General features: G+C 45.6%; 1 protein-coding gene across 1 annotated transcript; it reads right to left on the bottom strand.

Moving 5' to 3' along the window:
- Nucleotides 1–28,907: 28,907 nt before the first annotated feature.
- LOC149352839 (uncharacterized) lies at nucleotides 28,908–46,500 on the bottom strand. Its single transcript, XM_089575733.1, has 2 exons — nucleotides 46,145–46,500; nucleotides 28,908–29,856 (listed from the first exon to the last, which is right to left on the bottom strand). The coding sequence occupies exons 1-2, from the start codon at nucleotides 46,498–46,500 to the stop codon at nucleotides 28,908–28,910; spliced, it is 1,305 nt and encodes a 434-aa protein (XP_089431859.1).
- Nucleotides 46,501–72,089: the final 25,589 nt, after the last annotated feature.

Below are 72,089 nucleotides of genomic sequence, written 5' to 3'. Positions count from 1 at the left end.
CTGACACGTGCCTCCTCCTTATGCCTCTTTTCTTACAAGCTGCCACTGTACCCTCGTAAGCTCGTGTATAGCCCTCTAGGTCTGATATTGTCCACAGCTCGGACGTGGACCGCAGTAAATGTTTCATTTACTGTCTGCGTAGGCTTTAGGTTCGAAATATATTTCATGATAGTTACGCAAGTCATGAATGTCCACGGATACTGCTCGCTGTAGTGGAGAGGGAATTGACTTAATTCTGACACCAGGTCCTGTACTCCGCCCTGGAACCTCTGGTGTGGACCAGAACTTTGGTATTCCTACTCATACTCGGACCTGAAAAACTTTCTCTCGCCTCAGATGCAACCAAGCTTTTTAACGCAGCACCATGCAACCTTTGGGTAATTTTTGACTCAGCACTATTCAAGATAAATAACAGAACCCGTGTCCAGCATTTCGAATGTACTGGCGCTGCCTGTGCATCATGGTTTCTTCGAAGAGAAGCATATCAGTCGGCCTTAATTGACCGTATGCAGACGTGAAAGAGCTATAGTTATTCCGACGTGAACAACGTCATCTAGTCCTGTTGGCGCTGATACAAATGTGCTACTGCCATAAGCCGGAATACAAAACATTGTCGCCCCGTAATTGCTCATTGTCTTCATTATCCTTATAACGAGCCCAACTACGACCACTATAGGACAAATTCATCTTTCACAAACCTAGAAATCAGCGATGCCCATCCTAGCCCCGGAAACTTTCTAATAATATCGGCTAACCTGACTGTATGCTGTCCCCAGCTACGTCTGCCTTCCCTTGAAATCCACTCCGTTACCTTAATCGACCGTAGGTTATCTTCTCTTCTCATTACATGCCGAGGCCATGTCCATTCATTCCTCTCGATGTCAGCTTGGTGATATTTAAAGGGGTACCGACACAAAACTTTGAATGCATACAAACAATATGATTTGTTTCATGGGCGTAAGGAGATGCCTTCTAGTGAGTTTCAGTCGCAGGCGCTGAGTGTAACATGATTTAATATAATTTTGAATGTTGTCTGAGGAGCCGCTCGGCATTTTCCCCCGCATCGAGTGACATGAGGGTGCACTTGCCCCAATTATTGCGACGTCTCCGAACTCAGTGGTTGTTCTCAGGAGCAACCAGTGCTTGCCGACGACGCCGACGTCATCAGGAAGGTGGTAACACAGGTTTGTCGCTCCACCGTGACGCCAATGTGCACTTGAGCGCTGGCGCCGACCGAGGCTGAAACCGCCCGTACAAAATCGTTCGTTTCTAATTGATTATTAACTGGGCACACTGGTGTTATAAGCTCATTTTCATGACTACTAGGGCCACAGGCTTCTTTGACGGCGAAAAAAAAAATAAAAACGGAGACCCAAAAACATTTTGTCTGTACCCCTGCAGCTAGCGTTTGTTGGCTAACCAACTCTGCTCTCTACCTGTTTCATAACATTATAAAACAGATAACTCATTATAACGTTATGAAACGTTATGATGAGTTAAAAGGTTTTTGTGAATCCCGGCTAACTAGAGCTACGAACAAAAAAAAACCTGCAGCATTCAGTAACGTACTAGCCTGTAAATCTATCTGCGGGAAATAGTGCACACATTACTAGAGTAAATGTGAATGGACCTTATAACTTCCCTAAAAGAACTGTCACAATCACTTATAGCTGCTTCGCTTATAAATCAAATCCCCACTCACCTGTCAGAAATTTTATCGATAGTTGGTACTTCTATCATATTGTTTCCAAACGGTGATGACCTCTTACGTGCGTTCATGGTGAAATCTGTTGCAGCTAGCTAACATATTTCCCTGAATCAAAACACGTCCAACATCATTCGTAGCAAATGCATTTGGAATGAAACCAGGGCATGGAGAAAAGTTTTTAAACCGAACATATTGTATTTTAATGATGTTTTTTGTAGTGCTTTCTGTACTGCTGTCAGTATAAATATGCTAGAAACCAAGGAAACATTTTTCTCGTGTGAATAAATGACTAAAATAATCATATACTGCAGCCAAACACTTCAAAGCTAATAAAGCGACCTTGAGCGGGAAGCAAGGATTAGCAATCCCATTCTCTTAGCCGACAATATTCTGCTAACATTTGTTGATAGGAACTTAAGAAAATTTTCTCAATGCTTTTATTCTACTGCTGTCAGTAGAAATATACTCCAAACCGAGAAAACTTTTTGGTCATGCGAATAAATGCCCAAATGCCTAAATTGGTGCCGCCACTGTAGCTCAGTGGTTGGGGCGCTCGGCTGCTGACCCGGAAGACGCTGGTTCGATCCCGGCCGCCGCGGTCTAATTTCGATGGAGGCGAAATTTTAGACGCTCGTGTACTGTGCGATATCGTGCACGTCAAAGAACCCAAGGTGGTCGAAATTTCGGGAGCCCTTCACTACGGCGTCCCCATAGCCTGAGCTGCTTTAAGACGTTAAACTCCTATCAACCAATTAACCGACCTCAAATAATCAAGTACTGTAGGCCACCACACCAACGCAACTAAAACAACTTCGAGCACGAAAAAAAATATGAGCAATCACCATCTCTTAGCCGAACCTGTTCTATTAACATTTCTTCATAGCACAGCAAAACGTTGATTTTGGCTAGTTGGTATGGATTCATAATAAAACAGCGCAAAAGACGACGGACCAGAGAAAATTGAACACAGGACGAGCGCTCATCCCGTGTTCTCCTTTCTCTGGTCCGTCGTCTTTTGCGCAGTTTTATTACGTTTATAGAAAGTTAAAAAAAAATTTGCTCACTGCTTTCTATATACTGATGTCAGGAATATACTAGAAATTGAGAAATGTTATTGCCCATGCCAATAAATGCCTAAACTAATCAAGTACTGTAGCCGACAACTTCGAAGCGGCAACTAAAGCAACCTTGAAGACGAAACAAAAATTAGCAACCACATCCGTTTAACCACGCACAACGAGTGGGTTTGTTACAGCAATTTCATTTCAGTTGTCTGAAAGCAGGCCGCACCTGCTTTCGCATTTCGCATTCAGTCAAGGATAAAAGGTAAAGTTGACAACAGTACATTTACGCCGAAATTCATAAACGCGCCTTGACTTGAAGACATTTACTGGCACTTGTTCTCAGCACTTGTTTTGAGTTTTGAGCTTGTACGAACTATTGTTGAAATAAAGTTACCAGCAAACGAAATCACTCTGCTACAAAAGGAGCTAGTCCTTATAATAATCAAGTATTATTTCCTCGCATTTCAAGGGAATTAAAAGAACTTTCTAAGCGAAAATAGGAGTGAGAGGGATGTTGTGTTGCGCGGCCACAATGATGAGCTCTCCACAGCAAATTCATTTCAGTGCTGGCTCATTCCACATGAAAACAGCGCTTTCTGCTGCGTATTCGGCCTTAAATTTTGTATAGGGGCAGTCGTAGTAAAAATGAAAGAGATTTAACATTTCAGAGCTAATACAGGGTCTTAGCAGAGCTCGACAGCCGTTCTACTTATACGGCAACGTGTTGCTGTTACTACTGCCGAATGTTTTGCCATGTTCACGCCATATTTCTTCCGTGCAGTGTTAGTAGCCGCAATTTACCGTAAGACGGTGCTCAAACTCTCTAGTGTTACGAACATTTCGCTCTGGGGTTTCGGAGGGATTGTTGTTGCACGCGAAAAAAAAAAAATGAAGTACTATAACGTCACACCGTTGCATTTCCACTCCACTGAATGACACGTTCACGCCTGTTAAAAAGACCCGCATATTATATTTCCAGCTCTAGACAAACTCTTTCCCGAACCACTAGCGCAAGCACACCTTCTCCTCACGATACCCTGCGAACTGCCCGCAATGCAAAAGCGCACAGCCGACTTTACACTACTCCACCTGGGAGTGCCGAACTTAATTCCCCTCACCACCCTGCTCCCCTGCGACTATCAGTAGCCTATAGCGCGGGACTGAAAACCGCACCCACCACCGGCCGCACCACTTCGTGCTCTAAGGTAATTCTGTACCGCGTGTGCACGCTTGCAGCTTAGAAAACTCAATTTGCTTCGTTCCTGAGCGACTGTGCATGCAAAAATTTTATTAGAACAATTTTTATATTTTTATTTTCTTACGCTGGGAGCTTATAAAGAATGTACATGGGAAATTAAGCTAAAAAGTGCAGTAGGGATGGGCAGTAGAATCGAGCTGGCTATAGGGCGTTCTTACAAGCTACAGCTGTGTGTAGTTCATTTTCTGAGGCCGCTTGCAACGAGAAGTGTTGGGAAACAAAAGAGGTAACAGCGGCCCGATGGACACATCTTTGGTAACAAGGGCTTTGCATGAGGATGGCACATGGCTATTAGAGCACTTTAAGCCATCATTTTTCCCTATTTTTCGCGCTCCAGCGACATCGTACTCAGCGACAGAGGAGCTTTGATTATGGAAAAAGCTGTAAGAGCATCGGTCCCATAAACTATAGGGTGTGAGCAGAAACCGCTTTGGGCACCACTATAGCACCGGCGTGGTGCCTCTTCCGCATCTCCAGTAGAATCTTGTTCAATGCAAACACGGCATGAAGCAGTGGCGAGGGAAGATGCATTGATAGTTGTATATTCCAGTTTCGCTTAATCCAATGACTCTGAAGAAGTCGGGAAAAAAGCGTTGGGTTTTAACGTAGTTAAACCGAGTAGGCGTGCGAAAGTATGTGTCCATTCTTCTCCTCTTCTTTCCGGCATCTGCATGTGCTCGGAACCGCGGTTCTCGCTCTTCATTAGACTCCTTCTCTCCGCTCGGTGGCAGGTGGCGCGACGCCCTCCTTCCCTTGGCTACAGCTGGTTCCATACTCCTCCGAACTTACCCGAGCTTCGTTCATTGGCTGCAGCTTGCGCGACGCTCCTCCGAACTTACCCGAACTTACTCGAGTTTCTCCGAGAATTCACAAAAGATTACTGGTTTGGTTGGGTTTGACTCCGTTAAGTAGTGCTTTTGCCCTAAAAACGTCTGCTGTGGGCGATACCGGGCCGCGTACAGCCGAATGCAGTATTCGGCGAAGAGAGTAGACACGACGCTTGAGGCGGTTGTGTTGGCAGCACCGGAATATCGATTCGCTTGATGCCTTGCGCACACACCTTAGGTCGTGTAAACACACGCTCACGCAGAATTCGTGGTAAGCGCTGCTGCTGAACTACGCATTCGCGAAAGAAGCGAGAATACCGGGAGGCTCGTGTAAAGGACAGACGGAAGGGATCTGCTCTGAAGTGGTAGTATCGAGAGAAGATTACCTGCGTTGCTGGCGCTTAACTTCATAAACTGCGGCATCGTCCAAAATAAGAATCACGCCGCTAAAAAATTCATGAGCGGGCGATGGCAAATGACACTACGTATAAAATGCGTCATTGTTTAAATATATTTTCCTGGAATACCTCAGTTTCAATACACTGAGTCATGGACAGCCTATAATTATTTCACTAATGCTTCGGAAAGAGGCCAATATTTTCTTTTTTTTTAAAGATTGCTACACAGGCGGATTGGCTCTAATAACTAATATTGAACGAAAAATTCTATGCAGTTACTCTTTTGTTTCCATTCGGAAAGGAACTGTATCTGGATATGGTTCAGAAAAAGAAAGTCATGAAAGTAAAACGAAAGGCTTTATAAGAAATTGGAGAAGGTCGGGCATAAAGTCTCGCGCGTAAGAGATGCAAGGGTAGGATGCGATGCAACCATAATAGCAAAATGTACTGTGTGAGGGATGTGCACGGATAGCAATCACCTTATCCATTCATGAAATTAGCCGCCGCAGTGGCTCAATGGTAATGGCGCTCGGCTGCTGACGCGAAAGGCGCGGGTTCGATCCCGGCCGCGGTGGTCGAAATGCGGTGGAGCCGAAATTCTAGAGTCCCGTGTAATGTGCGATGTTAGTGCACGTTGAAGAACTCCAGGTGGTCGAAATTTCCGGAGCCCTTCACTATGTCATCCCTCATAGCCTGAGCCGCTTTTGGGCGTTAAAACCCCATGAAGAAAACAAAAACAAATCATTTATAAAATTACTGTATTGACATTTTTCGAGTTCACATGTGGCATGTTGACACAGTTTCTTTTTCTGTGTGTCTGTGTGTTGTGTGTGTTCTGTTTAACTTTGCGACCTTCCCGTACGTGCAACGTGGAAAGCAGCGTTATGTTAATAACGAATGCACTTCTTCTCCTTGATTCATGATTATATTCCATCGAAAAGCAAAAAAAAAAATATATTGCGGACGGACGTGAGGCAGGGCCGAAGATCATGAAAGGCAGGGTCAAAAATTAATCAAGGTAGTACACGAGAGATTGCGGTAGTGAAACTGCCAGCGGGCCTCGCTCGGTGAAAGTGTGCAAGGTGTCCATTGGCCTGATCTACACACACACACATAATAGAGGGGATGCGGCAGCGCGGGCTTGCCACATGTCTTGCGTGTCACTCTACGGCGGCTCGCAGACGCTCGCACCGAGAGAAAATGTTTAGAGGGAAACGACGCTGTGAACTACATTAAATAAGTTATAGCTGCGTCATTTAGGAGCGAAGACAGGGTAATCTTCCCAAATGAGGGAGCAACACAGGACAGCATAATAGAAAGCAACATAGAATTCCCCAGTCTCTACTAGAAAAAGGCGGAAGCAAATATTCCTTAATGTACATCCGCAGGAATAGACAAAATTCCAATCAAGTGGATTAATGAACTCTGTCCAGGAAGCAAGAAAGGTTGTTAAAAGCATTCGAAACAGTCACAAGAGGTAAGAAAATTCCGCAAAGCTGGTGACAGAGTAAAATGAATATGATTTATAAAGGCTATGGAGTTCGGATATACATAATATCCTTAGACCGATTACCATAACATCTGTTATATACAGGCTGGCAATGCAGGCGGTGAAAGTAAAAATACAGTCATGGGTAGAAAGTAATCGGATACTCGGAAAACTTCAGAACGGCTTCAGAAGGGGTAGGCGCTTAGATGGTAGCCTGTTCGTGCTTACCCAATGCATAAAAATAGATAAGGTGGAAAACAGACCATTGCATTTAGCCTTTCTGGACACAAGCGGTGCATACGACAACGTGAACGGGGAACTCCTTGTAACATGCTAAAATATGAAGTGTCTGTAATAAAATAAGTGATTTCCTACAGGAAATATACCGAGACAATAAGATGAAATTGCATGGGAATGAGTAAGATGTACGACAACTGTCGATGCACGCAAAGGATTAAGGCAAAGGTGGTCCTCTATCACCGCTGCTGTTCATGCTTTGTATGATAAACATCGAAAAAAAGGCTACAAGAAAGTAGTCTAGGCTATAATCTCTCGCACAGATTAGGTGGAAAGGTCGTTGAGCAACAGCTCCCCGGTTTACTGTATGAGGACGACATTTTTCTTTTAGCCCGCACAGAGTCATGAAGATTTCCAAACTGGTTAATTGATGTTAAGAGGAAGGAGATGCTCTAGGTTTCAGTTTTATCCCATTTAAGTGAGGTTTGTGTAGTGGCTGCGCGCCCACTGATAACACGCGCGCTGCTGGCGCTCGCCAGTAACTTTGTTAGATGGAATAAAGAAATTACGTCGACGCACTTTGCTGCAACTTCGTGGTTCTTGCTTGCACGGAAGAACAACACATAATGGCGACGAGGATCAACGCATCTGCAGCGGGAACCTGGAGCTAAGTTGGTATTGTTTTCCTCACTTCGGAACTGAGACTACTGTGAAATGGCCTTGCAGCTGGGACAAATGGAGCCTTTCGACGACTCGACCAGTGACTGGACATCGTACGACAAGCGACTTTCCTCGTACCTGAGGGCGAACAAGGTTCCAGCCGACCTTCAAGTCGACGTTTTCGTGAGTCTCATCGGTCCGAAAACCTAACAACTTTTAAAGTCCTTGACTGCTCCCGATACGCCTACTTCGAAGTAGCTAAGCTCGTTAAGAGAAGTTTTGAGCACACATCTGTCTCCAAAGCCATCCGTAATTGCCGAGAGAGCGAAGTTTTATCGAGCAGCGCAGCGTGAAACTCAAACGATAACCCAGTTTGTAGAAGAGATACGCAGGCTGGTTCAAACCTGCGACTTCGGTTCTTTTCTCGACGATGCGCTTCGTGACAAGTTTGTTTGTGGCATGCGGCGAATTGACATTCAAAGACAGCTGTTCGTCGAAGACAAGCATTTAAAGTTTCAGAAGGCAGTTGACCGCGCATTGGCCTCGGAAGCCGCAATGAACAATGCAGCGACAGCTCATGACTTATCAGACAGTGCTGAACAAGTTCACCGAATGCATGGTGGAAAGGAAAAGAACAGGCACGCTAGCAGTCGCGAAAAGGCCCCTTCATGCTATCGTTGTGGTTCTGTCAAGTATGACGCACAAGCATGTCCGCACTTATGAGCTACTTGCTTCGAATGTAACCGCCGAGGACACATATGCAAGATGTGCAAAAGAAGGACAGAATCGAAAGGACGGAAGCAGTGCATGCGCGCTCTTGAGGGCAACGCCCAGCCCGACCTAACAGAGCTGAACAGTGTCGGCATGTCTCGGACACCGCCCATAATGGTAGAAGTTAATGTGGAAGGAACTACCTTACAAATGGAGCTTGACACTGGAGCAGGAGTATCGGTCATGTCGCATCGTCAGGCCAAAGTGTACTTTCCCGGTATACGTTTGCAGCGAACAAAGATGCAACTGAAGACGTATGTACACAGGGGAAACTGTGAAACCTGTTGGCGTAATAGATGTGCTCGTACGCCACAACAACCAAGAGGCTTTACTGCCGCTGTACATTCTACCGCAAAACGGGACACCACTTTTAGGTCGCAACTGGCTACAGCATATCAGGCTGGATTGGGCAGGTTTCCAACGCCTTTGCAAGGTGTCCGCCACGTCAGGCAGTCCCCCGGCAGCATTAGAAACTCTGCTACGAAAAAACGAATACCTGTTCAAGGACGAGCTAGGAACCATAAAGGGAGAACAGGCAAGCCTCCGGTTCAAGGATGGCCAAGTGCCCCGCTTTCTGAAGGCATGGAGTGTACCTTTTGCTCTTGCGGAAGGGGTTGAGACTGAACTACAAAAGCTCGAGAAGTTGAGAATCATTTCTCGCGTCGCCAGTAGCAAGTACGCTACGCCAATTGTACCCGTAGTGAAGTGCGATGGGTCAATTAGAATTTGTGGCGATTACAAACTCACGCTGAACCCGATTTTAGATGTGGAGACTTACCCGCTTCCAAAGTTGGATGAACTTTTGTCAGCGTTGGCAGGAGGTCAAAAGTTCTCGAAAATCGATCTGAATAGGGCTTATCAGCAAGTAGAGATGGACGAAGAGTCGAAAGCCTACCTGACTTTGAATACGCACAAAGGCTTGTATGTGCTTAATGGTTTGCCTTTCGGCATAGCCTCAGCACCCGCGATCTTTCAGAAGATCATGGACAACGTCCTGAAGGATCTTGACGGAGTTACTTGCTACATCGATGACATAATGGTCACCGGTAGGACGGAAGAGGAGCATCTGAAGAATTTGGAGGCGGTCCTGAAACGGTTGTCACAGAGAGGGGCATCAGAATAAAGAAGGAAAAGTGCGAATTTTTTAAGGACAAGCTGCAGTACTTGGGCCATGTTGTTAGCAGGCACGGAGTAGAACCAGCTACTGACAAGTTAGAAGCTATTGCAAAGGCTCCTCGTCCTACGGATAAGCAACAGTTGCGTTCATTGTTGGGCTTGATAAACTACTGTTTTTCCTCTTAACAGATTGCTACGGCTCGATGTCCCCTGGGCCTGGAATGACGAGTGCGAAGCAGCGTTCTCGGACATCAAGAAGCTGCTTTCACAACCACCGGCTCTTACGCACTACGAACCCAGTGCACCGCTGCAGTTGTCGTGTGATGCATCGGCATACGGTAAAGGAGCTGTCATCTCTCATGTGCAGCCAAACGATGAATGCCATCCGGTGGCGTACGCATCGCGTACACTACCTTCAGCAGAGGTAAATTATAGTCAGTTGGAAAAAGAGGCACTTGCTCTAGTTTTTGGCGTCAAGCGTTTCCAATACTACCTTTTTGGGCGTTCGTTTGTTCTTGTTACGGACCACAAGCCCTTGCAGACAATTTTCGGTCACAAGACGGGAATTTTAACCATTGCCGCAGCTAGACTACAACGGTGGGCAGTACTTCTGTCTGCCTACAATTTTAGCTTGAAGTATAAACCGTCGTCTCAAAACGCCGACGCAGATTGCTTATCTCGTTTGCCTTTGCCGAGTGACAGCGAAGAACGCTCGGATGAACAATTTTATCTCCTACGCATGCAGTCCCTGCCAATTGACTATCGTGAGGTGGCAGGTGAAACGAGCCGAGATTCGCTTCTGAGAGAAGTCAGGCAGCACGTAATGAACGGCTGGCCTGAGCGCGTCGTGAATGAAAAAATGAAGCCATTCTTTCACAGGCGCTGTGAACTTTCTGTGCAACTAGGATGCCTCATTCTTGGAATGCGTGTTGTTATTCATAAAAAATACCAGCCTCAAATGCTCGGAGAATTGCACCAGGGAGACCCTGGCATTGTTAGAATAAAAGAACTAGCACGCAGCTACGTGTGGTGGCCAGGAATCGATCGTGACATTGAAGCTCATGTGCGTTCGTGCAATCCATGTCTAACGCAGCGCACAATGCCTTGCCCTGCTCCTTTGCACCCGTGGGCATGGCCAACCAGACCATGGGAACGTCTGCACATCGATTTTGCAGGACCTTTCAAGGGTGCCATGTTCTTGGTTGTGGTCGACGCTCACTCCAAGTGGCCTGAGGTGTGCCAGATGCGTGACGCGTCCGCAGAAAGCACTGTAAACCGGCTGCACGAAATCATCTGCAGGTTTGGTTACCCCGAAGTGGTGGTGTCCGACAATGGCCCGCATTTCATTTCGGCTGCTTTTTCAAATTACCTTAAAAGCATTGGCACGCGGCATGTGCGCACATCAGCCTACCATCCCAGCAGTAATGGACAAGCTGAACGATTTGTCCAAACCTTGAAAGCGGCATTACGTAAAAGTACCGCCACAAACTTAAGCACAACGTTGGGGGAGTTTTTGTTGTCTTACAGGAACACTCCACACACGACCACTGGCGAGGCGCCGGCCACTCTTTTGCTATGGCGGCAGCTGCGCACCCGACTGGACGCAGTCAAGCCATCGCTGCAGCGGAATGTTGCGACAAGACAGTTCGTCCAGGCAGTGCGTCGCAAGCAGCGTACACGTGCATTCACTGTAAAAAAAAATGCTCCTCAGTACAGAGAAACCCGCTGGTAATGCGTTGCCGGAGGGTTTTCCGCAACATGAATACAGCGACTCCTGTCCGACGGTTGTCACATTCGTGATAACGGAAAGTTACGCTATGCTATGAACGAGAATGAAATCGTTTCTTTGCAACGAATGCTTCTGTTGTGTTCTTATTAAAGGTCCCGTAATGTGTATGCATACTTCCTCCGTTCACTTGGAAGTCATCTGATCTAGAACGGAAATAATCTGCATTGTAATTATGTTTTATCGAGAGCAAAAATAACAGACCCCTGCCAGCGCGTGCCGATCCGCGCCAAACTGCATGCGAGCACCGCCTGACGAAGCGCTCCTAGTGCCAAGACCAGCGCAGTGGCGTGCGCCCATCTCGAGGAGCGCTACGCATTGCGTGCCACTGCGCTCGTCTCAGCATCTGGAGTGCTTCGTCAAGCGGCGCTTGCATGCAGTTTGGCACAGATCGGCACGCGCTGGCAGGGGTCTGTTATTTTTGCTCTCGATAATACTTTCAGTAGTACATGCACATGCATCTGTGTATAGCTTCTGCCCAGAACGTTCACTGCAGATACAGCAGTCCAGGGGCCGAGGAAATAAGTATTATGTACAAGACTTTCATGCATTTTATGTATTGCACACGTACAAAGAATGCAACTTAGAATGAAAGAGTGGCAAGTGTTCAGTTGAGTACAATTACATTCGTTTTATTTTCATGACAAATTGCACACATTGTACCTCTAAACATTGCTGTCGGATCCATCTGAAAAGATAAAAAAAATCCTCATTTAGTAGCCACACAACACCTATTATAAATTTCACAAATACATTTGAACCATCCGCTATTGAACAATCGGCTTTCGTAGAAGCTTGTAAAAGCCATTTACTGAGAACCAAACCAACATGATTCATTGCATAAAATTCATTTCTCATAACAGTAAACAGCAAAAACCACAGGGCCAGGAAGAAGCAGACAAAATGCATTTACTCGGACACCACTGTGTGCATGAAAGTCTTTACGGTTGTCTACAATTTTGTGCAAATAGAAAGTAGCTAAGGATGGGTGCCAAATACAATTCAATGCAGATGCCTTTCATTACATAGCACTCAATGCACAACTTAGTGAGCAAGGAACATTGGTAACATCTGAAAAAGGCCAGACACTTGCCCACAAGCATGATAATGATTGTGATTTTTGATGGCGCGAGGGAATCTGAGGACAAAGAGCACCACAGCACAAGGTAATTTCTTCATCTCAAGATGGGGCAACGAACCATTTGGCAGGCATTTCACCCTAAAGACGACGAGCACCAGGTGAGGAGAAAGCTTGTACCCATTGGATTGGTGGTTACCCAGCACTTGCCCACAAGCAATCAGGAAGCATACTTCCCCGAAACCTTATGCTTTCAGTCATAGTTTCCATTATCTTAGCATCTGCAAGAAAATGTACTAATCTCTGATGTCAGTGAAAATGCAGCCACAGGTGCTGGTTGCAGCTCACTAAGGTATTCAAATATTTCTGCAGTGCGCCTCACGAGGAACAGATGCTTAAGTTTCCACAAAGGGCTCCTTGCAGAAATTTAACCGAAGGCCGCTGCCATGTTAACCTTTTCAAAATGATGGCCCAGAAAGACAGAGTGTAGTCATGTGTCTGATGTAGAAAAAGGATGAAGGCATGAATCTTTCAGCTTCTTCAACAGCTGTGATGTGTTTGTAACTGGTATCTCTTGGTTTGGTTATTAGGGTTTAACGTCCCAAAGCAACTCAGGCTATGAGGGACGCCTTGCTGAAGGGCTCCGGAAATTTTGACCACCTGGGGTTTTTTAACGTGCACTGACATCGCACAGCACACGGGCCTCTAGAATTTCTCCTCCATCGAAACTTGGCCGCCGCGGCCGGGATCGAACCTGCGTCTTTCGGGTCAGCAACCGAGCGCCGTAACCACTGAGCCACCGCGGCAGGGCTGTTGCTGGTATTGCTTCGCACAGCTTCAGTCTTCTTTTTGACATTTCGTGAAATCATTCCATATCTGTGAAAGATCTCGCTCGCAAACATTTTGGTTCTAATGAAGGAGCAAAAAAGACCCATGTCCTAGGCCTTTTTTTGTGACACTAAAGGAAGGCTCGCTTTTAGGGTCATTATTACGAAGAGGTCCATGTGGCAACAAACTTTGAAATTCTGCAAGGGCTGAGTGTTCTGAAGCCTAAGAATTTCTCATGAGGCGCCCTGTAGATTGAGTGCTCTGAAGCCTAAGAATCTCTCATGAGGTGCCCTGTAGATGCATCAGAACACCTAAGTAAGCTGTTACTGGGTCCTGTAAGTGCTATGTCATTTGACATTAAGGGTATGTACTTTTTCTCGACACATGCAGTGATGATGTATATGTCGAGCGAAAGCATAAAAGACTTCGAAGAGTTGCGCTTCCAGATTGCTTGCGGAGGAAAGCACAAGAGTCTGGCCATGCTCAGCTGTTACCTTTGCTTCTTTTTTGTTGAGTTCTGCAGTGAGTACTACGTAATGACAGAAGGTATCTGCATCGACTCATGTTTAACATCTGTCTGTGCGACCTCCATCTTGCACGACACGACAAGCAACTCCATAATGCCCTTCATGCACCGAGCGTCAGCGTGTTCTGTCAGCTTCCTGGTCCTGTGTTTTCTGTTCTTAAAGTTATTACTGCCTTCATTCTCCGCTCCATGAAGCCTGAATGTGCTACACTGGGTTGCTCTACGCGTCATGCAGTAACCTGGCCATTTTTTTCATACATCGGAGGCACTCAGGTCACAAGCCATGCTTACTATATTCAGCAGATAAGTGTACATGCGAGACATATCATTTATAACCAATTTTAACAGTGGTATTTCGTGCAAGAATATCTAAATGCTACTCAATTTTTGCTCAAATTTTCAGATACACTCTTATTCAGATTAAAACATAATTTGGCTATTGTGCTCTCGTGATGCCACGTCTTGAGTTTGCATCAGTAGCTTAGAATAGTGCCTCTGTTACCTCTGGCGATGAAATCGAAAATGTTCAGCAGAAGATTGTATGCATCCTTTGTGATAGATATATTGAGCGCTGTCGTTTCTAAGACTACGACTTTCTTCTAGCAGACCTTGGTATGTCTACTCTTTATGACATGGATTTTCTACATAAAGTTGGGCTCGGCTCTATTGACTGTGAGCCGTTATTGATGTCATTGCGATTCCGTGTGCCTCAGGGAAAAAGCCCCAAATGCTATGATAGATTTTATCCTGACACGCATGCCATTTCACCAATGACTCGTTTGAAAATAACACAATTCAACTTTTTATGACACAGAAATATTTGCCTAATTTGCTGTTTTCATTGTTTATTCATTATGCTTGTTTTTCTTTACTATTATAATCATCGTATTTGTGACCATTTTTCTGTATTATGTCTGTTCACGTCATGGTGTTTGTATTGACTTAGTGTGCACTCGTTTAGGCCAATTGGCTGTTCAGGCACATTTAAAATAAAATATCTACCTATCTATTTAAGCAGAAGCACAGCACCAAGGTACTCACCAACTGTTTGAAGCACTGTGCGCAAGTTCTCGTGCCGACATGAACACAGGTACTTTGGAATGCACACTGTCCAAGTCTTCATCATGCCATGCCGCTTCGACTCTGGTAGCAAAATTTTCCAGTAAAAAAAAGAGCAATTTTGTTTATGTTAGACTAGTAATATTAAATTTTACTATATACTAGGTACTTGTCATCATTCTACCCCAGACAAAACCATACACCAGTGATCAACATGTTTTAATTTTGTTCTGTATGATCACAAAATGTGGTGTAATTAACATGTTAGAAATTCTGGTCAAAATAAATCTGACAAAGTATTGTTTAAAAAAATCTGGGCACAAGGAAGAAGGAAGCTAGCGAGATAGCCTGGAGGAATGTTTTCAGTTTCATGCAAGCATCAGTACCCTTGCACACAAAATGTACAATTTAGTGGGTTTACCCTTCCAGACTGGAATTTCATGCTGCAACCATCTAGCAATACGAAAAAAATTTTTAACTTCCATTCCAGACAAAGGAAAGAAAATTCCTCTGGTTTTTCTTCACAAGCCTCTGCAAGTATACAATTCATGAATCTACTCTGCAAGTACGTGAACCTACCAGCACGAGACAATGACAAGAAAGGAGACAAAGCAGGCGCTGACTCGCAACTGAAGTTTATTGAAGTAAGCAGGGAGTACATAGAAAAGCCAAACAACACCACAAACCACACAGTTACAGATATGCTATACCACAACATGAGTAAAAGATCGCTCTTAACTTTCCTCTTATCTAGATAGTCCAAACTCGTTGCATATTAACACGATGGACAGCACACTCACAGATTTGTCACCGAGTCATAAGATGTGTCTAGCCTCGATAATTTTCCGGTTAATCTGCTCCGAATGTATCGCCAAAATGAGTGTTGCCAAAAGGAATGGCTAGCAGCCTTCACATTCCTTGCGATGTACAGATGAGTTAGAACCCCTACCAATATCCAAATATCTCTTGTGCTCCCGTAGTCTTACATTCACACACCTTCGAGTTTGACCAACATAAACCCAACCACAAGATAACAGTATCCGATACACCACATACATTTTACAAGGCACATATGCTTTTCCCGGACCAAATTCACAAAATTATTCTTAACAATTTTACAGTTTGTAGACAACTTATTAGGGGCCAAGAGCACCATTTCTGCGTCATACCTTCTGACCACATTTTTCAAATTGTGCGACAATCTACGTATGTACAGTAACACAGTCAATCTTTTGGTATCTCGATGGCTGGCCCCGGCCGTATCCTGCCAATCCCTGTGAAGGGGTTTTAGCTTTAACATGCTAAAGGGAAGAATGGCGCAGCATCAAGTATTAAGGACAGCAGGACAACAAGCACACGCACAAGTGCTAACCTTGGAGTGTATACAGAATCCAAGAGCACGTGCTTGACAATCAGCACTGACAGTCAACGAAATGAGAAAACACTGATTTGAACATTCAAGATTGAATGAGCCCGACCCTTGACTGTAAACGCTGAATTTCAAGCACACGCTCTTGGATTCTGTATCTGCTCCAAGGTTGGCACTAATGCGTGTGTGCTCTCCTGCTGTCCTCGTTACATGATGCTATGCCATTCTTACCTTTAGCATGTCTGACCAACTTGATCAATTTTATACGCTCAGCTTTAACAATTTATCACACACTCCTGCAATAGCATGGTTGGGGAATAATGCTTTCGTAAGCCTTAAAATCTGCTCTTGGAGACCACTTGTCTTGCTGTGAAAGCATCACTTCATCAATACCGAGCCTAGCCTAGATGACGCATTGCTATCTTTCACTAGCTTAGCATGGTTCGGCCAATAGTCAAGTAGCTGCTTGACCCTCCTGGGTGAATATCGGCAGCATACATGGCATGTACAGAACATCAAGGTGAAGCCCAGAAACCGCAGCTCTTTTTGATGGGACATTTCCTCTAAGGAAATGCTAAGTTAAAGAAAGGCCTTGCTCCTTAAACAACTTGACAATATGCACAGGTCCCACACTATCACAACCTTTTGTAAAAGACCAGAAAATTAGACGCAGTGAAAGATTTTCCCCCAGCCCATGCAAGTTCTTGGCAATCATCCATCCACCCTGCTTAAGAGAATATTACTTAGCACAGAGGCATTCAATCGATACATATACTAGACTTTTGAACATATGCCGCACAGCCATACTCCAAAAACGCTCTTCAAATAAAAGGAGGTAAGTCCAAAAAAAGACTATTACGCACCTGTTCCTAAACACAAGCTCATCATTGTGCTCCGATATACACATTCACAAGCTTTTCATAAGGTCCTCATACGGGATGGAATAAAATAGTTCTACATCGACACTAACCACCAGACAATCTGCTGGATTGCCATTCTTCAGATACTCAACCACGCTGCGAATTGAGTACAAGAAACGGATGTTCAATTTGCGAAGTAGACAAATGCTTTTGCAAATAACCAGACAAAATTTTGCAATAACTCTTTTCTGAAATTTATCTGAAGAGCATGCTAGTGAATAGCATTTATTTTAAGAGCATGGCTGTAGAGTACTGCAGTGTGGTATGTGTTCAAAAATCTGGTATATGTAGTGGTTCGAAGATGGGCCTTGTGCTAAGAGATATTTTAAGTAGGGTGTATAGAATGATTGTCAAGGACTTGCATGGACTGGGGGAAAAAATCTTTTGCTGTGTTGATGATTTTCTGGTCTTTTACAAAGGTTCTGATAATTTGGCATGTGAACATATTCTCAAGCTGTTTAAGGAGCAAGGCCTTTGTCTTAGGTTTACCTTGGAGCAAATGTCGCCACAAAAAGAGCTGCGGTTTCTGGACCTTACCTTGATAAGTTGATCTGCACACACCATGTGTGCTGGTGATATTCACCCAGTAGTGTTAAGCTGCTACTTGGACACAGGTTGGCTATTACAAGCTAGTGAAAGATAGCATTGCACTGTCAAGCCTGGGCTCAGAATTGATGAAGTCATGCTTTCACAGCATGACGACTAGTTTTCAAGAGCACATTTTAGGTTAATGAACGCAGCATTTCCTAACCATGTTATTGCAAGAGCATACAATAAATTGTTAAAGAAGCCGAAAGCTTTTCACGGCGACCGGCGCAATCAGGCCGGGGCCAGCCAGCGAGATGCCAAAAGACCAGTTGTGTTACCCTAGGTACAAAGATTGTCGTACAAATTGAAAAATACGGCCAGAAGGTATGATGGAAAAGCGATTTTCTTGGCCCCTAATAAGTTGTTTAAAATATGTAAAATTGTTAAGAATAATTCTCTGAATGTGGCTAGAGAAAAGTACACACGTGGAGTGAAATGTATATGTACCTTGTAAAATGAACATGGTATCAGACACTGTATCTTGTGGTCGGGTCTATATAGGTCAAAATGGAAGGTGTATCAATGTAAGATTACAGGAGCACAAGAGGGTAGGGGTTCTAACTTTTCTGTATATTGCAAGGGATTTGAAGGCTGCTACCCTTTCCTTTTGGTAGCACACATTTTGGCAGTAAATTCAGAGAAGATTAAATGGTAGATTATTGAGGCTAGACACACCTTACGACTCGGTGACTAATGTGCAAGTGTGTTGTCTATCGCACTAACACACAATGAGTTGGACTATCTCTGTCAGGGGAATGTTCAGGGGCATTGACTCATGTTGTCATGTATGCTTATCTGTAATTGTGTGGTTTGTGGTGTTGCTTGGCTTCTTCATGTATTCCCTATTCACTTCAATAAACTATGGCCGCGACTCAGAGACCGTCTTGTCTCTTGTCTCGTCTTTCGCACTGGTAGATTCACCATGATGTCTCACCTCTGCAGAAATCCAACACGACATTTTCCTCTTCACACTTGAGGTTCAGTGCATAATAAGGCCAACGCCAGTCATCCGCAAGAAAAGTTCATGGCTCCATTAACACCGCCTCCTGCTTACAAGACACAGTGCGGCATTCATTGTAGATTCTACCTGCAACGCAGAACGCAAAGTTTTAGTTTGAGTGGACTAAACTAGGAAAGCAGCACAAAATATCTACAGCCAAACGGCTGAGCTGAAAGAAATAGAGGGTAGCGTGAATATACTGATATAGTTTTGTGTAACATCTTCTATTCATATAAAATGTACACTTTTTTTTTCTTATGCTGACGCCTGGGTACACTATTTTGTGCACTTATTTCATGGGCCCGAACTAGCAGCTTGCTAAGGGCCCAGATGCTTTTATCACCCTGTTTGTATAACCTTCATCCAAAGTGAATAAACTGATACTGATATTGCATGCAAGATATATGCATGATATATTGTGATATTCAACACTGCTACCATTGGCTTAGCCAACTATTTATGCATAACAAAAAATGCAGTATCACATAAATACTGATACAGTACTATTAGCGTTAATATTAGCAGTGCAGGTTCAATGAAAAAAAAAGGGGCCTAGTGCTAGCTGTCATTCCCACAGCAGGCTTATGACCAATCGCCAGTTTAAAGGAAAAAGGAATGACTGAAAAGGGAGAGAGCCAGCAGGAAGGAAGACAGGCATAAAAGGACTTAGGATACAATAGGCAGGCAAAGTTATTTAGACAGCAACCACAAAACAAACATTAACACCCAAGTAAAGATGTACAAGACCAACCATACCATTGTGCACAGTGGATAACTTGTTAACCTCATTTAGCCCAAAATATATTTTCATATATACTTGTCCTATAAAGTGATTACATTCATTAATAGCATAACTGACCGACTGAAACCAAAACAGGGGTGAAGGGCGGTGAATGAGCCCTAGGCGTGATGCTTTTGCCTTCCTAGTGGGACACAGAAGGATCATTCAGTCGAACATCGGGTCTCTGAGATTAATATGTAGTTTAATATTAGCGGCAAAATAGAAGTAGTAAGAACAAAGCAAGCAATGTAGCTGAACATTGTTCTATGCACATGAGAAAAAAAAGCGTTATGAATAACCAAGTATGCAATGTTTGTAGCTGCACATTTCTTCACACACGTGTCTAAAACATATGCGCATGATTTGCCACAAGATAGTGTCTCGTTTAGATAGGATACCTGCTATGGCAGTAGTGCACAATCAGGTTGGAATGAAATGCAAACAGCGCCTATGAACAAGACAAAATATTTCACCTGTGTGATTTCAGGTTGAGTATGCAGCTAGCCTGATTCCTGTTTCTGGTTAAGAGATCTACCTAATACACTTATATGAACCCTTTCTAAATGTATACCTCGCTGCAAAGTAAAAAAGTACTGCCCATGTATGTTCGCATTTCGTTCCTGCCTAACTGTAAATGCATAATGTGTGTCTAATGCATATCATTATCAGTCAAGGCTGTCACTTCCAACACCAAGCAGATATGTGAAACCTGTAAGAACTCCTTGAAGGCAAGAGTCTGGAGACAAGCTTCTAGACCCACTCTGAAGGATGTAGATTTGGTGTTTAGTGTGGCATATAATTACTTCTGCATTAATAGCGAGTATGTAAGGCCAATACAAGGTGCTTCTGAATTTGGTCGCCTAAAATTTGCTTGGGAGAACGCAAAATAATGCTAAAGAGCAATCTATAGACACAATATTGCATGCTGAATAAACAACAAGAAAAAAAGAAGGCAATGCTCTGGAAGCAGCTTCAGTCATTCAAGACAAAAATGATGAGGCATGCTGATGCTGCAGCTTGAACAATAGAAAAAAGCGACTACTGCTTACTTACAATAAACGCTTTCTCTGAGCAAGCAATGAAAGAGAGCTGTAACTCATGAAACCTCACGTCATTCTCTTTACAAAAAAGGAATTTAAAAGGTTGTAATGCAAGAATCCCTGCCATAATAGTATTCTCCTCACACTTGGGTTACACAAGCCAAGGCTTTTAACAGCATGGGTTTTTGCATGTGTTCATTCTGAAGCATTACCCGGTTGAAGCGACACAAAATATTTACTTCCCCATGAACCTGTGCGTGTAGCATAATCACAGAAAATATTTTTTACACTGGACAGAAATACAACAGTATAGTGGCGTAACTGACACACAACAGGCTTCGGGGACAGTGCAAGACAATGATCTGAAATCCTACACAACAGACCTGCGACATTACAATGGCTAAATCCTTGATAGTAGTATTTAACAGCCATCTAAATGCTCGTGCGCAACAGGTGGGAGCACTATACTGCGAAGCAACAGTAAACCTTTGCCACTAGTCTAAACAAAAGTGCGACTCATTGTGACTTCCACTAAACTTTTTTGCTCCCAGTGTAACAAAGCAAGTACACAGGGGGCTCGAATGGCAACGATACGATGTGTTAGGCTATCATGTCATCATCTTAACATAAACAATGCATGTGGTCTCTGTTCCGGACTGCCAATCAGCCTCGAGAAGACAAAGATGCTTATAAAAAAGAACAAAGCAACAAGCACTCAAACCTCACAGTGAACATAGTAGTAGTAGAACCATGTAACCTAGCCAAAAGTTCGAAGCTAAGCAGCAGAAGAAAATATGTTAAGGCCAGGACTGAGCAAACAGAAAATCATGGAGGAAACCTAAAAGCAGCAATAAGCAATGAGAGTGGAGTTGCCTTGATGTTCATTGTCAATACCTACTGCTCAAAGTAAAGGAAACCAGGGTATAAGAAATACAGCATTTCATATTATGCTTTGAGCAAATGCAGTGAGAATGAAACAGACTAGAGACTTGTCTTAGAACATTTTCACTCTTTACTTTGCACCAGAGGAAAATAAATTTGTGTGCAGTTCACCTACTGCTTGGCACTGTCCTGGAAGGAATGAATCCAGGTCTCGAAAAGTCTACAGAGAGAATACTGATGCTGCATGTGCATTTTTTTCTCTAGAATCCCTCGTTTATTCCTTCCCTTAGGTTCAGGAGTCCACCGAGAGACAGTTACTGCCCCATTTCCTTTCCTCAAAAACCAATTTTAATTTAATTTCTGTCAACTGTCCTGAAATGTGTATAAGTTACCATTTTTTTTAGTGCCTAATTACATACTGTAATTTTTGCAAGGAATATGAGGTTGATGGACAGAAAAAAAAGTCTGGAATGGTACCTCAGGTAACTTTGCACCTGGACAAACAGCTGACCCACTGGGCGTCCCCAAGGGCTCTGCTGCGAGGCGTCCCTAGCAACAGTAGCCGGTTGTCCAGATCCAAAGGAACCACGCGAATGATTACCGAAAAGTTTAAGGACAGCAGATGCATGAACACAAAACAGCTTTTCAGCACTGTTGTAGTGGGATGAACGGTTCCAAATCTCTAGACTATACCTGGTAATAAATTATCAGAAGATCATCTCGAGCGCAGAATGATCTCAAAGCACATTCGACACGCACTACCAACATGGACAGCCTGTGCTTAATTGAATCCAAAAGTTTACGCTGATCGACCAATGTTACTTCAAATAGAGACAGAAAGCGCATGCACGTTGTGCTGATGTTACCGTGAACATAACATGCGACGAGACACAGGATTACTATAGAAACAAAAAACCGCTTTCAAAATCTGAGAACAAATTGCTCACCTTCTCACAAGTTCACCAAACCGGAGACGATACCGTGTGTCTGCCGCCAGTCACTCGCGATGCACAGAAACAATACAAATGCAATGCCGCTGACTTTCCTTGAGCAATTTTGAGTCGATTAAACTTCAAACTGTTCGCACCGACCACCGTTCACCTCACCAAGCATGTATGCACGGAGGAAGTAAAATTTATGCGGGCAAGTCAGCCGTGCAAAACGCCGAGCACGATGCCATTTGTAGAGCTATGGTGGCTAGCAGAGCTGCACGGGAAATTCATAGCGTCATTCGCGTATTCGCGTCCATGCTTACATCGCTGACGCCGCAAAAGCGCACCACCTTGAAAACATATCAGATGTATTTAATTTTACCGTAGCTTTTTTAGCTGACAACTTGAATGGTTTTACATATTAAAATTTTCTTTTCGTTTCATGAGCGTTGTTACCACAAGAGCGCAGTGCATGCAGCTTGGCCGTGACGAGTCGAAGCGCTAGCCAAGCCTGCAGTCGGAACCATGCGCGGAGTGTGTGTGGTGTTGAGTGAACAGGTGCTTTAGAACGGTTTTTGTTCTTCCGTGTTCGCTGCGTGCGTCCTGCGCGCTGTATTGTCGTTACGGTGTGTGTATGTGTGCGGCCCGTACGCCGCATTGGAGTGTACAACCGCTTGCTGTCCCATGTGGCATCGATGCATAGTAAAACGACCGTGCAGAATGTGCGTTACAATGCCAGTGGCCCTGCACACTTGAAGCCGGCGGAAAAGCTGGTCACCCTCGTGGGACTGCAAGAATCTGGCGAGGAACAGTCGACACGCGTTTCGGTGGATGATTGCGTTTATCAAGCTAAAAAATTCAGCACTGGCCAATAGCACTGATGAGCTGCTGCTGCGTCATGATAAACACCTGTCTAAAGTTTATTACACGCTTGTTGGATGTGAACGTGGCCTTGAGTGGTATTCGTCGAGCAGCGGCCCTCAGGAGGTGGAACCAGTCGATACCTGAAGACGATTACTGTTTGCCCACGCCCTAGCGCCTCGCTTCCAACCGCATGCGTTGGCGTTATTTATATCTGAATTTCACACGTAGTTGAACTTTCGCAAATATTACAGCCGCATCTTTCAAACGTGCCGTGTGAAGAGGACCCTTTTTCATATTTTTGTGTGGGAGGGGGTGGGGGAATGAGCCGCTGCTCAAATGTCATTCTTTATTATTTTGAGCTTATTTTCCATATATGTGCCAGGTTGGCCCATTCTTGCCTTTTGGTTGCATGTAAGCAATGCATTTATTGGGCATAAATTTCTTTGCTGTTGTATTGGCACAGGGTTAATGATTCTCATTGTATTGTGGTGACGCATCATTGTATGCACTCCTTGCAGAATGTCTAAGGGGGTAATAAATTACTGAGCAGAGAGTATACCTTGTGATAAATGCGAGGAACATTACTGATTTACTTCACACTTGGCATGTTCCGTTGTCGTTAGTGGTTACGTATGCCTTGCCTGCTGCTTTCCAGTGTAGGGGCGAGAGGCATGTCAAGCTCCACTTTGCAGCTTTTTTCTGTCCACTATTTACTGGTCAACATGGTAAAATAAACTGAACATAATGCATGCTTGCTGAGACTTAGCTTGGACTACAGTTCATTTATTTACTCTCAGGGCCTATCAGCGCCAGATAGAGGAGTGGGTGGCTAACAAAAATACATGTGTAATAGGCAGATTAGTTAAGGTGATTATACACAGCATACTTGAAGGCGTTGGATGCAGAGATGGACATGACGAAGGCAGAGAAGATGTGACAGTTGGAAACGTAGAAAAGTAGAGATCTGCGTGAGCTTACACATGACTTAAGGTGAACACTAGCAAAAAATTAAGAAGGTGCAGAAGACTGAGGCCAGAGTTAAAGCTAGTTTAACAAAGAAAAGAACCTCTCAGCAAGCCAAAATGACCACATGCAAGCAGTTACGTAAACATGTAGCATAAAACTTTTTGGATGGAAGAAAAGCCAAGGCACATTGCTCATTGTGACGTTGCTTAAAAAGTGGGCGTCTAGTTGTTCCCCTTCATATCCGGTCCTTCCACACCTAGCAACTGAAATGCAATCAATGAGGAGCATCTCCAATCACTCTAATAGCATGGGAGGTACACATCTCCAGATGTCAGAGGCTTGGTGTCTCATTTTAGTCTGGATAGTTTGGTAGATATAAACATTACCACATCTAAGAGGCATGTGGTAGCCTTGCAGGTGATGTATTTTGTAAGTCTTACAGCATGTTGTGCAATGCTGGCATGCTTCATTATTTACATTGCAGTAATATGTTAGCACAGGCGAGAAAGTTTGTAACTGAGCAGAAAAAAACAATATTCATGCCATGTCTTAGCCGCATTCTTAGTACCATATAAAACATAGTGCGTATAAGGAACTCCTCATCCTTTTTATAATTTTTCTTTCTGAGCACTGGTTTTTTGCAAGTTAGCAGGGTTCTACAGTCTTCTGTGGCTGTCGACTGGCCCGCATGTTTGTCAAAGCTGCAGAGTTCATGATGGGCCGTGTCAGTGCAAGCTAAATAAAGGTGGATAGGAAATTCATGCTTCCAGAGTACATTCCAGAAAAAACAGCTATTATTTCCTAGTCCGGATGAGGGAGCAGCACCGACTGTGCACATCCTCCTTGTCACTACAGCAATTATGGCTGCTCACTGCTTTTTTGCAGCGTTTCATTTATCCGCAGGAAGACCAGGCATGAATGGCCGGCTATAGGTACCTAATAAATTGAACATTGCAATTAGCAATATTTTGTTGTGCCTGTGCTTTTGTTATCCGTGAAGGAGTTAGCGTTTTTGATTGATGGTTGTGTAGCAAAGATGTGACTGCTACATTGCACTGCATTCACAAATTTGTTTGTCCATGCTTTTGGCTTTCTCAGTGGTTCATTTCCTTATCAAACGGCAGACGGAAATTCGGCTTTCACCTTGTGCACTTTCATCATGTTTGTAATGTATTTTCAGCTGGTGTTCAGTTTCAATTTAGAGAAGTTGTCTAACCGTTGTCTGTGTCTAAATTTTTTTAATCTCTTGACCTCATTAAGCTGCATTTCTAAATTATTTATTAAAAATGCATTTATTAATTGTTACCCTGTCATGTGGTTAGCAACTTGGTGAAAATATTTTTTTATGAAGTCAACGTTCTTCTTTTAAAGTTATAGCAAAGTCCTTTGTTATTTAATGTTGCTCACAATTTGTAGCAATCCCTCAACGTTGAAGCAACATTATGCGTCACTTGGGTCTAATTTGATTATCACCCCCCCTCGGATCTTCACCTTTGCACATGGGGTTAATCTCATTTTCGCCATGCTAGTTTGTGGACATTGTTGAACAAGAGTAAACCACACAGATCGGAAATGGGACGTCATGTGGTGCCTAGTCCGGGGGCCAACAGTTACGGCGAGTAATACGTTTCAGAAAATGCACAATACGGCCAGCCACCTTCACGAATGTGTTACGGATGGACCCCCCATTTCAGATGCAACAGAGCAAGCGTTTGTTCTGTTATGGAGAGTTTGTACGTAACATTCACGGAATTTTTTTGCAGTGTTTGCTGTGGGTGATAGTGTTCTGGTGCGAAATTTCAGACGTGGTGAAAAGTGGTTACCTGCGACTGTGGTGGCAAGAACTGGACCTGTATCGTACAGACTGCGAGTGGAAACCACTCGAGGTGTGTTTGTTTGGAACCGTCTCCAGAACCACATCATTCAGGCTATGAGCATGGACTCGAGTTCTGCGCCTGAACAGCATGACTCCGAGCAGCCGCATCCAGCGACGACGGCGGTGCAGCAAGATTCACCTCCTCTGCCAGCCGCGACAGAGCGCCGTTATCCTGAGAGGCACCGACGCCCTCCAGACCGCTATGTGCCATGAACTATGTTTTCGTGTTTCATTTCCATGTACCCGAATGAAAATAAGAACGGGGGAGTGTAGTGGCTGCGCGCCTACTGATAACGCGCGCTACTGGAACACGCCACTTTGATAAGGGCTTATATACCGCGGCACCGAGCGCTGTCGCGGGCACTTCCTAGCTTGTCATTGACGTCGGCCCAGCTCTGCTGGCGCTCGCCAGTAACTTTGTTAGATGGAATAAAGAAATTCCGTCGACGCACTTTGCTGCAACTTCGTGGTTCTTGCTTGCACGGAAGAACACCACCGTTTGATGATTTTCGACCATACAACTGATCAGGTACTTACAATAAAAGTCCATTAAATAACCAGACGGGCTGAATACAATTCTATCGCGGTGTGCGTAAATCTAGACGGGAAGGTACGAACAATATATTAAGGGAAATATGTGAAGTAATGCCGGGATAATTTAACATATAGGGCATTAGGGGGGTACACAAACTATGAGGCGCTGAGAGGCATTTGGAAAGGAATAAATGTGCCAGAGCTCACTTTCGAAAATGCGTTTTTGTGCCTAAGGGCAGGACTTCAGTAGAGATTGAAACAAATCAGAGCTGTTGGGAAGTTAACATTAGGTGCCCACGGCAAAAGCACAAACGAGGCAGCACAGGGGGATATGGGTTGGGCAGTTATCTTATAGTTCTCTCGCTGCTGCATTCCGCCATAACATGGAGGCGGCTGCCTGTTGATGCTGGTGATGAAGACAAGTAACGACATAGAGACTCGTTGAGGACTTTTAGCATCCGTTTAGCACCCTGTTTGCCTTTTAATTCGCTAGTCTTTCCCCTCTTTAATGTTGGCCTTAAAACAATGTAAACATTGTATCATTGTGAGGGATTTTTTAGCCATTCTAGACAGGCAAACAATCACATCATTAGAAACATTGAGTCTAAATGTGCATATTATAGTGCTGTCAACTGTTGAAAATGAACAAGCAGCTATGATACTTGTTTAAGGTAAAAACCCACATTCAGCTATGTCGAGGAAATCATATGTCTGCACTTCTAAGCTGCTGCATTTCAAGTTTGCTTCAGGGTGCTTCACATCTTTCATTTCGTCACGAGTTTATTTGGCTTCCTCGACTGTTCTGGATTGACTGCCATGTCAGAAAGCTAAAAGAGAATCAGGCTTGATTTCTTGCTGTTTAAGCGACAGTGTCGCGCATTGTGTATGTGTGCATGCCCAAAGAATTTTTCAAAATCTTGGTATGTAGCTCGTGGAACCTTCACGTTACAGAAAAAAAATTAGTTCACTTGTGTTGTACAGGACTGTGAGCATCATATTGATGTGAAAAAGCCACCTATACCTGTAATACCTACTGACAACAACATTTACTCTCAAAGGTGCACGAGGGCTTTACGTATAGCATATAAAATTGCTAGACAATTTCTGTGTCGTCACTGTTAGCAAGTAGAAGGGGGGGTGGGCTTCTGTTCCGAAGCCAGTATTCTTTTCCTCTATTGTTCACCGCAAATATTCTGATGTGTCTTGCGTGTCTTGCCGAGCTTATGTATGTACCTTGGGGCTTGTATGCAATAAATGAATGTAATAATTTGCATGGTGCTTTTATCATTCTTTAAACAGCTTACGGTACAGTGTGCTCAAATGATTTTGAAGTGATAAAACAATGTTGATAAAAAAGTCATACAGTGTGATTAACACACATACAAATGTTGAAAGTTGATGGTACAAATTATGAAGACATTCTTCGTACTTGAGGTTTTTGGATAACCATGGCTAATTGACTGAATAACGTCGATAGGGTGTTGGTAGACATTGTTGGCAAGTTGTTCATAGTAAATATGTAGAAACTGAAGATTATGTCATGAAAGAAAGTGCTTGAGTCTTTTGGATCATGATGGCCAATTGTCGGAAGAAGGCTCATAAGTTGTTACTACACAAAGACAAAAGACGTTCAATCCACTTTTAATAGGTTCTATTAACATTTGTCTTACCACTTCCTAAATAATGATTTTACAAATTGTTTTAAGGTAATAGACTCATCAGCGAGGCTAACGCTCCAATATGGTCGGAAAGGGTGTGAAGGCCCCAGGATTTCTTTGTCGGGAATGCTTCGACTTTCACGCCCTACAAAACGTGAAATCAGGCACAAATAAAAGTGTATCGAGTTTATACTCGAGAGCTCAATATTGCAGAACAAAGGTCCACATCCTCTTGCAATACAGGTGTCAGGAAATCAAGTATAGGCAGGGATAGGATCGCCAGAAGAAGAGCGACTACTTATGCTGCGTATCAGAAATCGCCTTCGTTCCGCTTGAGCGAAAAACTGGAGCAAATAACTAAGGACATGAAACGTGTCTTGAAAATAGAAAAAGATAAGTTCTTCGAGTCTTTTCCTTCAAGGATGCAGAGGGGCCCAAAACAACTCTGGCAACTTATCAGATTGAACGCCAAAGATGCAGCAACAGTTCCACGGCTCGAAGATAACGGCAATTCGATCCATATATCAACCTTGTAAAAGCAAAACTTTTCGACGAGCATTTTACCTCTCTGTTTTCTGGTCGTCTGAGCGGCCATGACTATAATGCGCTGACAACTGCGAAAAAAAAAGTGTGCGATGAAGCCGTTGTTGCTTTCCTCCTCGCCATGTTCAGAGAGGACAGAGCAGCTGTAGCTAGGCTAGCACGTCGGCAACCTTGAGATGGCGTACGATGGCATGCCAGCAGTCAGCGTTCAGCTCATCGAGTTGAGTGCGGCCATCAACTGAAGGGTTGCACACGAGAGCACTCTTCACGATGCCCGTGATCAGAAGGAAGTGATCCCTCAAGAAATTTTCTGCCGAGGCTACCGCTGTCAGCGCTTCGCATTCGGGTTGTCCTAAAGTCTCCGTCAGAAGGGTGAAGAAGCAGGGCCTGCCAGAAAAAAGCTGAAAGGCCTCCGCAGACGCTTTGTCCATTCTGGGCAGGACCACGAAGTCGACGGCACGGTTCAGGAGGCACATGTTCCGCCGCGTGGTTTCCTTAATCTGGCGATTCGTACGGCCGAAGGTGCTGACAGCTGCTGCGTCAATGTCCACAATGACCGGATTGGTCGACACCCCTCGGGACATTATATCTAGGAACCGACTGAAATGCACTCCCAAGAAAGAAAGGCGGAATTTAGTGACGGTCCTGTTGCGGGCGAAGAAATGGGAGAGCGCTCCGGCTGTTTGAATTCTGAAGGAATCGCTTGAAATCGTCAAATCGCATATACCTTCATTTGCTTCCAAGGACTGCAGGAGTTTAGTGATGAATTTTCCTTTGTAGCAGCCCTTCATGACGACCTCAAGTCTCCTGATCGATCGATTCGCTCTGAGCATTTCGCACAGCATAGGTGTCTTTGCACGTGGATTTTCTTCGATACAAAAGGTGCACGTGTGCACATGGTGACTGGAGGCCAGGTCATTGCAGAGATTCTCGAAGTTCTCTTTGGAGATTTTGTCGACGTCAATATGGCTGAGAACTTTGGGGCTGCATGCAGGAGAGGCCAGTTGAATCGACAGTTCTCGTATAAAGGGGTTCGTGAGAGGCAGCTGCACTCTGTGGTAGGCTTCAACTTCCGCCAACTTGGTTGCCAGCGAAACTCTGAAAGACAAAAAAGCAGGCGGAATAGACAAGTAGCCAATTTTAGGCCTAACTTTAAAGATGCTGATCAGGAGGGCAGCATGAATAACTAAGCCACCGCGAGCTGAAAATTGGGTGAAATTTACAGGGTTCCAAAGCTGTCTTGGACAGGACACTTCGTTGGTGCAACAGATAGCCGGGATACCGAGGACAGGGATTGTGTAGTCCGCGAATGAGAGGTATGGAGGATTTAAGAAAAATCGAAAGTTTATCTGGTGGATGTAATTAGATTTGGGCGGGGTTGATCGAAGAGTTTGTAGAGACCTTCACCCTGCATATCAGTCACGACTCGACTGCTAACAGCGATAGTGGTAGTGGGACCCAAGTCTCAGGTCTAGGTAGCTATATCGCGAAATAGCGGAGTACGTTCCTTGCTTAAATGCTGTGCGAATCTAATAGTGCAAAGAAAAAACATAATCTAAACCCCTTTCGCCTCCGCCCCATACAAAGCGTTCCGCAGATAACCCTGTACTCTAAAGATAGCACAGCATGGCAGCTGTAGAAGAAGCCATATGCAAGCAGGGCGCCCCAGCTAAACTGGATCAAGATTTAAAAAAAAACAATCAAAATCCGTCCTTACTAATTGAAAAATGAATGTCGTTAGGAGTCATGTAAAGCAGCGGCACGGCCTTCTTTAGTGGTTGAGATTAATTAATTATCGATTGAAATGGCTTTAAACGATCAGTTGTGAATTGAAATGTCGAGCGCCATGGGAATGGTCCAACCCAGGTGCTTTTGACGAGTACCTGGGTTGGACCAGGTCCAGCGAAATTAAAGAAAGAAAGACACTACGTGCAGCGTGCTCCGTGCGCCTGACTGCGCCAAGGTTACAGCGCTCTCATCCGCGACTTGTTAACGAGCTACCAGCTTCGCGCTGTCTGCACTGCGCACGACACAGCTTCGCTTTTCTCTTGTTTCCGAAATAGGCGCCAGCGGCTGCTGGCGGCGCGCTTAAAAGGCAACGCGAAGCTCTGTCGTGGGCAGCGTAGGAGCCTGAAAGCTGGCAGCGCTACGTACGGAAACAAAATAAATTCTCACCAAAAATGTCGAGGAAAAACAACGACAGATGCACTAACGCGTTTTGGCGCCTCTGCGGGTGCCTTGTTCCCAATGAAATAAAAAAAATATAGTATGATTCTTAAAATTTGCCTTAAGGGGAGATGTGGTAGCGCCTTCTCCTCATTCTTCTTCCCAAAACAAGACAGTACGTCAAATACAACAGAACGCGTTCACTAGGTGCCCCTCTAACACGCTTAATCCAACGACAATCCGCGTCCTATGCATTTCATGTCCGCCTGACATGCTGAGTGCCTAGGTCGGAAAACCTACGCTGGCTAAACTCTTTTATTAAGACTACTTCGATATTCTTAAATGCCTCCCACTCTACCCTCCACGCTGTTTGCGATATTCACTACCCAGATGTGGCGCCACAGTTGATCCCATATGGAGGCGCTACGGAGGACTGCTCCCGGGCGCATCCAAGGTAGAATTGTGCTTTTTTTTTTTAATCCCGCTGTAAACTCAGCCAAACATTCCCTTTTTTTCAGGGGTTCAAAATGAATAAAAGAGAGAACAGGAAAAAATCACCTTCTAGTGCTTGAAAACTGCCCGCTTGAAAGCACTGTAGTGAGCACTCGATGCGCGCTTAGGAGGTAAGTAAAAAAATTGGCTGAGGTTTAGCTCAGGTTAAACCTGGAGGATTGCGAAAGCAACAACTGCGCGTATCCATATGGTGAGTAGTGACATCAGCATACTGCGCATGCGCGAGGAGCAAGTGACGTCACTACACACAGCTGGCGTGCCTCGGCGCGCTCGCTCTCCTTCCTTTCCTTAAAATGATCGGAGTGTAAAACGTTGACAATCACAACGCCGATGAACATAATGAACGCCGATGGCCCATGGCTTCAGCGCCGCGTTTCTGGCACAACCTTGTCAATGCCTGCAGCTCACATCTCTCTCTCATCACCCCACGTACCTATAAGCACGATTCACGCGTCCACTGACCCAGTGAGCCATTATACGCACTTCCTTTCTTTAAAATGATGGGAGTGTAAAACGTGGCGAACGCCGACGCCAATGAACACAACGAACGCCGACGGCCTATGGCTTCAGCGCCACGTTTCTGGCATAACGTTGTCAATGCTAACGCATGAAGCGCCCACCTGTAACTACCGTCACTTAGCTTAAAGCATGGTTGAGCTGTCCACTGTCCCAAGGGGGCAGTTATGCGCCTTCCCTCTAGTTCAGGTGTCCACCGAGATGTGGACACCTCGCCCTCAGCTCACGCTACGTATATCCTCGCATGGCAGAGCTAAGCCAGAGCCAATTTTATATACACCACAAACCACGCAGATGGCGATGCGTAATCGCTAACCGCATCAGAGAGGGAGAGAGAGAGAGAAAGGGAGACTGTCGGCGAGGCGATGGAGAGCGCGCGGCGGCGGCTCCGGCGGCGGCCCCCGCGTGCCAGCAGTGCGCAGTGTGACGTCACCCGCTCCTCGCGTGTGTGCAGCTTGCCCTTTCCAAAGCTCGGCGAAATGGCTCGGCGACTATCGTAGTGTTGCTTTCGCAACAAAATGTACAGTATCGACGCTGAAGACTCCTGTAGCACGGGTGAACTCGCAAGACCAAAAGGGCGATAAACGGCGTTAGTCACTTTGCTATGCTGCTGCACAGACAGCACGCGAGAAATGCATACTAGTCACTGTTGTTAGAGTTTTAACCAATAAAGCTGCGCCCTTTGCTCCTTTCGGCGGTCATTGATTTAATGAATCATCATCACCACCATCATCCTGACTGCGCCCACTGCAAGGCAAAGGCCTCTCCTATGTCTCTAGAATTGACATTGTCCTTTGCCAGCTGCGGCCAGCATAACACAACACTTCTTCTTAATCCCATCTGCCCACCTCACTTCCTGCCGCCCCCTGCACGCTTGCCTTCTCTCCGCTTGCCTTATCTCTCCTTCGCATTACATGCCCTGCCCAAGCCCATCTCTTCCTCTTAATTTCTACTAGGACGTCATGAAGCTGCGTCTGTTCCCTCATCCACACTGCCCGTTTCCGGCCTCTTAAAGTTACCCTTATAATTTTTCTTTCCATAGCTGGCTGTGTTGTCCTTATCTTCATGTGAACCCTTTTCCTTAGCCTCCATGTTTCTGCCCCATAAAAGAGTACCGGTAAGATGCAGGTGTTGTATGCTTTTCTCTTGAGGGATATTGGTAAACTGGCATTCATGATCTGAGAGAGCCTGGCGTAAGTACTCCACACCATTCTCGTTCTCTCATGATCCGGATCAGCGGCCACTACCTGCCTTAAGTAGACGTATTCTCTTACCACTTCCAGCACATCGCTACCAATTGTGAACTGTTGTTCTCTTGCGAACCTATTGATCATTACTTTGGTTTTCTGCATGTTAATTTTGAAGACCTACAGTTCTGCTCTGCCTGTCTAAGTCACTGAACATGCTTTGCAGCTCATCTCCTAAGTGCCTTAGCAAGGCAATGTCATGAGTGAATCGCAGAATATTTAGGTGTTCTTCCTTACCTCTTATTCCCAACTGTTACCAATACAGGCATCAGAATGCCTCCTGTAAACAGGCGGTGAAAAGAATTGGCGAGATCGTGCCTCCCTGCCTGACACCCTGCCTTATTGGAATTTTTTTACTGACTTTATGGAGGACTATGGTAGCTGTGTAGTCATTATAGATAACTTCCACTTGAATCTTTATACAAGACTCTTCAACACCCTGATTCCGCAATGTCTGCATCACTTCTGATGTATCCACGGAGTTAAATGCTTTCTCGTAATCAATAAAGCCTATATGCTATAGGGGCTGGTTGTATTCTCCACATTTCTCTATCGCCTGATTGATAGCGTCAGAATAATCTATTGTCGACTATTCTTTAGGAAAGCCTGCCTGATTATTTGGTTCACTGAAGTCTAATGTTGTCCGGACTCTATTAGCGGTTACGTTTGTAACTACCTTGTAGGAAACTACAGATAACACATCTTCTGCAGCGCGCATCAAAAAATTCCTTACTGAACATTATCCGTGAAGCGGCGTGCTTTAACATCCCAGGAATACCACAACGTTATTAGAGCCCCTTTCAGAGTCTCTTTGAACCGTTTTCGTTTCGAAGTTGAACCCTTTTCGATAGCCTCCACGTTTTGCCACATAGTTTAGTACCGGTAAGATACAACTGTTATATACATTACTCTAGAGGGATATTGGCAAACTGCCATTCATGATCTGAGAGAGTCTTCCATATGTGCTTCACCCAATTCTTAATCTTCTAGTTATTTTCATATCATGATACGGATCAGCGGTTACTACCGGCCTCAAGTAGACGTATTCCCTTACCACCTCGCTACCAATTGTATGTACATTCCCTTGCGAGACGTTTCAGTATTACTTTGGTATTCTACATGTTAATTCTTAGACCCACCGTTTTACTCTGCCTGTGTAATTCATTGATCATGCTTTGCAGTTCATCTACTGACTTTCTTAGCAAGCGTCATCAGCGAATCGCAGATTGCTTAGGTATTCTCCATTAACTCGAATCCCCAACTGTTCCCAATCAAGACATTGGAATACCTCCTGTAAACAGGAGGTGACTAACATTAGTGAGATCGAGTCTCCCTGCCTTACGCCCTTCCTTATTGGAATTTTATTGCTTACTTCATGAAGTACTCTTGTAGCTGTGCAGTCGTTATAGATATCGTCCGGTATTTTCACGCATGACTCTGCTGCAGCCTGATTCCACAAAGCAGGCATGACTGCTGAGAGGTCCACTGAGTGAAAAGCTTTCTTGTCACCAAAGAAGGCTGTAAAGGGGGGTTGGTTATACTCTACGCATTTCTCTATCACCTGATGATATTCTGTGCATGGTTTGTTGTCGAGTATTCTTTACGAAAGCCTGCCTGATAATTCGGTTGATTGAAGTCTAAGGTTTTCTTGATTCTTTTTGCGATTGCTTTAGTAGATACCTTGTAGGCAACGGACAGTAAGCTGATCGGTCTGTAATTTGTGAAGCAATTGGCGTCTCCTTTCTTAAGAATTAAGATAATGTTAACGTTCTCCCAAGCTCCTGGTACGCTCGAGGTTATAAGCCATTGCATATGGAGCCTTTGCAGCCGCAGCGATGGCGTAGAGGTAGAGCATCCGCCTCGCGGGCAAGAGGACTGGGGCTCGAATTCCGGTACCACGCATTCTCCACCGGATTAAAAAAAAAACTCGGCGTGTCGATGGAATTGCATAACCAGGCCTGAAGTGCGGCCTGATTTCAGTGACCATAACCGACAACGCACTTCCTCACCAGAACAGGATTTGGGCAACCTGGTGTAGTATCTGGCCGCAACCTTCTATGAACAAACCAATTAACCCTCGGCCCTCAGTCCCCAGCGGCTGCGTAGCAACTGACCAAGGCGGCGGTCAGATCTGTGACGCAGCGGAGGGTGCTAAGAATCTCTGGCTCCGGACCGGCGGCCATTGGAAACTGAACCTGTCAATGTTTAACGCAAGAACCTTATCAAGTGAGGCCAGCTTAGCAGTGCTGTTGGAGGAATTAGTCGGTATTAAATGGGATGTCATAGGACTTAGTGAGGTTAGGAGGACAGATGAGGCGTATACAGTACTAAAGTGCGGGCATGTACTGTGCTATCGTGGATTAGCAGCTAGGCGAGAACTAGGTGTGGGATTTCTCATGAATCAGGATATAGCTGGCAACATCGAGGACTTTACAGCATTAAGGATAGAGTGGCAGCTATCGTAATTAGGCTTAATAAGAGGTACAAGCTGAAGGTGGTGCAGGCCTACGCGCCTACATCGAGCCATGATGACCAGATAGTTGAAAGCTTCTATGAGGATGTGGAATAAGCAATGATCAAAATAAAATCACAGTACACAGTACTGATGGGCGCCTTTAATGCGGAGGTAGGTAAAAAGCAGGCTGGAGACCAGGCGGTAGGTGACTATGGCATAGGTTCTAGAAATAGTAGGGGAGAGTTATTAGTAGATTTCGCAGATAGAAATAATTTACGGATTCTGAATACCTTCTTCCGCAAACGAGCAAACAGGAAGTGGACGTTGAAGAGCCCCAATGGTGAGACTAAAAATGAAATAGACTTCATAATGTGTGCTCACTCTGGCATCGTAGAGGATGTGGAGGTTCTCGGTAAGGTCCGTTGTAGCGACCACACAATGCTAAGGTCTCGTATTAGCTTAGATTTGAAGAGGGAACGGAGGAAACTAGTGCAGCGAAAGGATATTAAAGGGATACTGAGTCGGTTTTCGAATCAGCCAATTTTTAGGGTTTTGAAGTAGTGTCATTGCTGATCACGCCTGTAAAATTATTTTTTCGATTTTGGCTAGAACAGTGCCGCAATCACCAATTGAAAGCGCGATGTTTAAATCTCCCGCGCCTCGCGCGAGCGCAGGAGAGGAGAACAGCGGAGAGGGAAACCTCGTCCATGTCGACCAACGTGACGTCAAGTTGAGGAGACGGGGATACTTCGACGCACCCGAGCGAGCTTTCAGCCAGCGTTGTGTCTCGTGCTGCGTGCGTTGTTCCTCGTATTGCGAGCGTTGTGACGTACAAAGCGTGTCAGCCGACCTTGAGATTCATGTTCAACACGAGGTACTACTCTGCATTCGTGTCCACGAACAACCACGGCCGCGATTGTGTCGTCTTCCACTGCTTTCCACCATAAGCTCGCGGCGCAAGCGCTGGCTGCTGTGGCGAAGAATTCATGCCGACTAAAGCAAGCGTACTCTGCTCGAAGCACTTTCGTAAGTTCGGCTACATCCAGGGCTTGTCCCTAATGTGATCTCTGGAGATATCTGTCGAAAAGGCGCGGCTGAACCATGACACAGTTCCTGCGATTTTCTCGCGCATGAGAAGCGTGTCACCATTCTGAAGAAGCGCCTCTTCTATAAGTAGAAACATGCTCACTTAGGCCCAGCAGAAACCTTATAGAGGCTCAAGCATGTGTCGCTCTCCTCGCTTAGGCGCGGCTAGACCACCTGAGGCGTGCTCAGCAAGGCTCGGTTAGTGATTTTATGCTCGGTTCGACGTGACCAAGCAAGCAAAGCAAGCATCGAAGCTCTTCATATGCTGTATCTCGTTTAATCGTAGCTAAGCGATTAAAATGAAAGCGTTCGACGTTCAGATTTCGGATGCAAATTAAATTAATGCCAACCAAGTTTTTGCAAAAAAAAAAACACCATGTTTCGCAACCTTATTCGGTATCTTCATTAAGTTGTGGCAGCGGGCGAGTTGCAGCTAGCTTGGCTTTTAAACACACATATACTTGGCCACCACTTCACTGAATCTAAACTCCAAATCTAGGAAGGGCGAACGTTTCCGAGGAGCGATTAATATTTTCTGGCCTCTGCTGAACGCGCCACGAGTGAAGCAGCAGCCTTGCGCGCGTATTTCGCTTGGTTTCGAGCGCACAATGATTGCGTCACTATCCTGCGGTCACATGCCTCGCAGTGCTTGGCCACTGCACTTCGCTCATTTTGTCATGAGCTTTGTTCTGCTTCATCGTTTCCTTGAAATACTTTCTTGCCCCAACCTACAACGCCGGGTACTGAGAACAGGATTTTTTCTATGCATTGCTTTGGGCCTTTTCTTTAGGATTACGTTCTTTCGGGCGAGCCAGGAGGCGTCCGGTGGTGGTAATTGACTTCAGTATTGTTGGCACCCCTTCCTTTCTGAGAATACGAGCCGAGGTTGTACTGGAACCATTTACGCATGGTCTGCATACGCGTCTTTCTCGCTGGCTTATGCTTGTGCTTTTTTTTTGCTTGTGCCTTTTTTGGTTTCAGGTGATACATGGAATGAACAAACTGTAGTATGCTTTTCTTCGGAGGTCAGTAAAAAAATTGTCGCCATATTCTCTTTCACAACACCACGGAAAGCTGCGATCTGCACTCAACGCAGCGCCGGATCCGCATCGGCAGCTTCTCTAGTCCTCAAAGTGCCGTCACGACCTCTCTTGACCAATCACGGACGGCGGCGCGCCGCACGGTGTGCCCCGCGGCACAGGCCGCATATTTCTGCTAAAAAAGGCGATTCGCGCTTGTTTTTGCCTTATTTGGATGCGATATTCTAGTATACAGCATGAAAAACTATAGGACGCCGCTGCCAGCTGATTTTCAAAAAAAGTGCTTCAGCCTTCCTTTAACGAGTTAGCATTAAGAGGGGAGGTGGAACAATTCAGAATGTCGCTGCCGAACAAATTTTCCGCTTTAGCTGAAAAAGACGACCGTAGTGGTGGAACAATGAATGATAATCTCACAGCTATCTTTACAGAGTGCGCAGCAGAAGTAGGTGGTAGGATGGTTCGACAGGATACCAGCAAACTATCTCAGGAGACTATTAAGAAACGCCAAAGCATGAGGACGTCTAACTCCACAGACAGGATAGAACTAGCAGAGCTATCGAAGTTAATAAATAAGCGCAAGGTAACTGACATAACAAAGTTTAGCATGGAGAAAATCGAGCATGCTCTAAGGAACGGAGGTAGCCTAAAATCAGTGAGGAGAAAACGTGGGATAGGTAAAAGCCAGATATATGCGCTAAAAGACATAGAGGGCAATGTCATTAGCAATACCGACAAGATAGTTAAATTAGCCGAAGAGTTCTGCACAAATCTATGTAGTAGCGAATGTAATCATCAAGTTACTGAGGGAGGCAGTAGAGCACAGCAATGAGACATCCCGAGAAGGAGGAAGTAAAGAAAGCCTTAGCAGCAATGCAGAAGGGTAAAGCAGCTGGTGAGGATCAGGTAACAGCAGATTTGTTGAAGCACGGAGGAGAGATTGTGCTACAAAAACTAGCCACCCTGCATATGCAATGCCTTCTGACCTCGAAAGTACCAGAAGCTTGGAAGAACGCTAACATTATCCTAATTCATAAGAAAGGAGACTTCATGGACTTCAAGAATTACAGACTGATCAGCTTATTGTCTGTTGCCTACAAGGTATTTACTAAGGTAATCGCTAATAGAGTCAGGACAGGCTTGGACTTAAATCAACCAAATGGTCAGGCAGGCTTTCGTAAAGGATACTCGACAATGGACCACATTCACACTATCAATCAGGTGATAGAGAAATGCGCAGAATATAACCAACCTCTCTATATAGCCTTCATTGATTACGAGAAAGCATTTGACTCAGTGGAAACCTCAGCTGTCATGCAGGCATTGAAGAATCAGGGTGTGGAAGAGTGTTATGTGTAAATATTGGAAGATATGTATAACGATTGCACAGCTATTATAGCTCTCCATAAAGTCAGCAATAAAATTCCAATACGGAAAGGTGTCAGGCAGGGAGACACGATCTCGCCAATGTTCTTCACTGCCTGCTTACAGGAGGTATTCCGGGGCCTGAAATGGGAAGAGTTGGGGATAAGATTTAAGGTAGAATACCTGAGTAATTTTGCGATTCGCTGATGAGATTGCCTTGCTAAGCCACTCAGGACAAGACCTGCAAAGAATGATCAATGAGTTAGACCGGCAGAGCAGGACAGTGCGGCTAAAAATTAACATGCAGAAAACCAAAGCAATGTTCAACAGCCTAGCAAGAGAACAACAGTTCGCAATTGGTATTGAGGTGCTGGAAGTAGTAAGAGAATATGTCTACTTAGGGCAGGTAGTAACCGCAGATCCGGATCATGAGAGGGAAATAACTAGAAAAATAAGACTGGGGTGGAGTACATATAGCAGGTTCTCGCAGATCATGAATGGTAGTTTACCAATATCCCTAAAGGGAAAAGTAAACAACAGCTGTATCTTACCGGTACTCACCTATGGGGCAGAAACGTGGAGGCTAACAAAGAGAGTTCAGCTTAAGTTAAGAACAACGCAGCGAGCTATGGAAAGGAAAATGATAGGTGTAACGTTAAGAGATCGGAAGAGGGCGGAGTGGGTGAGGGAACAAACGCGGGTTAATGACATCCCAGTTGAAATCAAGAGGAAGAAATGGGCTTGGGCAGGGCATGCAATGCGAAGGCAAAATAACCGCTGGTCCTTAAGGGTAACGGAGTGGATTCCAAGAGAAGGCAAATGTAGCAGGGGACGGCAGAAAGTTAGGTGGGCGGATGAGATTAAGAGGTTTGCGCGGATACAGTGGCCGCAACTGGCAAAGGACAGGGTTAATTGGAGAGACATGGGAGAGGCCTTTGCCCTTCAGTGGGTGTAGTCAGGCTGATGATGATGATGATTATATGGAGGGTGGCTAGTTTTTCTAGTGCAATCTCTCCTGTGTACTTCAAAAGATCTGCTGTTATCTGGTCTTCACCAGCTACTATCCCCATTTGCATTACTTCGTCTTTACTAGCGGGATGTCTCAGTGCTGTCCGCTACTGCTTCTCTCATTGACGTTCTGACTACACTGGCTACTGTATACATTTGTGCAGAACTCTTCAGCTACTTTAACTATCTTATCCATATTGCTAATGTCATTGCCCTCTTTGTCTCTTATCGCGTACATCTAGTTTTTACCTATGCCTAGTTTCCTCTTCACTGCTTTTAGGCTACCTCCGTGCTTTCCAGCCTGCTCGATATTCTCCGTATTAAACTATGTTGGCTACCCTGCGCTTATTTATTAACTTTGATAGATCTGGAGTTCTATTCTGTCCGTAGGGCTCGGCAGTTTCATTGTTTGGCGTTTCTTGATCAGATCTTTCGTACCTTGAGATGGCTTGCCGGTATCCTGTCGAACCATCCTACCGCGAATTCTGTAATGATAGCTGGGAGATTATCGTCCATTGTTTCAACATCAAGATATTCTTCCTCAGTTGGAGCCGAACATCTGTTCCGCAGCGACATCCTGCATTCCTCTACTTCCCCTCTTACCGCTAACTCATTAATAAGCTTCCGCTTCACTAGTTTCCTCCGTTCCCTCTTCAAATCTAGGCTAATTCGAGACCTTACCAGTCTATGGTCGTTGCAAAGCACCTTTCCGAGGACCTAAACGTATCCTGCACGATACTGGTGAGCGCGTAGTATGAAGTCGATTTAATATTTAGTCTCCCAACTGGGACTCTCCCACGTCCGCTTCCTGTTTTCTCGTTACCGGTAGAAGTTATTCATGATCCGTAAATTATTTCTCTCTGCCAGCTCTACTAATCACCCCTGCTATTTCTGGAGCCTGTGCCATAGTGGCCTACCGCCTCGTCTCTAGCGTGCTTCTTGCATACCTTCGCATTGAAGTCAAGAAGTACTTTGATTTGGGCTAGTTGGTTCATATTTTGAAAGTAGTTCGGACGGCGCGAAAACAACAAAGACAAAGGAGACACAAACACAACAGGACGGGCGCCAACTTGCAACTGAAGTTTATTGCACCAGACCCCTACATTTTATGCATCACCCCAGCCATATCTCGCAAGCCTATCACACATCAAAACGAAATTGTCATCAAAAGTCCTAACACCGGAAGTAGGCGCAACTATTACAGACAGATATGCATTCTGCACTATACACATGATAACATTTTCCTTATTTTATGAGTCTCAAGATTAGAAGAGCGCGCAACCCACATGAAAGCAATTCTTTCTGAAAAGAAATACAAACGCTTGAACAAGGCAACCAGAACGCAAACTCAACAATCCTGATTTAACACAAATTGTGATAATGAAAGAATGACCAACAACAAACGCGGAAAATTTTTGGTGGATATGAAAACGTAAACCTTCGGGGAAACCTCCCAGCGTCAATGAACTATTTCTAGCGTCAAAATCATTGAGAAAACCTCCCAGCGTCAAAGATAAAACGTAAAATCTAAAGACAGCCTTCGAGAAAAGCCACCTCAGCGTCACTAATTGAAATTGAAGGCCTACTCACGCATGCGCTTCCCGCTTTCTTAATAAAAAATGCCTCCACTACTTCCCGCTCAAATCTGTCTTTACCGCTCTTCAAAAAAACTGTTTTGCTCAAATCCGGACTACACCCTTTGCAAGACTTGCAGTGGTCAGCAAGGAAACTTCCATGTTGTTGGCGCACATTCCGCATGTGTTCGCTGGCCCGTTCATTAAAACATCGACCGGTTTGCCCTATGTACACAAGACCACAGCTTAGAGGAATCTGATATGTTTTAATGTCGATGTTTAATGTCGATGTTTTAATGAACGGGCCAGCGAACACATGCGGAATGTGCGCCAACAACATGGAAGTTTCCTTGCTGACCACTGCAAGACTTGCAAAGGGTGTAGTCCGGATTTGAGCAAAACAGTTTTTTTGAAGAGCGGTAAAGACAGATTTGAGCGGGAAGTAGTGGAGGCATTTTTTATTAAGAAAGCGGGAAGCGTATGCGTGAGTAGGCCTTCAATTTCAATTAGTGACGCTGAGGTGGCTTTTCTCGAAGGCTGTCTTTAGATTTTACGTTTTATCTTTGACGCTGGGAGGTTTTCTCAATGATTTTGACGCTAGAAATAGTTCATTGACGCTGGGAGGTTTCCCCGAAGGTTTACGTTTTCATGTCCACCAAAAATTTTCCGCGTTTGTTGTTGGTCATTCTTTCATTATCACAATTTGTGTTAAATCAGGATTGTTGAGTTTGCGCTCTGGTTGCCTTGTTCAAGCGTTTGTATTTCTTTTCAGAAAGAATTGCTTTCATGTGGGTTGCGCGCTCTTCTAATCTTGAGACTCATAAAATAAGGAAAATGTTATCATGTGTATAGTGCAGAATGCATATCTGTCTGTAATAGTTGCGCCTACTTCCGGTGTTCGGACTTTTGATGACAATTTCGTTTTGTTGTGTGATAGGCTTGCGAGATATGGCTCGGGTGATGCATAAAATGTAGGGGTCTGGTGCAATAAACTTCAGTTGCAAGTTGGCGCCCGTCCTGTTGTGTTCGTGTCTCCTTTGTCTTTGTTGTTTTCGCGCCGTCCGAACTACTTTCAAAAAAAGCATTGAAGTCGTGCATCAGTACAGCCTACTGTGATTTTACTTTCTTCATTGCTGATTCCACGTCTTCATTGAAGCTTGCAATGAATGAACATCATGGTTGCACATATGCGCGTAGGCCTGCGTCACCTTCATCTTGTACCTCTTATTAAGCCTAAATAAGATAGCTGCCACCCTCTCGTTAATACGGAAGAACTCCTCTATGTTGCCAGCTGTATCCTTATTTATCAGGAATCCCACACCTAGTTCTCGTCTGTCTGCTAATCCACGATGGCACAGTACAGAGGGCAAAAAACATGTCTACAACAACCGACTTGTGCGTTCCACAGCTCGCAAAGCCGCTGCGACATGTACTAGCCCGCCCCGTGGTACCGTATACGCCTCTTGTGTCCTCCTAACCTGGCTAAGTCCTATGACATCCCATTTAATACCCCCTAGTTCTTCGAACAGCACTGATAGGCTAGCCTAATTGGATAAGGTTCTAGAATTAAACGTTGCCAACTTCAGTTTCCAGTGGTGGCCAGTCCGGAGCCGGAAATTCTTAGCACCCTCCGCTGCGTCACAGGTCTGACCACCGCCTTGATCAGCTGCTGCTGAGCCGCTGGGGACTCGGGGCCGATGGTTAATTGCCTTGTTCATAGAAGATTGTGAGCAGGTACTACACTACGGTGGCCAAATCCTGCTCTGGTAAGGGAGTTCTTTGTTGGTTCGGATCACCGAGATCAGGACGCTTGCCAGGCCTGATTATGCAATTCCATCGACACGCGTTTTCTTTAGCCCGGTGGAGAATTGCACGGCACCGTGATTCGAAATCCCGTTTCTTGCACTCGAGGGGGTTGCTCTACATCTACGCTATCGCCACCCATTAACCATGAACCACGCGCTACTTCAAATATGAGTGCAGATTTATTATTTTGCGCACGGGTGAAAAGCCACAACAGTGAGGTCGCCTTTTTTCGTGCACTGCCTTCTCAGTGCAATCAACCACACCTTATGCTCTGTTTCCTCGTAAGCAGTAAATGGAGGAAGGCATGCAGTGTATGTAAGGCCGCTATGACCATCCTTTTTATTCTTTTCCATTCTTTCTATCCGCCAGTCTGGCTGACTGATGCGAGCCACCCCCAGGGTATCGTGGTAATTACAGTGAAAAAGAAAAGAATTCGAAATGAAATGGAACTGGAATGAAATCATTATATCACCCTACCCACAATCTCCACCCGCCTCGCATGCCGGAGGTGCGGGGTTCGATCCCGAGTTGCACCGTGTACCCACCGGTCATACAATCGGTACAAGCGGTCCCCTGGCCCGGTGCTCGGCTTATCTGGGGTGAAATGCTTGGGAAATGGGTGTTTGACCCCACCTTGTGTAGAAGAAAAATACCTTGGGCCATGGCGCTCTTTGGCCTAATTAGCTGCCGTCCCGCGCCCAAAAATCACTATCCTCAAATTCTCTACGGATGACAAACTGTCATGTCACCATACACACATGTTTTATTAAGTCTAGAGTTACACAGACTCATGCTACGGAGCCTCAGAATAAGTCAGTTACAAAGACTCACGCACAAACTCTTCGCGTTTGAAATGGGCCCGCTAGGTGCTCTATAATAAGCAGCGCCACTTATGTGCATAGGCCCTTTGAGTACAGGTAAATCATCGTTTTACGCTGAGTGCCTGATCTTCATGGTCCTGAAAGAGTTCCACAATAGAGTGGAAACTTCCTGTGACCGTGCTCTCGATGCATTTCTGGCATGCACCAGAAAACTCACTCAGAAAGCATCCCAAGATATCGTTTCACATACAACGTCTGAATATGTCCGCAAACTAAGGGACCTAACGAAGCTATTCCGCCACCCTGATCCTTTTTAGACTAGAGGAGACCATGTGCTTGCTGGTACCTTGGAACCTCTTGACGCGGTAATATGCTTCCAATACAAATCACTGCGGTGGCCCAGTGGTTATGGTGCTGGGCTGCGGACCCGAGACACGTGGTTTCGATCCCGGCCGCGGCGGTCCAATATGGATGTAGGCGAAATTCTAGAGGCCCGTGTACTGTCCGATGTCATTGCACGTTAAAGACCACAGGGGGACGAAATCTCCGGACCCCTTCATTACGGCGACCCTTATAGCCAGAATCCCTTTCGGACGTTAAACTCCCATAAACCATAGAACTTGTTAGACAATAACTCGCGGCGCCGCCACACCGTGGAGTCAATTTTGTGAAAAACACACGTGCACTGAAAGGGATTATGCGGGCATTCTTGCTAAAGAAAGTCTTTCTTGCTAAAGAAAGTCATTCTTGCTAAAGAAAGCCCCGACCGAAGCGCTTCGATCAGTCGGACGCGGGGTAATCTAACCGAGATAACACGCGCTCCGTCCGCCAAATGTTTCCTTCGCAACCAATATGTCATCAGTTTTTTTGTCCCATTTTGTACAACGCACCCGTAGCGCCACCGAAGCGTCAGTACATATATCCTTACTTTTCTGCAGCATTCTTGACAAGTGCGGATTTTATATACGCTACCTTTATGGTAGATGGTACCGCACTGTGATACCTGCATACTGAACACCATTTAGCGCTGTCTGTCGAGTACCAGTAGCGAACGGCACATGATTCACTGGGGGTATTTTCCCCTGCGTTTGATGGTCTATGGTCTATGGGGTTTTAACGTCCCAAAGCGACTAAGTCTATCAGGGACGCCGTAGTGAAGGGCTCCAGAAATTTCGACCACTTGGGGTCTTTAAAGTGCAATGACATCGCACAGTACACGGACCTCTAGAATTTCGCCTCCCTCAAAATTCGACTGCCGTCGGGATCGCACCTGCGTCTTTCGCGTCAGCAGCCGAGTGCCGTAACCACTCAGCCACTGCGGTAGCTCACCTGCGCTCGAGAAGAATCTGCACAGTGCAGTGAGATGCTCGGCCAACAAGTTGATAGTGATGGCTTACTATTCCTACGCGCTGCAAAGTCAGGCTCGTAAAATGGATCCCGCGCTCGAACCATCAAGTTCTGCAGGCCACAGGAAATCAGTAGGGGGTGTACCAAACGTCCAAGATTGAAGTGACAGTTTTGAATGTTCAGCGTCATGCGGCACGTGGCAGCATCCGCGCAAACGAACAAATTTTCTCTACTTTTACGGGCTAAAAATGGAACAAAATGTTCATGTCATGACAACTTCAAATCATCCTGGTTTAAATTCTTGAAGAACAGTAATGACTAACTGACCGCACCCTTCACAGATTACTGATCAGAGAATAACCACAGTGTACAAGTTTATCCGCAAATTATCAGATCATAGGTCAAAACTAAATGAAGTAATACATGTAAGATGTGGTTTCCGTACCTTTGCGCAATGGAAGCTTTGAAGGTAGGGAACACCAGCGTCTCCAGTGTCTTGTTGGTGCGCAGCGCATTGCACAGTGCCATTACGCCGCGTACGTGCACCTTAGCCATCTTAAAGAGCAGCGTCTGCAGCGTGGCGTTTTGCGAGAGCGACTGCGCGATGCGCATCATGAACTCGTCGTCAACAGTGCCTATCAATTCCAGCTGGAGCAGGCATGTGTTTTTGCGGAGTGAGGATGCCAGAACATCTCCGCACATCGCATTCCCTTTTCCGAAGCCGATCGTCAGTTTCTTGACGCTGGTGTTGTCACCGAGTGCCGCGAACAACTTCATGGCCTTGCTGTTGCTCTTCTCCATGAGTATATCCAGAGATGCCAGAGTCGTGTTGCAGCGCAGTGTTTCGGCTAACGCACCAGCACTCCACACTGTGGTAGGGAATGGAACGAAGGTCAGAGTCTTCAGAGCCACTAAACTCTGCACCAGCATAGCCACAGTATTTGTCATTGTGTAACTATCCTCTCCGTTTCCGCAAAAACAGAGCTGCAACCACTCGCACTTCTTCAGACGCTGCAGTGTCTCTACTATTTTTCGTGTCAGATTAAAAGTGTATATTGATACAGCTTTGAGAGAGTCCGAGTTGCGTCGCAAAAGCTGGATTAGTAGTCCTTCCAGTTTACTATTACCACCAAAACAATTTATCTTCAGCCCTAAAAGACCGCAAACCTTAGTAATGTCTTCTACCGGAAAGTAGCTGACGCCCGATCTGCTTAGTACATCGGGACGGCAAGGTTTAACCTCGAGGTATCGAAACTTGCGGAAGGTATCGCCTCCAGGCTGTGGACGGAGGCGAATGGGTGCAGTAGCTTGCTTCAGGGTAGCGTCGTTGTCATCAGTTGTGCACACTACCTCCATGTCTTTGACGCAGCGGTGAAGTTGTAGAAGCTGCGATATCAAGGACGCAGCCTCACGTACGGGTGCGTTGGGTCCTCCGTCTACGGGCCCGTCCCTAAGGTGCCTCAAGGTGAGACTTCCAGGAACAGGCTCAACAAGCTCATACGCGAGCACACCCAGCATCCGGTTGCACGCAGGTAGTTTAGTGATTAGCCAGCACCTGTCTTCCGGTTCCATCGACGTGCAGGCCTTCGAAAAGTCCAACTGGTCCTGCCAGACGTGCGCAGCCGCTGCATTTTCACTGGACATGGCTCATTCAGGCTAAAAAGCGAAGGTCTTTTTGAGAAAGAGCCTTGGCTGGATCCTCCGACGGTGGCTGCTTGCGCCGCTCCACGCGCTACAGCACCGTTACTTCTTCGTTGTCGTCTTCTAGCCATTCGTGAAGCGCGGACAGTTGAGCGGCACATATTGCATCATCAGACGAGGATGTGTCGACTTTTTGAATGAGAAAGCGTGGATCACTTCCTAAAAGTCCCGGTTTCGTCTCCGCAGGTGCTCCAGCCCTGAGCACCAGGCTGTCGTCGACGGATACTCGAAAGTTGTTTTCCACTTGTGACTATGCTTTTGCATATTTATTTATTATTTTCTCTGCATTTCTAACTAGTGTCAGCTTCCAATGTGCCTCAGAGGAAGCTTTACCACGAGACCGGCTATCTATAATGCAAGGTAAAATGGTTTGTCCTCCCTATTTCTGAAGCGATGAAGATGAAACCTACTGTAGAGTAATCAAGTCTTGAGCAAGTTGCGCCAGATATTTTAGTCAGCATGTCAATTCTTTAGTAAAAAACTGCTGGCATTGCAAAGCATCTGGGGGCTAGCAGTTACTCTTCACAAATCTCTGGCCCCATAACGCAAAAAGCTTGAGAGTTCAGTGAGTTACACATGTTATTTTACCCTTAAAGAGGACAATCTTTAAAATTTAAAATATGATCCTCATTTCTGGCATGAACACAAACGATAGGGATCACCATGTTACTAAAATTATTCTGTTTAACAAAACGTTGGTAATAAAAACATCAAACAAGGCTTTCGCAATGCAACTCATCTAATCTAGCGCTGTGTTATAAAGAAGCGAATTTTATGCTTTCGGTCATTCTAACAAGTGTAGTTCACTCAATCTATTTTCGACAAAAAGCTGTTAAGTGTCTAGTTTTGTAGGGACAGAATATAGAGTGGCATGGAGACAGGAACCTCTCCCCGCTGGCTTATAGGGACAGACAGCTGTCGGAGCCGAGTATTTAAGCATTTACATATTCTTGCAGATATTTCCCTGTGGTGACGATAGAGACGGCAGAACTCGTAGTTTTGCCAAAAAATTATGTTTTAAATTGTCAAAGAAAGCTAAGCCACAGCTCACGGTGGCGCCGTGCTCAGTTCAAACTTCTCGACTCTGCACTAATTCACACAGGCTAGTTCACGTCAGTCGGGTTACGCCGCCTGGTGTAGATACACTAGATTTTATGAATGGGACTGAGCGCAATACAGACACTTGTTCTTGCTGGAAGAAATTTCGAACGCCTTATTTGTTTCCTTTTTCAACTAATCACAGTTTCTTGCATGGTTTAAGCCTTCCTTTCGCATCACATTTTAAAATGCTTTACAAAGACAGATTACCGCAATGCTGTCAGTGTCGTTGCCGTAGCCAGCATTGCTACTGATAGAAACATTTTCGTGTATATGCCATAAATATCACTAGCGCTATCTTATGTATGGCTTTTAAAAACCACCCTAATGCTTTCAAATATTGTTTTAAGAAAACGTATTCACCTTAGTTAACGCTGCGCTCATTACTGCCTAGGCGGCGAGTAGGCTATACGTAATATGTGTACAGTTCGCAGGTGCCAACTAGAAAGGGGAGCGACCATGCCATGTTGATGAATTACTTTTTAAATTGTTCTGCCGTGTTTCCCAGCCCCACAACCTGGTACACACTTACCCTGAAAAGGAGTTTTCTACTGCCGCAATATATATGTATATATATATTCCAGCAAAAAAAGAAGGAACAGAACGCAGTCCTCCCAATTTTTCAAATATAATTAATATCTCAGATCATGAATTAAGCTTCGAAGAAAGTAGAATGCTGTTCCGGGGCCTTAGCTTTTGTCCTGCCACAGGTGGTTATGGCGAGTTTCAGTTGATGAAAGATTTGGATAATTTTGCACGGAACCTTCGCCTTCGGGAATTTTTTCATAATAAGCCTAATTCAAACGCATCGTGCAATACGTTGCCATCTTACAAACACTGGGTTCCTCCAACACAGCGGGACAAGTGTCCAGAGTTGTAGATTAGTGCTGTACAAACAGATGTCCTACAACTGTATAAGAAACAAATCCCTTTTCATCGGAACCTTTCAGTTCGCGAAACAAAAGCGATGGAGCAGTTACCGTCTGGAAGTGATATCATAATTAAGCCGGCTGACAAGGGTGGTGCTGTGGTGATGTTAAACAAAAGCGATTATGTTGCAGAGGCACACAGGCAGCTAACAGACGAATCTTTCTATCGGCCTGTGGAGTATGACCCCACAGATCAGTTCAAAGATATTCTTAAAAACACTTTGCTAGACCTTTATAAGGACAACCAAATCATAGAAAGCGCTTTTCGCTCAATCGTCCCCCTCAGCCCGGTAGCCGGTAGATTCTACTTGTTACCTAAGATTCATAAAGAAAATATTCCAGGTAGGCCCATTGTTTCCGGTGTCGGCTGTGTTACGGAAAATCTGTCTCGCTACGTCGACACGCTCATTAACAATATTCCGCCCACATTTCCGTCTTACATAAAAGACACAACGCACTTCCTTTCTGACGTCATCGATCTTACTATTCCTCCAGAATCATTGCTTGTCACGCTCGACGTCACATCGCTCTACAGGAACATTCCGCACGAAGATGGTATCCGGGCCGTAGTGACGGCCTATAATGAAGCTTGCACAGAAAAGACAGTAGATAGTTGTACTTTGGCCATTTTACTGAAACTTATTTTGCAGTTAAAAAATTTTGAATTTGAAGGCAAACATTATGTCCAGACGAGTGGTACTTCAATGGGTACGCGTATAGGCCCAAATCATGCAAACATATTTATGGGGATGCTTGAAAACAAATTTTTGGAAAGCCGGTCTTTAGTACCATTTTGCTATAGGCGTTACATCGATGATATTTTTTTTTCATTTGGTCCCATGGCGAAGCCGAACTCATATCATTTATTGCCGATTTCAACAGCGTTCATCCTTCGATATCGTTTTCCCATACGTATTCTAGATCTACAATAAATTTTCTTGACCTCACAGTCTCACTTCACGAAGACCGCTTAACTACGACAGTGTACCGTAAACCTACTGACCGCCAACAGTATCTGCACTTTGACAGAAGCCATGTCAAGCATGTTAAAACCAGCATCCCCTACAGTCAAGTGGTCCGCTTCAAACGCATCTGCTCGGAACAATCTGAGTTTGAACGCAACTGCGCTACACTCCATAACTCGCTGACTAAGCAGAATTACCCACCACAACTGATAGATGACGCCATAAAGCGTGCTGATACACTACTCCGAACGAGTCTACTTGCGAAAGATAAGCTAACAGTTCAGCCCTTTCATACCAACCTTGTCTTGACCCATTCTGCATCTGCTCCAAAAATTTCGACAATCCTAAATAAGCACCATAACATTCTTATGCAAACTGATCGCCTTAAGAACATATTTCTAGAGCCACCCAAAGCAGATTACAGAAGGTCAAAAAATCTACACGATATACTAACATCATCAAAGACCAATTCTCCTGAACCCGTAGGCTGCCATCCATGTAACAAGAGCCGCTGTAAAGTATGTCTGCACATGACCACATCTCATAGCCTCAATAGCACCGGTTCACTCTTTCGTTTAAGCATTCGCGGTGATTTCAACGGCGATACTGCAAATGTCATCTACCTGCTGCAGTGTACCGTATGTAATCTGCAATATATAGGTCACACTGAAACCCCCTTTAGATTACGCTTCAACAACCACAGAGCCCACGTTCAAGCCCTGCCAAACTTGCCGCTATCAAAGCATGTCCAACTCACCGGCCAGTCATTTGATCAGATTTCTGCGACCATTCTGGAATCGGATTTAGAACTAATCTTGACCTGGAAATTAGGGAGTCTTACCTTATCTATAAGTTCAATACAGTGTCTTCAGGTTTAAATGAAAGCACAGGAAAAATGAGTTCCATACCCTCTTAATGCCAAAATATTTCGCTTTTAGGTTAGTGTACTGTGTTTGCCATCAGTTTCTTTTCTGTATTTAGTAATAGATACTCTTTCTACTGATCATGCTGTTCATCGCCTCCACGTGTTTCGTTGATCACGTGAAACTTGTTGCTTCTTCATTCTCGCTGTTCAAGATGGTGACTTTTCATCTTAAGACTGATTATAAGTAAAGTACATAATGATGTTCTTGATATGTAGCTAACACAGAAGATAGACTAAATTTCGCAAAGTAGCTGTTGGGCATTGTGATTCATTTATCGTCTTGTGATTCACACTGTGACTCATTTTCGTTTTCCAGCCATGTGCCTGATGCTTTTTTGGGTCAATTATCCTGTGCGTTGTTCATAGCTACATATATTGTACCATCCCTTTCAAATCAGACATGCTGACGAAGGCCGTTCCGCGGTCAAAACGTCAATAAATTGTTTCAAGCGTTTCAAACGTTGGTCTACGTTCTTATATATATATATATATATATATATATATATATATATATATATATATATATATATATATATATATATGAGATAGATTAGATGACGCCCACAGAAACCAACGAACAAAGGGGATTTTTATTTATTTATTTTGGGTAGCTCATCACTGGAGAATAGTACTAAATATGTTACCGCTTCAAAATAATTGATTATAAAAGCAGAAAAAACAACCACATGCCGCGGGTGGGGACCGAACCCACGACCTCCGAATTATATATACATATAGAGGTATTCCTTTTCAGGTTTTATATTTTTTCAAATTCGGGGGGCAAAAATCGGGCGTTATTTTTCGGCTTGATAATAAATGAGAAATCGGGTTTCTCGTAGAAAAACTCCGAAATTCGGGATTTATCGGGTCAAATCTGCAAACTAATAATTTATTCGATTTTCTCTAACCGGTGGATAACAATTAGGGCTATATTTTGGGCTGCTTTCAAGAAAGTATTGCAAAATTTGGCGTTTCATTGGTAATTAATTATTACTCGCATTGAGAGTCAACGGTCAGTTTTGAGAAAAGAAACATTTTATTCACGAGGGCTGGTCATCGATGTTCTACACGTCCTTATTAACATGCATAATCATCTGCATGCGCAACATCTCGGTTTCCATCCGAGACCTGTCTGGTCTCTGCAGGTACCTTAGCTGGGAGAACGTTCGCTCAACGTCACAGCTGCCATTAGCTAGGCACAACAATGACAACACTGCATTTGCTAGCCTTGGGTAACGCACAGTTGCGTCGTTCCAATAGTCCATCCCTTCAACACCTTCATTTGTGGGGCTTGCTTCCAGCAAGTACTGGTTAAACTCCTCGCGAAGCGAGCCTACATCGTCCGTCACGGAGATAAAGAGAGGTCGGTTTTCATCAAACGACTGACTCAGCAGCCGCTTCTGGAACGGATCGAGTACGGCTCCCAGTTTCCACAATGTCAACTGGTTTTCTTCTTTGTCTGAGACTGCAGGCACAACAATTCTATGGGCACAATTGTTTCAGAAATCGGGAAAAATCGGGTGTTACCCGATATTTGGAAACTCGTTCGGGGTGCAAAAATAAAACGAACAACCATATATATATATATATATATATATATATATATATATATATATATATATATATATATATATATATATATATATATATATATATATGGCCGATAAAAATGCCACAGTGCACATTTTTGTTTGCATGGTTTCTTCTTTCAAACGATGCGTTAGGCACTAATATACGATACATGGATCACTATGTGATGTTCACCTACGACCGAAAATAATTTATGATTGAACTTCTTCAAGTTGTTTCGGTGACGGTTTCTTCAACCGAACGATTGCTGTGACGTGTAGTTGACGCTTAGAACACATACGGCACGAAAAAAAAACGGGAATATAATTGCTGATACGTCGTTCTTTTGCCGTTCTATCTCTTGAAGCAGGCAGGTTTAAGTCTTCTAGTCAATTAAAACCGTGTATCAGCGTTTGTATCGCAGATTTTCTCGCGCCTCACGCGAGAAACCGAAAGAGCGTGAGAGAAAGAAATGAAATATAAAGTATTTAGCGGCCGCAGGAGAAATTCACGCAGTGATCCATGCATTCTAATATCTCACACATAATTTGAAAGAAGAAAACCACGCAACTGAAATTGGGTGTCTAAGGTCCTTGAAAACTTCTAGATATTGTTTTCGGCCATGCAGAAAAAGCGAGAGCCTTCAGTGAAATTGTGTGTTTAACAGAAACTACTTACTCAGTTTAACATAGTGAACCGTCGCCGCAAAAACTTTCTTCTTCTGGGCCGTTGGTGCTTATCGCAAGCCTTAAGCGAACAGAAAGAGGAAGTGCCGCCAGTCCCTGCTGTCTGCATCGTGCCCTTCTTGTGGTAGACTCCCCCGGTGTTCCTCTCCCGTGTGCTTTCCTTTTGCCTTTACTACGTACAGGTGAATACCAACCTTTACCACCCGATTCTTGGCCGATCCCCCAGAGTGGGTATGTGCCATTCTGTCGTAGGCTACAACAACAACAACAACAACAGCATGGCCGCCGAAGGTGGCGGCTGCACGGAGTCCCTTCTGGGCAAATGGGAGAAAAAAGACTGCGTGCCATAGTGGCTGTTTTTTTTTTCCTTCGTCTTTCCTGCAGGTGACCACTGCACGAACTGGTCGACTGAAGGCGCAGGCTCCTTTCCCAAGCAATGCAACCCTAGGAAGGCGAGCACCAGGCCGGGGCATGCCTCGCACCCATTTTGAAAAAACCGTTGGGTACCCAGCCGGCGGCGGGAACTGAATCCATCACCTCCCGAAGCCGAGGCGGCTGCTCTACGACGAGGCCATGGCTGCGGTGGCCTTTTGGCGTTTCAATGTACTGGAACATAAAAAGGAAACCTGTATCCCAAATCCGAGCTTGCTTCCAAGGAATGCCGCCTAAATCCAAGAAGTATCTACTATAAAAGGCCGTCACATAGGCCCAACGGCAGGTAGCTTTGCAAAATAACGCGGGGACGCATGTGCGATAAGTAAGTGCGATTCGCCGCGGCACGCAACGTCCGATCGCAGGTCGTCGTCTGCGTCCATCCCGCTAAATGCCAACGACGGACCGCGGTAAGCGGCAGCCAATGAGGGCGTGGAGAGCGGTAGCTTCATGATGACGTAAGGGTGCGCTTCTCGGGGCCGGCCTTCCAGCCTTGATGCCGGCCGCCGGGGTCAGAAAAACGCGTTAGTATTGCCCTTTCACGTTCATCACCAGCCCTAGGATAGATGAATGTCAAAAATGCATAATTGCTGAGGATTGCTGGCATATACCGAGTTGCCGGTCGAAGTGAATACTGCGATGCAAACACATATCATTCCATAGGCGCTTTGGTGTTTCTGCCTGGCGTCTGCTAGCTCTGGTGCTGAAGGTGTCGCGGAAATCTAACGTATGTTTGTTATGGGACGGGTTCAGTGTAAAGGGGTGACGAGTATAGCACCTTTATTTGTGCGTTGGCCAGTTCCGAAGCGCCCACAGCTCCGGCATCGATGCAAAACCAGCTACGCTTAGCGAAGACCAAGGCAGCCAGGGAGCAGTTTAATTCGTCGCCCTGCTCTCCCTCAAGCTGCGTCGTTTGCGAAACCTAGACTCTTGCGCAAACATGCTATCTACGCTCGAATATCGCAGCCAGCTTTTCAGGTAGCATGGCTATCATCTATTTTTTTGTGCGAACGTGAAGAACGCCGAGAATGCCGACCGCCATCGATCTCGCCCGCTGGTGTCAAAATATTGTCTTTACGAAAATAATAAACCTTCCGATAGAGAAATGGGAAAAATGCAGCATTTTTGAGGATCGCTCAATACTGAGTTGCTGGTAAAGGTAACAACTAGGCTACGAGCTAATTGATTGCCACATATTACCCGCCCCGCAGCTGCCGCCGGCCCGCCGTTGGGATCCGGCACGCCTAGTGCCCGCTAACTCCGCTGTCGATGCGTAGCGCACGTTGACAATGTCTTTATTTTGGTGTGAGATGTTGGTGTTGACAGTAAAGTGATGTGAAGAGTAGGACTTGTATTATAGCGTGGGCAGCGACTTCCGAAGCGCCGTGCGCTGCGGCTTCGATACGAAACAGCCTATAGGCCTAGGAACGACCAGGGCAGCAAGGCAGCAGAACACCTCGCCGCTCGGCGTCCACGCGGACGGCGCCGTTGCCGAAAGCTCGCAAACATAAGCAGGCAGACTTTCTCGCTGCTCGAGTATAGCTGGCAGTCTTTCTGATAAAAGGCTATCTCGGGTTTTTGTGCGCGATTCTCAAGTACGCCAAGCCAAGCAGCGTTCAGGCGCTCCTACGTGGTCGCGAAGTGTGACACCGGCTGTGGGCAGAGCTTGGGTGAAGCGGCGCATCGATACTTTGTGCTCCGAGTATCCCTGCTTGCAGTGGGGTGGCAGTTCGGAAGCGGCGATCGGAGCGGCGCGCAGGACTAGTTTTAGCATATGTGTTGCATGTTTCATAGATAGCTCAGTTTCTTCTTCTCACCCGAAATGAAGCACTGACAAAACATGCACGGCACCTTTCCCACACTCTGAGAAAGCCTTTTCTCTCCTGTCCCACCTCGGATACATAGTGAGAGTACGCATTCTCGATAGCACCTGCTGCGCCACATATGAGGCCCTGTGCGCCGGTCCACGCTCTTATTGGAGGATAAATGAATCGAAAAGTTTCCCTCAGAGAAATTCTTCTCCTACATAGCACAGCGAGCAATGCAGTTGAAAGTGGAGTGCTGTGTTATCGTCTCCTTCTCTGCCGTCTTCGTATTATTTGCGCTCGTTAACGATGAATACCATTGCTACTCGCGGGTGGTGCCCTGGTGAAGTTTTATCCCCTGCGCTGTACTCCACTTCATAAGTTCCTTCGAGCACTATGTATGTCAGCGACCTCCTCGGTGCGCGCTCGTGTTGTATTGTCTTCTTCTATGCAGTCTTCGTCTCTTTTCCGCTCATTAGCCATGATTACTATACTTCTTCGCGGATGGTGCGTTGGTAAAGTTCTATCGCCCGGTCTGTGCTCCATCTCATAAGTTCTTTGCAGCACTATGGAAGTTAAACACATCCATAGTGAGCCCTTGTGTTTGAGTTGCCTTCTTCTCTGCCGCCGTCGTCTTTTTTGCGTCCGTTAACCATGAATACCTTTGCTACTCGCAGATGGTGCTTTGGTGAAATTTTGTCCCCGGGTCTGTACTCCATCTCATAAGCTCCTTGCAGCACTATTGAAGATAGAGACCTCCTCTGTGAGCGCATGGCTTCTGTCTTCATCTCTGTTGTCTTCGCCTTTTTTGCGTTCGTTAACGATGAGTACCTTTGCTACTCGCGGGACGTGCGTTGGTGAAATTTTGTCTCGGGGTCAGTACTCCATCTCATAAGTCCCTTGCAGCACTATTGAAGTTAGAGACCTCCTCTGTGAGCGCTTGGGTTCTCTCTTCTTCTTTGTCGTCTGCGTCTTTTTTGCGTTAGTTAACCACGAATACCTTTCCTACTCACGGGCGGTGCCTTGGTCAAATTTTGTCGCGTGGAGTGCACTCCATCTCATAAGTCCCATGCGTCATTATTGAAGTTAGAGACCTCCTCTATGTGCGTTTGGGTTCTGTCTTATTCTCTGCCGTCTTCGTGTTTTTTCCGTTCCTTAACGAAGAATACCTTTGCTACTCGCGGGTAGTGCAATGGTAAAATTTTGTCGCTTGGTCTGTACTCCATCTCATAAGTTCCTTACAGCACCATGGAAGTTAGAGACCTCCATAATTATCGCTTAGGTTCTGTGTTCTCTCCCGTCTTCGTCTTTTTTTGCTTGTTAACCATGAATTGGTACCATTGCTACTCGCGGGTGGTGCATTGGTGAAATTTTGTCGAATGGTCTGTACTCCGTCTCATTACTTATTTACAGCACTATGGAAGTCAGAAACCTCCGTAGCGAACCCCTGTCTTTGTGTTGTGTTGTCTTCTTCTCTGTCGTCTTCGTCTTTTTGCATTCGTTAATGATGAATACCTTTGCTACTCCCGGGTGCTGCGGTGGTGAAATTTTGTCGCCTCCTCTGTACTTCATCTCATAAGTCCCATGCTGCACCACTGAAGTTAGAGACCTCCTCTGTGAGCGCTTGAGGTCTGTATTCTTCTCTGTTGTCTTGGTCTTTTTTGTGTTCGTTAATGGTGAATACCTTTGCTAATCGCGGGTGGTGCGGTGGTAAAATTTTGTCGCCTGATCTGTACTCATTCTCATAAGTCTCTTACAGCACTATTGAAGTTAGAGACCTCCTCTGTAAGTGCTTGGGTTCTGTCTTCTTCTCTGTCGTCCTCGTCTTTTTTGCGTTCGTTAACGATGGGAACCCTTGCTACTCGCGGCTGGTGCGTTCGGAAAACTTTGTCCCCTGATCTGTACTCTATCCAATAAGTTCCTTCCAGCACTAATGAAGTTAGATGCTTCCTCTGTGAGCTCTTCGGTTCTGTCTTCTCTGTTCTCTTCGTCTTTTTTGCGTTCGTTAACGATGAATACCTTTGCTACTCGCGGGTGGTGCGTTGGTGAAATTTTGTCTCCTGGTCTGTACTCCATATCATAAGTCCCTTGCAGCACTATTGAAGTTAGAGACCTCCTCTGTGAGCGCTTCGGTCTTCAATGTTGACTTCGTCTCTTTTGCGTTCGTTAACGATGAATACCTTTGCTACTCGCGGGTGGTGCGTTGGTCAAATTTTGTCGCCTGGTCTGTACTCCTTCTCATAAGTCCCTTGCAGCACTATTCAAGTTAGAGACCTCCTCTGTGAGCACTTGGTTTCTGTCTTCTTCTCTGTCGTCTTCGTCTTTTTTTGCGTTCGTTAGCGATGAGAACCCTTGCTTCTCGCGGGTGGTGCGTTGGTGAAATTTTGTCGCCTGGTCTGTACTCCATCTCATCAATCCTTTGCAGCACTAATGAAATTAGAGACCTCCTCTGTGAGAGCTCTGGTTCTAACTTCTTCTCTGTCGTCTTCGTCTTTTTTGCGTTCGTTAAAGATGAATACCTTTGCTACTTGTGGGTGGTGCATTGGTGAAACTTTGTCGCCGGGTGTGTGCTTCATCTCATAAGTCCCTTGCAGCACTATTCAAGTTAGAGACCTCCTCTGTGAGCGCTTGGGTTATGTCTTCTTCTCTGTCGTCTTCGTCTTTTTTGCGTTCGTTAACGATGAGAATCCTTGCTTCTCGCGGGTGGTGCGTTCGTGAAATTTTGTCGCGTGGTCTGTACTCCATCTCATCAATCCTCTGTAGACCTAATGAAATTAGAGACCTCCTCTGTGAGCGCTTGGGTTCTGTCTTCTCTGTCGTATTCGTCTTTTTTGCACTCGTTAGCGATGAATACCTTTGCTACTCGCGGGTGGTGCGTTGGTGAAATTTTGTCGCCGGGTCTGTGCTCCATCTCATAAGTCCCTTGCAGCACTATTGAAGTTAGGGACCTCCTTTGTGAGCGCGTCGGTTCAGTCTTCTTCACAGTTGTCGTCGTCTTATTTGCGTTCGTTAACGATGAGAGCCCTTGCTTCTCGCGGGTGGTGCGTTCGTGAAATTTTGTCACGTGGTCTGTACTCCATCTCATATATCCTTTGCAGCACTAATGAAATTAGAAACCTCCTCTGTGAGCGCTCTGGATCTATCTTCTTCTCTGTCGTCTTCTTTTTTTGCGTTCGTTAACGATGGGAACCCTTGCTACTCACGGCTGGTGCGTTCGGAAAATTTTGTCGCCTCATCTTTACTGTATCCATTAAGTTCCTTCCGGCACTAATGAAATTAGATGCCTCCCCTGTGAGCGCTTCGGTTCCGTCTTCTTCTCTGTCGTCTTCGTCTTTTTTGCGTTCGTTAACGATGAGAACCCTTGCTTCTCGCGGGTGGTGCGTTCGTGAAATTTTGTCTCCCGGTCTGTACTCCATCTCATCAATCCTTTGCAGCACTAACGAAATTAGAGACCTCTTGTGTGAGAGCTCTGGTTCTGTCTTCTTCTCGGTCGTCTTCGTCTTTCTTGCATTCGTTAACGGTGAACACCTTTTATACTTGCAGGTGGTGCTTTGGTGAAATTTTGTCGCCGGGTCTGCGCTCCATGTCATAAGTCCCTTGCAGCACTATTGAAGTTAGGGACCTCCTCTGGGAGCGCTTCGGTTCAGTCTTCTTCTCTGTTGTCGTCGTCTTTTTTGCGTTCGTTAACGATAAGAGCCCTTCCTTCTCGCGGGTGGTGCGTTCGTGAAATTTTGTCACGTGGTCTGTACTCCATCTCATCAATCCTTTGCAGCACTAATGAAATTAGAGACCTCCTGGGTGAGAGCTCTGGCTCTGTCTTCTTCTCTGTCGTCTTCGTCTTTCTTGCGTTCGTTAACGATGAATACCTTTGATACTTGCGGGAGGAGCATTGGTGAAATTTTGTCGCCGGGTCTGTGCTCCATCTCATAAGTCCCTTGCAGCACTATCGAAGTTAGGGACCTCCTCTGGGAGCGCTTCGGTAGTCTTCTTCTCTGTTGTCGTCTTTTTTGCGTTCGTTAACGATGAGAGCCCTTGCTTCTCGAAGGTGGTGCGTTCGTGAAATTTTGTTACGTGGTCTGTACTCCATCTCATATATCGTTTGCAGCACTAATGAAATTAGAGACCTCCTCTGTGAGCGCTCTGGTTCTGTCTTCTTCTCTGTCGTCTTCTTCTTTTTTTGCGTTCGTTAACGATGAATACCTTTGCTACTCGCGGGTGGTGCGTTGGTGAAATTTTGTCGCCTCGTCTGTACTCCATCTCGTAAGTCCCTTGGAGAACTATTGAAGTTAGAGACCTCCCCTGTGAGCGCTCTGGTTCTGTCTCCTTCTCTGTGGTCTTCGTCTTTGTTGCGTTCGTTAACGATGGGAACCATTGCTTCTCGCGGCTGGTGCGTTCGTAAAATTTTGTCGCCTGATCTGTACTCTATCCAATAAGTTCCTTCCAGCACTAATGAAGTTAGAGGCCTCCTCTCTGAGCGCTTCGGTTCTGTCTTCTTCTCTGTTCTCTTCGTCCTTTTTGCGTTCGTTAACGATGAATACCTTTGCTACTCGCTGGTGGTGCGTTGGGAAAATTTTGTCGCGTGGTCTGTACTCCATCACATAAGTCCCTTGCAGCACTATTGAAGTTGGAGACCTCCTCTGTGAGCGCTTGGGTTATGTCTTCTCTCTGTCGTCTTCGTCTTTTTTAGGTTCGTTAACTATGAAAATCCTTGCTTCTCGCGGGTGGTGCGTTCGTGAAATTTTGTCGCGTGGTCTGTACTCCATCTCATCAATCCTTTGCAGCCCTAATGAAATTAGAGACCTCCTCTGTGAGCGCTTGGGTTCTGTCTTCTCTGTCGTATTCGTCTTTTTTGCGTTCGTTAACGATGAATACCTTTGCTACTCGCGTGTGGTGCGTTGGTGAAATTTTGTCGCCGGGCCTGTGCTCCATCTCATAAGTCCCTTGCAGCTCTATTGAAGTTAGGAACCTCCTTTGTGAGCGCGTCGGTTCAGTCTTCTTCTCTGTGGTCGTCGTCTTTTTTGCGTTCGTTAACGAGGAGAACCCTTGCTTCTCGCGGGTGGTGCGTTCGTGAAATTTTGTCGCCTGGTCCGTACTCCATCTCATCAATCCTTTGCAGTACTAATGAAATTAGAGACTTCCTCTGTGAGAGCTCTGGTTCTGTCTTCTTCTCTGTCGTATTCGTATTTTTTGCGTTCGTTAACGATTAATACCTTTGCTACTCGCGGGTGGTGCGTTGCTGAAACTTTGTCGCCTGGTCTGTACTACATCTCATAAGTCCCTTGCAGAATATTGAAGTTAGAGACCTCCTCTGTGAGCGCTCTGGTTCTGTCTTCTTCTCTGTCGTCTTCGTCTTTTTTGCGTTCGTTAATGATGGTAACCCTTTCTACTCGCGGCTGGTGCGTTCGCAAAATTTTGTCGCCTGATCTGTACTCTATCCAATAAGTTCCTTCCAGCAATAATGAAGTTAGAGGCCTCCTTTGTGAGCGCTTCGGTTCTGTCTTCTTCTCTGTTCTCTTCGTCTTTTTTTACGTTCGTTAACGATGAATACCTTTGCTACTCGCGGGTGGTGCGTTGGGAAAATTTTGTCGCGTGGTCTGTACTGCATCTCATAAGTCCCTTGCAGCACTATTGAAGTTAGAGACCTCCTCCGTGAGCGCTTCGGTTCTGTATTCTTCTCTGTCATCTTCGTCTATTTTGCGTTCGTTAACGATGAGAACCCTTGCTTCTCGCGGGTGGTGCGTTCGTGAGATTTTGTCGCGTGGTCTTTACTCCATCTCATCAATCCTTTGCAGCCCTAATGAAATTAGAGGCCTCCTCTGTGAGCGCTTGGGTTCTGTCTTCTTCTCTGTGGTATTCGTCTTTTTTGCGTTCGTTAACGAAGAATACCTTTTCTACTCGCGCGTGGTGCGTTGGTGAAATTTTGTCGCCTTGTCTGTACTCCATCTCATAAGTCCCTTGCAGTACATTTGAAATTTCAAACCTCCTCTGTGAACGCTTAGGTCCCCTCTTCTTCTCTGTCGCCTTCGTTTTTTTTGCGTTCGTTAACGATGAATACCATTGCTACTCGCGGGTGGTGCATTGGTGAAATTTTGTCGCCTGCTCTGTACTCCATCTCATATATCCTTTGCAGCACTAATCAAATTAGAGGCCTCCTCTGTGACAGCTCTGGTTCTGTCTTCTTCTCTGTCGTCTTCGGCTTTTTTGCATTCGTTAACCTTTGCTAGTCGCGTTTGGTGCGTTACTGAAATTTTGTCGCCTGGTCTGCACTCCATCTCATAAGTCCCTTGCAGGACTATTGAAGTTAGAGACCACCTCTGTGAGCGCTTGGGTTCTGTATTCTTCTCTGTCGTCTTCGTCTTTTTTGCGTTCGTTAATGATGAGAACCCTTGCTTCTCGCGGGTGGTGCGTTCGTGAAATTTTGTCGCGTGGTCTGTACTCCATCTCATCAATCCTTTGCTGCCCTAATGAAATTAGAGGCCTCCTGTGTGAGCGCTTGGGTTCTGTCTTCTCTGTCGTATTCGTCTTTTTTGTTTCGTTAACGAAGAATACCTTATCTACTCGCGCGTGGTGCGTTGGTGAAATTTTGTCGCCTTCTCTGTACTCCATCTCATGAGTCCCTTGCAGTACATTTGAAATTTCAAATCTCCTCTGTGAACGCTTGGGTCCCCTCTTATTTTCTGTCGCCTTCGTTTTTTTTGCGTTCGTTAACGATGAATACCATTGCTAGTCGCGGGTGGTGCATTGGTGAAATTTTGTCGCCTGCTCTGTACTCCATCTCATATATCCTTTGCAGCACTAATCAAATTAGAGACCTCCTCTGTGAGTGCTCTGGTTCTGTCTTCTTCTCTGTCGTCTTCTTCTTTTTTTGCGTTTGTTAACGATGAATACATTTGCTACTCGCGGGTGGTGCGTTGGTGAAATTTTGTCGCCTGGTCTGTACTCCATCTCATAAGTCCCTTGGAGAACTATTGAAGTTAGAGACCTGCTCTGTGAGCGCTCTGGTTCTGTCTTCTTCTCTGTCGTCTTCGTCTTTTCTGCGTTCGCTAACGATGGAAACCATTGCTACTCGCGGCTGGTGCGTTCCTAAATTTCTGTCGCCTGATCTGTACTCTATCGAATAAGTTCTTCCAGCACTAATGAAGTTAGAGGCCTCCTCTCTGAGCGCTTCGGTTCTGTCTTCTTCTCTGTTCTCGTCGTCTTTTTTGCATTCGTTAACGATGAATACCTTTGCTACTCGCGGGTGGTGCGTTGGTGAAATTTTGTCGCCGGGTCTGTGCTCCATCTCATAAGTCCCTTGCAGCACGATTGAAGTTAGTGACCTCCTTTGTGAGCGCGTCGGTTCTGTCTTCTTCTCTGTCGTCTTCGTCTTTTTTGCGTTCGTTAACGATGGGAACCCTTGCTACTCACGGCTGGTGCGTTCGGAAAATTTTGTCGCCTCATCTTTACTGTATTCAATAAGTTCCTTCCAGCACTAATGAAGTTAGATGCCTCCCCTGTGAGCGCTTCGGTTCCGTCTTCTTCTCTGTCGTTTTCGTCTTTTTTGCGTTCGTTAACGATGAGAACCCTTGCTTCTCGCGGGTGGTGCGTTCGTGAAATTTTGTCGCCTGGTCTGTACTCCATCTCATCAATCCTTTGCAGCACTAATGAAATTAGAGACCTCCTGTGTGAGAGCTCTGGTTCTGTCTTCTTCCCTGTCGTCTTCGTCTTTCTTGCGTTCGTTAACGATGAATACCTTTGCTACTCGCGGGTGGTGCGTTCGTGAAATTTTGTCGCCTGGTCTGTACTCCATCTCATCAAGCCTTTGCAGCACTAATGAAATTAGAGACCTCCTGTGTGAGAGCTCTGGTTCTGTCTTCTTCCCTGTCGTCTTCGTCTTTCTTGGGTTCGTTAACGATGAATACCTTTGCTACTCGCGGGTGGTGCGTTGGTGAAATTTTGTCGCCGGATCTCTGCTCCATCTCATAAGTCCCTTGCAGCTCTATTGAAGTTAGGAACCTCCTTTGTGAGCGCGTCGGTTCAGTCTTCTTCTCTGTTGTCGTCTTTTTTGTGTTCGTTAACGAACGAACCCTTGCTTCTCGCGGGTGGTGTGTTCGTGAAATTTTGTCGCCGGGTCTGTGCTGCATCTCATAAGTCCCTTGCAGCACTATTGAAGTTAGGGACCTCCTCTCTGAGCGCTTCGGTTCAGTCTTCTTCTCTGTTGTCGTCGTCTTTTTTGTGTTCGTTAACGATGAGAAACCTTGCTACTGCCGGATGGTGCGTTGGTAAAATTTTGTCGCCTGGTCTGTACTCATTCTCATAAGTACATTGTAGCACTATTGAAGTTAGAGGCCTCCTCTGTGAGCGCATGGGTTCTGTCTTCTTCTCTGTCGTCTTCGTCTTTTTTGCTTTCGTTAACGATGGGAACCCTTGCTACTCAGGGCTGGAGCGTTCGGAAAATTTTGTCGCCCCATCTTTACTCTATCCAATAAGTTCCTTCCAGCACTAATGAAGTTAGATGCCTCCTTGTGAGCGCTTCGGTTCCGGCTTCTTCTCTGTTGTCTTCGTCTTTTTTGCGTTCGTTAACGATGAATACCTTTGCTACTCGCGGGTGGGGCGTTGGGAAGATTTTTTCGCCTGGTCTGTACTCCATCTCTTAAGTCCGTCGCACCAAAATTGAAGTTACAGACCTCCTCTGTGAGCGCTTGGGTCTTCTCTGTTGTCTTCGTCTCTTTTGCGTTCGTTAATGATGAATACCTTTTCTACTCACCGGTTGTGCGCTGGTCAAATTTTGTCCGCGTGTCTGTACTCCATCTCACAGGTTCTTTCCAGCTCTATTGAAGTTAGGGACCTCCGCTGTGAGCGCTTCGGTCTTCTCTGTTGTCGTCGTCTTTTTTGCGTTCGTTAACGATGAAAATTCTTGCTTCTTGCGGGTGGTGGGTTCGTGAAATTTTGTCGCCTGGTCTGTACTCCATCTCATCAATACTTTGCAGCCCTAATGAAATTAGAGACCTCCACTGTGAGCGCTTGGGTTCTGTCTTCTCTGTCGTATTCGTCTTTTTTGCGTTCGTTAACAATGAATACCTTTTCTACTCGCGGATGGTGCGTTGGTGAAATTTTGTCGCCTGCTCTGTAGTTCATCTCATAAGTCCCATGCAGAACTATTGAAGTTAGAGACTTCCTCGGTGAGCACTTGGGTACTGTCTTCTTCTCTGTTGTCTTCGAATTTTTTGCGTTCGTTAACGATGAATACCTTTGCTTCTTGCGGGTGATGCGTTGGTGAAATTTTGTCGCCTGGTCTGTACTCCATCTCATAAGTCTCTTGCAGCACTATTGAAGTTGGAGACCTCCTCTGTGAGCGCTCCGGTTCTGTCTTCTTCTCTGTCGTCTTTGTCTTTTTTGCGTTCGTTAACGATGGGAACCCTTGCTACTCGCGGCTGGTGCGTTCGTAAAATTTTGTCGCCTGATCTGTACTCGATCCAATAAGTTCCTTTCGGCACTAATGAAGTTAGAGGCCTCCTCTGTGAGCGCTCCAGTTCTGTCTTCTCCTTCTTCTTCTTCACCATATGAAAATGGCACATACCCACGCGGGGGGACTGGCCAAGGTACGGTGGTGAATGCCAAGGAAGTATGAGTGCGGGAAAAAAGCTAAGATATTATAATGTTTGAATTCAGAAAATATGTATGAATTGTTGGAAATGTTTAATAATAAGCAAATTAGATACATAAGGAAACAATATAAAATACGCCTTTGGACATTCAGTGGAATTTTATCTGGATTTAACAGGATAAGCGCCCAGTTGCAATGATGTAATCATGAAGGTAGCCGCAAATAGTGCTTAACGAGGATCCCGTGGCGCTCGTTCCAAACGAGAGCAGAACTGGTAAAGCCAAGGGGAGTCCTAACCTGGAAAAATGGTCTTCCAAATACTGTTTTTTCTGAAATGCGAACCGCCGGCAAGAGAGGAGAATGGTCAATTGTTTCAACTTCTCCGCATGTGTTACAAAGGTTACTCCTAGCGAACCCGCATCTGCATAAGTACAAGTTGAGGTGGGGGATTCTGCATCGCAGAAGCGTCATGGACACTTCGCACCGCCTTGTCTTACATGAGCGAACATTCCATGGGAACTTTAAATGTTGAAAGTCCACGACATTCACCAGCGGATCATCCAAGCTGGCTGAGATATGTTGGAACCGCTGGAAACGGGAGGTCTCCAACATAGTAAGGTTCGGTACGGGATATATTACAGGGGAAGTGAGAGCTGACCTTGCCAATAAATCGGCCACCTCGTTGAAATAGATTCCCGAATGACCAGGTACCCAGACAAAGCGGACCTCCCTTACTGTGTGCGGAACAAAAAACCTAAGGAAACGCATCAATAGAGAGGTGTCGGAAGTTTGGAGAGCGACTAAAACTGAAAGGCAGTCTGCAAGGATAAGTACCTGTGCTACATGCGTCGGAATTTTAAGAAGAGCCAAATCGAGTGCCAAAAACTCTGCAAAGAATACAGAAGTGTAATCCGGGATACGAACGGAATAGCTGAAAGCCAGATCCTGTGAATATATCCCAATTGCCGCCTTCTCACAGCTCCCGGAAGCATCGGTGGAGAGAACATCATGATGAGGAAAATGCTGTAAGTGCTCAGCCAGAAGACCATTTAGGATATTTGCGGGCATGTGTTTTGCATGGGATGGAAAGATATGGTCGTAACAGAAGACGGGATCAGCCTGCGTGTCAGCAACTCGTTGCAAGGAGGTCAGATCGACCTGAAGCGGGGCCAACAGGTTCTGCGTAAACCTAACTTGCGGGAGCTGATAACGTGGCCAATGAGCAGAGAAAAACAGGTGTGGGTGGGATAGAAAAATGGGAGCATTAACACCGGGGGCCGGGTCAAAGGACCTGAGGAAAGTACGCACCGTGACTAGTTGGAAGCGGGAATATAGATCGGGAATAAGGGCTTCCAGATAAAGGAGAGCATTGGAAGCCGATCTCGGGAGCCCTAGGCAGAGCCGTAGGGCACGCCTTTCCAGTAAGGTTAAGGGCTGCAACTTATAGTTTGCGCTGCCAGAGAACAAGACGCAACCGAATTCCAGAACTAGGTTTCATATAAGCCTTATAGAGTAACAGTAAGCTGTCGCGACGCATGCCAAAATTTTTATTGCCTATCCGTGTCAGCCGGCCTAGAGCACGTTCACCTTTAATAACATTATTCTTAATATGCTGGCGCCAGTCCAATCTTGGGTCGTAAATAATACCTAGGTATTTAACCAACTCCACCTGCGGAATTGGGGTGGTACAGTAGACTAGCGAGATGTACAAAGGGGTGTCTGGAGGAAATACCAGCACGCCACACTTGCTGACATTAAGTGATAAAGTAATTTGGTCCAACCAATCTTCAAGAGCAGTCAGGTATGCCTGCGAAGACTGGTAAAGAGCATGAATATCCTTTTCCGAGGCGAAAAAAGCTGTATCGTCTGCGTATACAAATACTGTAATGTTGGGATGAATGGGGATGTCTCGAACCAATATGTTAAAAAGCAGCGGTGAGAGAACAGATCCTTGCGGCACACCTCTGCATTGGACTTAGGTATTAGAACAGAAAGATCCGTCTGTACAGAAGAACGTTCTGTCTTTTAAAAATTCACAAATCCAGGCATAAATGTAGTGCGGTGGCTGTAGCTGTGCAAGTTTGTTAAGAAGGACCGTGTGTTCCACGCTGTCATAAGCCTTAGCAACATCAAGTGTCACCAAGGCCGAAACTTCCCTCTTGCGCATCGAAAGTCTGATTCGGCTTTCTAGATCCACATGCGCGGTCCAAATGGAACAACCCCGACGAAAGCCAATCTGCGCAGAGCTGAGGCCATTTACGGCATTAACGTGCTTTGAGAGACGACTATGTACTACTCTTTCGATCAACTTGACTAAATTTGAGGTTAAAGCAATTGGCAGTAATTGTCTAATTGGAATCCATTCTCTGCATTCTTCAAAAGCAAAATTATTTTCGCAATCTTCCAACTCTGAGGAATCCACGTGTTTTCCAATGACGCGTTGACGATATCTAGAAGATGAGTGGTGAAGTCTTGCGCTAAAATCTTCAACATACCCACAGTAACCCCATCAGATCCAGGGGCAGCAGAATGCATCGAAGAAACAATTGGTAGGAGCTCCGACACAGCAACCTCAGTATAGTCAGAGCTTGGGGCGAGTGTGTGTAAAGGTTCTGTTTTCTGCATCTGAAAACGCAAAGCCAGCCCCTGAGCGATTTGTTCAAGGTTTTGCTTAGCCTCCTGAGGAGACAACAATATTGACTTTGTGCAGTTGGCGGCCAGAGAGTTCTTATTGTGCGCCATGAACCTATACAGAGCCTTCCTATTCTGGCGACTTGAGAGATACGTATTTAAATTTTGATTATATTCCCCTTTGGTTTTCTTGACAGATCGTTTGAAAGATGCAGAGAAGAACATAATTTATTCAATTAGCTGGGCTCTGATTATAGAAAAGGCTTTTCCAGGCAGCTCTGCGACGACGATAAGCCTTCTCACACTCCTCCGTCCACCATGGAGACGGCTGTCTGTCAGGAGCTGAAGTGCACACAGAGAATACGGAATGCTCGGCAGCATCTTGCAGAAAGGAAAAGGACTGCTGAGCTCTTTCTGCTCGACTCGAGCTAACTATAGATGGAAGTGAGGCAGACATTAATTTTTTGTATGAAATGTGATTTACAAATTTCATTGTTGCCCCACTTTTCCTGAGGGGAAATGTTAGAATGCTAAAAGTTATTGGAAAGTGGTCACTAGATGTACCCGAGTCCTCTGTTGACCATGCAGATACCCCTACCCCACGAGTAACTAATGTTAAATCTATGACTGAACGGTAAGCTCCTCGCATAAAGGTTACAGCTCCGGAATTGCAGCAGCGCACTGCATGCGTGGCCATCCATGACCAAAGAAACTGGCCGCAGGAGTCTGAACTACTACCCCAGGTACTGTGGTGCGAATTAAAATCTCCTGCGATGACTATACTGTTTGCGTTGCTAAGTAAGCTATCCAAACTGTCTGTCCTGTGAACGCCTACAGGGAAGTAGACGTTTGCAATAGTAACTTTTGCGCACTGTGGAAAGGAGATGTCGACTGCCAACAGTTCACAGTCAGGGAGCATAATTTTGTTCGAAATAGAGGCCCGGTGACACATTTTGGTAGAGACCATAGTTACTAACCCGCCGCCCCTGCCGGTAACGCGATCAACTCTAAAAACACGGAAGTTTTTCATTGAAAATGATTTAAGTGGAGAGAGCCACGTTTCTTGCAAAAGAACTATATCTGGATTATGTTTAAGAAGAAGTAGTTCAAGATCTGGAAGGGAAGAAAGTAGAGAGCGGCAATTCCACTGAATAACTTTGACACCCGCCATGATTATTGACTGAGGAAAGAGGCAGCAACAGCCTCTTTCACCACATCAGACTTGGGGATTACTTTTGAAGGTCCTTTCTTTGCTTTGGATTGCGGAGCAACTGTCTTCGAGGGTGAGGAAGGAGCTCGACGCTTCTGGGTAGGGCATAGCATTTCAACATCCGTGGTGCAAATATTTGCGCTAGACACACTGCCAGGGGCGGTGGTGGGAGGCGGGACTTGGGATGCGTCCGGAGGCGACATGGAGTGACTAGTACTCGCAGCACAAGTTGGGAGAGAAGCAGACGTCGCCGCCTGAACAGATGATTGAGGAAGCGCAGATTGGCCTGCAACTAGCTGCGACAAAGCCTCAGCAAAAGTGCTCAACATTCGCTGGACGACCACAGAAAGAACCTGTTCTACTGTGGACACTATAGAAGCAGTCACATTAGACTCGAGTTCTCCAACAGAAGATCCCGCACGGCTAGCGTATGAGTTATTCTTGCGGTCAAGATGTGCGTAAGCATCAGCTCTCGAGCATCGCTTCACCTGGATTATATCTAACAGGCTTTGCTCGTCAGCGCGTTTCGAACAGTTGGCATCATCAGCTGGGTGGTTGGAGTTGCAGAGGCAACACAGGGGCTGATCAGAGGCGCAGTTGTCAGCTGAATGACCTTGACCACAAAGACGGCAGCGCGTCGTTGATTTGCATGCTTTTCCACTGGGACCGAATCGCCAGCAGTTAGAACATTGGAGAGCACGGGGCTGCAGAGGGTCTACACGGTACACTATCGGCCAGACCTTGAGCTCAGAAGGACAGGAGGAGCCAGCAAAAGTTGTTATGACTGATTCTGTCGGTACGCGCGAACCATTTACTTCTCTACTGCACCTGTAGACAGCCAGAACCCCCACACCTGCATCTTGAAACTCTTCAATTATTTCCTGCAGGGAAGATGCTGGGTCGACGCCACGAACAATACCTTTGGAGCAAGCGAGCTGTTCCGGGAAGATGGCTTTCACCGGCAATGAGTCAAAAATTTTGCACTGTAACAGGTCCGTGGCGCAAGCAATGTCAGAGGACTTGCAGACAATGCCTCTACGACCGAACGGTCGCACCTCAGAGATCTGTAAATAGTGCTTGGTTAGAGACTTAAGCTCCTGTTGAAGAATTTTAGAGCTTTTCATCTTGATCACGCCCTCACCGATCGGTACGAGAGCCACATGGATGACGTCAATTCCATTTTTCTTAAAAGATTCCAGCGGCAAGCTTTGGGTGGGCAAGCTGGCAAACCAGGCTGCCGACCCTCCGCCCGGGGAGGTCAGCGACATACCTGAGCCAAACGCGCCCTCAAATGCGCATTTACCACGCCTACAGACCTAACCTTAGACCTCGCCAAATCCCCCCACACAGAAAGGCCTCACCAGTGACGAGCACGCAGGCACCACCAAGAACCACAATTAATTTCACAGCCAAGCACCAGCACCAGCACGATGAGTACCTTTGCTACTCGCGGGTGGTGCGTTGGGAAAATTTTGTCCCCTGGTCTGTACTCCATCTCAAAGTCCCTTGCAGCACTATTGAAGTTCGAGACCTCCTATCTGAGCGCTTGGGTTCTGTCTTCTTCTCTGTCGTCTTCGTATTTTTTCCGTTCGTTAACGATGAGAACCCTTGCTTCTCGCGGGTGGTGCGTTCGTGAAATTTTGTCGCGTGGTCTTTACTCCTTCTCATCAATCCTTTGCAGCACTAATGAAATTAGAGACCTCCTCTGTGAGCGCTTGGGTTCTGTCTTCTCTGTCGTATTCGTCTTTTTTGCGTTCGTTAACGATGAATAACTTTTCTACTCGCGGGTGGTGCGTTGGTGAAATTTTGTCGCCTTGTCTGTACTCCATCTCATAGGTTCCTTGCAGTACATTTGAAATTTGAAACCTCCTCTGTGAACCCTTGGGTCCTGTCTTCTTCTCTGTCGTCTCCGTTTTTTTTGTGTTCATTAACGATGAATACCTTTGCCACTCGCGGGTGGTGCATTGGTGAAATTTTGTCGCCGGGTCTGTGCTCCATCTCATAAGTCCCTTGGAGCACTATTGAAGTTAGGGACCTCCTCTGTGAGCGCTTCGGTTCAGTCTTCTTCTCTGTTGTCGTCGTCTTTTTTTCGTTCAATAACGATGAATACCTTTGCTACTCGCGGGTGGTGCGTGAACTTTTGTCGCCTGGTCTGTACTAATTCTCATAAATCCCTTGCCGCACTATTGAAGTTAAAGACCTCCTCTGTGAACGCTTGGGTTCTGTCTTCTTCTCTGTCGTCTTCGTCTTTTTTGCGTTCGTTAATGATGAGAACCCTTGTTTCTCGCGGGTGGTGCGTTCGTGAAATTTTGTCGTCTGGTCTGTACTAATTCTCATAAGTCCCTTGCAGCACTATTGAAGTTGGAGACCTCCTCTGTGAGTGAGTGAAGAAACTTTATTTCCGCCAGAAGAAGACCCGTGACCCTCCGGGTCCGCACGCAGGCGTCCGGGGAGGGGCAGCGTCGCAGCTGGAAAACTAGCAACGGTATAGTCGCGCAGCTTCTGCTGCCAGGCGGGTAGCGTATCGTTGTATGCTAAGGTCGGCACTTCTGAGTATGGTCTCCCATTCCTCTGCATTATTGATTTTGCCATATCCTGGGGCACTGGGGCAGCGCTTGTGTTCTGTCTTCTTCTCTGTCGTCTTCGTCTTTTTTGCGTTCGTTAACGATGGGAACCCTTGCTACTCGCGGCTGGTGCGTTCGTAAAATTTTGTCGCCTGATCTGTACTCTATCCAATAAGGTCCTTCCAGCACTAATAAAGTTAGATGCCTCCTCTGTGAGCGCTTCAGTTCTGTCTTCTTCTCTGTTCTCTTCGTATTTTTTGCGTTCGTTAACGATGAATACCTTTGCTAC

Source organism: Amblyomma mixtum, chromosome 3 (genome assembly GCF_055824585.1).
Source record: "Amblyomma mixtum isolate Tamu chromosome 3, ASM5582458v1, whole genome shotgun sequence".
Lineage (NCBI taxonomy): Eukaryota > Metazoa > Arthropoda > Arachnida > Ixodida > Ixodidae > Amblyomma > Amblyomma mixtum.
Note: the sequence above shows the minus strand (reverse complement) of the source record. Positions and strands in the feature narration are given on the sequence as shown.

Coding starts and splice junctions, on each gene's coding strand:
- LOC149352839 (XM_089575733.1), bottom strand. CDS start 46,500: ATGGAGAAGAGCAACAGCAAGGCCATGAAGTTGTTCGCGGCACTCGGT. Junction 29,857..46,144: donor AAAGCTTCCATTGCGCAAAG/GTACGGAAACCA, acceptor TTTGTCTTTCAG/AGTTTCGCTGGCAACCAAGT.